Source organism: Podarcis gaigeae (genome assembly GCF_964106915.1).
Source record: "Podarcis gaigeae genome assembly, chromosome: 2".
NCBI classification, from domain to species: Eukaryota; Metazoa; Chordata; class Lepidosauria; order Squamata; family Lacertidae; genus Podarcis; species Podarcis gaigeae.
The window spans coordinates 47,474,114-47,546,202 of record NC_139679.1 but is presented as its reverse complement, the minus strand read 5'-3'; the positions used below and the strand labels follow the sequence as shown (position 1 = coordinate 47,546,202).

General features: G+C 41.1%; 1 long non-coding RNA gene across 1 annotated transcript; it reads left to right on the top strand.

Moving 5' to 3' along the window:
• Positions 1-20,647: 20,647 nt before the first annotated feature.
• Positions 20,648-48,652, top strand: LOC310835375. Its single transcript, XR_014559613.1, has 3 exons — positions 20,648-20,869; positions 29,475-29,625; positions 48,297-48,652. It is a non-coding gene; the product is annotated as an uncharacterized lncRNA (long non-coding RNA).
• Positions 48,653-72,089: the final 23,437 nt, after the last annotated feature.

The following is a 72,089-nucleotide window of genomic DNA, read 5'->3' as shown; positions in this document are numbered from 1 at the left end:
GAGAGGGAGCCTCAAGGCACCCATTCCATTGTAAAAGTTATGCACATTTTGGAAACTGCTATTTCATTCCTAACAGCAGACTCTCATCAGCACTGCTGTCTAGCCACTGAAGTTCACCATTTTTGTTCCTGTACATTGCGTGCACACTGCAAAAGGAACCCTTGCTGATTCTACAATATATTTTTACTTCTTCTTTTTAAGTACAAGGTGGAATGTGAAGCCTAACGTTTTGCATTGAGCCCAGCATGCGAGCTGCTCAATTTAGTGATGAATGATTACCTTAAGATGGCAGATTCATGTCAGGAAAAAATTAGAACCAGTAGCTTCTGCAAATGTTGACGTTCAGATGGCAAAGTAGCCAAGTAAAATCAAGACGCTATGGGTATTGTACACAGACTGCAAACCAATGGCGAGACATCATTACGCACAGTCAGAAAACATTTAGAGTCACACAGAGAAATACACCTAAGGAAGTTTCCAAATAAAGCATAGGAGATAAAGGAGAATCAGGGATACACAGGTTGCACAGCCAGCCAAAGTAGTACATAAAAAAACGCTGCAGGGACCAGCAATTGATGTTGACACAACAGAGAAGTGAGGTCTGCAAAGGCAAGACACAGCAAAGCCACCTTCAAAGCAGTATGTTAACAGGAAGTATGCAGGGGCACCCAGTTGGGTACAAAAGCCTTCCTTGTGTGCTTGTGCCCAGTGACCAAGCCTTGCACACTTCGTGTCTGACTGCTGTTCATAAGACTCAGAGGATCATCAGCTCTAGCCACAAACTGTAAAAACTAGTTCAGATCACAATGCCTAGTGTCGTATACTATTAGAAGAATGAAGTGAACACAAGGCTTTGCACAAGCCAAGTGGGAAAGGCATAGAGATAGCTGCAGCCAGGAAGTGTATGCATGTGAGAGAGGTAAAGGAATGAATTAATAAAACCAGGGAACTGCTTCATGCTGTAATCCTACACCTAAACTGGGTGTGAGCCCCATTTTATTCAAAGGGCTTTTCTTCAAATTTACATATCTAGAATTGCTGTCAATTCCATATCAAAGCTTTATGTTTTAAGGAAACTGCTTCCAAAGTTTTCAGCATATTCAAGTTCAATCAATGCATACCTTCAGTGCTCACCCCAATAATGATATGCACACTTCCTAGTTTTGACTCTCTTGACGTTAATGCAATAACACTCATCTAAGCTTTTATTAGTTTGCATCACTGGAGATTAGGGCAGCAAATTACTGGAACCCCAAGAGACATTCTTTGACAACAAAAGGATTTCAGGACATCACCTTTGCATAGCCTGTAATTTTTCTGATAGCCAGATTATTTTTCCTGATCCCAGAAAAGGATGTGGAAAGTAAGACATGCAGTATAGGTGGAGAACATGCACATAATGGAAGCTGTATGCCCCAGTCTGAGTACGGTAGTTCCTCAATATATAATTTGATTGGTGGCAATGAAGAGGAAGGCTTTCTCAATGGGAGCCCCCTGATTATGAAAGACTCTCCAACTAGCCCCAATGTCAATGCATTTTTGTCATCAGGCACAGCATTTTCTGTTCTTCAAGGCCTCTTAGCATTTTAATGCTTTAACATTTAATTGCAATAATATCTCAAAGTCTCTTCTTTTATTATGTGTGATTTTTTTAAAGTCTCTAGGATTAGTTTACAGATGATTTAACTAGTATTTATGGGGGCCTCTATACATCCTTTTTATGGGGCATTCATGACTATTTCTGTTATAAATACTGCTTCCACCTGCAAAAGCTTTGGGGTGAAATTCCTACAGAAATCCAGTTATACTATAAATGTTCCTGGGCTTTTTGGGTCTCAACTTTGTTGCACTATAGTGCCCACAGAAATGTGATAACGTGGTTCAGCAATGCTTCCCCAATGAATAAAGCAGAATGACATGTGGTCAGTACAGTATAAACCCACCACCGATGGACCATTATTGCATCAATGGCATGTTGCAGAATACATCAACACACACAAACAAACCCACCAATCTGGAGAGATCCTATGTTTTTCCTGCTCTGCTTCTGTGCTGCTGTTTGTTTAATTGTTTTTGTGGAATTTATGATTCAGTGACTTTAAATTTTTCAACAGCATGCTTCTCAGATGTTATGGGGTATTAGGGGGTTGCTCGAGAGCAATCAGGCAAATGCCTCCCTGATCTGTTGTAAAGCTTTGTTATTGGTGCTAAAAAAACTTCACCATGCAGAGCGCCTCTATTCCGTATCTTGCTCATTCACTAGCAGAATCTGAGAGTGAGCGGTCCTTGAATCTTCCGCAGCAGAGTAATCTCTTGACCCCCAGTCTACGCCTCCCTTCTCAGCGCATAAGTCTACTGCGCAAGGAAGGCATGGGCAATGGGGGACCTCCCTCCTCCCCGCTTTGCTTCGGCAAGGTGTCCTGGCACCGCCTTGCAGCCTCCGAGCCCTGCATCTCCTCCTCACTAGAGGCGTGGCTTTTTTCCTCCACTGAGGAGGTGCTGCTTCCCACGATACCTGGGGGCTCTCTGTAATCCATCCGCCCGTTGGCAGTTCCCTGACATCAGAGAATTTAGGTTATTGGGTCCCTAACAAATATAGTTTTTTTTGGGGGGGGGGGTTAAATGAACTGATACATGAACTGATGTAAGGTTAGAGAAGTAGGTCTCTAACATTCCATAGTTGGTAAAGGTAGGTAATTGTATTGTGTCACTTATCTGAGCTTCATCAGCTTAGTCTAGTCAGGAAAATTAATATACTATGGAAGAAGCTTTCATATATCACAGCTGCTGAACAAGGGAAACTTCTGTATGAGTCTACTGAGAAAAGACTCATTTGTTACCCTCACAAAAACGCACAGATGTCCTCAAAGTCTGTCTCCCTTCTGGGTTTTTATTCGTGTGGATCTCATTTACCAAAAACAGCTGAGAAATTCCTTGCTAAGATGTTTACAGTCAAAAGCACTGGGTGTTAAATCCAGTAGCCCAAGCTTGCTTCCTCTCTTCTTTTCAGGAAGCACATTTGGCAAGACTCTTAAGTGGCACTGGATAATTGCTTTATAAATCTGAATCCCTAAGCTTCCCCTGTATGGTGACTCAACCCATTTAAAAGCAGATTCAGGGCTCAAAGGTGATTGCTAAGCAGCTACACCTTGTTTTTTTTAACCCTTCAATAGGGAAGGGGTCACTTTGCTCTCTATTGCTGACCACTAGTGGAGAAGAATGGATTTCAGATTTACAGAGAGTTTTGCTGGAATTGTTTTTGAGAGATTTTAAGCAGAAGGAAACTGCTGCTTGAAGAGCAATGTAGATTAGGTAGCACTTATTCTGCACCCTTGCCTTAGTTTCCCTTTCCTCTTAGTAGAAAACAAGATGTGATTTTTCTGTGCACATTTTTTAATGCAAACAGCAGACACCGGGGAGGAGTGTTGATAATTGTTGAGACTTGGCAACAGGGGAGAAGGTAGGGATTAACCTGCTGCCATCCTGATTAAAACATCACACACACACACACACACACACACACACACACACACTCCACTGCTTGATGCTTCTATTTGCACTAGGAAGAAATGGAAGACCTGTGGCACTCCAAATGTTGCTAAACCTCAGGGCAGCAAAAGCTGTTGTTTCAGCAGGAGCCCAGCCCTCACTTAGAATGCTTTATGTCCAAGGAAGTCAGTGTTCAATCAGGAGAGCAATCTCTGGGGTTAGCCAAATAAGGGGAAACATAGTCCTCTTCTGCTGAATAACTGCCACGTCTCAATAGCTTTGTCTGGAGCATCTGGCACAAGAAACCAAGGACTCTCACTGCCTTGATCTGTGCTCTTCACAAAATTGCTCAGTAACCTTAGTTTATTAGAGTTGTTTTGACTGACTAAGACAAAAGCTGTAAAAAAAAAAAAAAAATTACACGCAGTAAGGAGAAGCAGTAATACATTGCTACTGCAACCTTTCATCTCTGGGACCAACAAGGCAATAAGTAGGCCAAGCCATTGTTCTGCAGGGCATTAATTGGAACCCAAAATTAATTGGGACATGCTTTTGTGTAAGCATTTGTGAACGGTCTCATGTCAAGAGCACTTTTGCTTGCTCTACCTGCATTCAAGTTTGCCCTTTTCCTTCCCTATTATTTGCAATTGATAGGCTTTGCAGCATTTGCTTCAGGGCAGAAAATCTACCCATCATAGGAAGAGATCAGGAGAAAAGCAAGGGGCTATAAATTTAACTATAAAGCACAGGGAAGTGTGTTGCTGTTTCAGTCTCTTGGCTGCACACAAACTCACTCTCTTAAGTTGATCCGTAAGGTGGCTATCATTCACAATCACGGCATAATCATGTAACCTGCCAGAGGAGGAAATCCACAACCATCCCACGTTGTGTCAAAATATTTTAGGTCAGGTGGGCACAAGGAACAGTATGAGAGTTACTCAGTATTCTCATTCTTAATACATGAGCACAAAACTTCATATGAATGCCATTATAGCCAAACTGAAATTGGTTCCCTCTCTGATCCAATTGCAAACTATATGGTCACTCTTATTGATACCGCCAGTTCCTATTCTATTCAGGTGAAAAAAATGACTCCTGAAAGAACATCATGTTCTTTTTCGTGTGTGTGTGTGTGTGTGTGTGTGTGTGTGTGTGTGTGTATCTACATCCAATTGGATATGGAGAAACGTAATGAATATACAGGTGTAGGGATGTGAACAGGATTTGCTGGGCCTGGGATATTGTATGTGAATTGGGCCCCCTTCGTCGTCCCCCCCAAACAATGACCTTTTTGGTAACAAATTACAGTTGCGCTCAAACACACTAGTGCATTGATCAAATCATGGAACAAAAAATAAATAAATGGAAACTTGATGTGATCACAGATTGCCATTGAAATTATTTTTTGGTTCTGCATTTGATCAATGCACTAGTGTGAATGTTTACATTAGTTAAGCCACAGTGCAAAAGGAATCCTGATGTGAACATTAACATTCCTTTTTCTTCCTGTGATGAAATCAATATGCATATATGCTGGACCACACCAGTAACCTGTACAAAGAAGAGAAAAGGCATGAACTGAAAGCTGTGGCAAACATGTGCCACTTCTGAAAGTGACTTTAGAAATTTTGAAAAACTAAACTAGAATAAATGTAGAGTAGAAACACAGGGCAGATCAAATGCCGTATAACAAGAATTGAATAAAATGGGAGAAATCCATTCATCCCAATATGCTACTAGACTTTTTCCATATTCCACTACCATCCCTTGCTAAAATAATTTCAGGCTAACTCTTAAAGAAGATGGCTTTTATATATCACATCTAATATTTTGAAACCTCACACATATGAAATATGTAGGAACAAATACCAATTGTGTTTTCTGCGGATTTACGTTTGTTTCGATTCAGCAGTAAACAGAGGGTTTTCCTGGGGAAAGTGGTGGACAAAAGAACCTCTCAGACACATGACTATTAATCATGGGACAAAGGGAAGTGTGGATGGACCCTGAGTAATATTAAAATGATCTAAGGATCCTCCAGGTGTGCCAGTTTAGTAGCAAATAATAAAAATTATATAGGGAAGCCTAGCACTGAACTTTGATTGTGGAACGAAGGCTGAGGCATCTACTGGACTTTGTGCTAAGGCAGCAGCATCTGTCATAGTAAGGTCTTTGAGTAATCTTTGTCAGTAGAACTGCCTTCATGTGTAATGTGTGCACATGGGATCTGTATGGTAACTGGGCAATGGGGCTGCAGTGCTGGCCCCAATCCAGGTATCACTTGGTGAAGCTAATTGTTATGGCGATGTAGTGTGTGTGTGTGACCATCTGTAAACATTCTCAGTGGACCATCTGCATGAATAGGGCACTGCCCCACCAGACTCAGTCTACTGTCAGTCAGCTTTCATTTACCTTCCTTCTTATAACATAGCCCAGGGGGTAGCATTGCCTGTCAGTTTAGTCTCATTGCTGTCCCTTGAAGAATTCAGCAGGGAGGAGGCCTGCCTGTTAATTGCTTTGGCTCCACCTACAGTTGATCTCTCTTCCTTCTGCCCCACCATTCTCAATAGGCACCAGCCACAACTGATGAAAGCAGACTGAAAATGCAGTGTACATGGGCCAGGGAGACATTCATACAGTATTTCAACAATGTTCCTAAGTTCCTGATATATGTGATAATCCATGGAATTGAGGCTGACCTGACAACCTTCAGAAAAGGACTATCTAGCTAAGAAAAATCAAACCCATCTCACTTTGGTGTCAGGAAGTGTATGGCTCCATAAAACATGTCCCGTATAGCTTTGTCCAAGTTGTATCTTTCCTAAGAAACCTTTTATCTTATTCCTCTGGGCCATTATAAATTAACTGTGAAGAATATCTCTTTCCTACTGCTTTCTTCCCTTTCACTTCTTATGATCATCAGGACTGTGAGTGATTTCCTAGTTGCTCCAAAATTGGTAGTAGGAGTTCAGCTTACAAAAGTAAGGTTATCCAGCATCCACCAGTATATATTCATTTTTTAAAAATATGTTATCTAGTCTGCAATTTACTGAACATTGCAGATAAATTAGCATTTCATGGGGAAGGCTTAGCGAATTGGAGGGGGGAGGAGAAACAGAGGTTTAAAATTACTTTTTTGCTGGAGTGGTGGGGGACAAACCATTCCCCCTCTTCTTTATGACCAAAAACATATCTACAGATTAACACAATAAAAATAAAGCTGAAGTACCTTGTGTTTCCCTCAATTTTCAACTTATAATTGCTTTGGGCTGTTTCTGGAAGCATTTGGAGAATACAGAATTCAAAGTGAGCCAAGGCCCATGTTTCTATTGGGTTGTAAAAACCCCAATAGATGACAGCTAACCCTGGTGACCAGTTTGCTTGCTAAAGGTCACAGTATACTTATAATTCATGGCCAGCTGTGTTTGAATGCATTTCAGACATTGTTTATGCCTTTAGGCAGTTTTACAACTTTTCATATTAAAGTCCAGAGTGCAGCTATAAATATTTAGGACCTAAATGAAAACAGGTTTGCACAAAGTGGCTCAGTTCTCAATCTTCCTCTAATGATTCATCCCTGGTCAGGAGTCGGTGATCTTTTGTGGGCACTGCTCAAAATGTGGGTATGCAAAGGAAAACAAAGTCTCAGACCATAAAGCCACCCGATGCACAGGAAACAGAGTCTGAAAACCAGTTGGTAGCAAGTCTAGCCAATAAAAGATTCCGTGACTGTGAACTGGAAGCTCTACAGATATGATAGCCATTTGTGCCTACCAGGGATATGCTTCCAGTCCAGACAAATCCCAATGCCTGAACTGGGCCAAACTGGGAATTGTCTGGAGCAGGTCAAGAAAGCCCTGAATCACCCCGGCTTGGGTCCATCTGAAGCAATCTGGGACTATCAAAAGCAGGGACGGTCGGTGGCCAGGAGAACTGGGGAGAGGAAGATTATGCCAATGAGAGTCTGCATGCCTCCTTCTTCCTGCTCCCCACCCCACTGCTGATCTCAATGCCCCCTGATTTGGTTTGAAGCCCTGATCAGTCTGAGTTAGATCAGAGCCCAAGCCGGATTGTGGAACTGAATGACCAAAGTGCTGCCTGTGGATCAGTCATCTATTGTGTGTGTGCGCGCGGTAGGGGGGAATGGAATTACTGGAAGTACACCTTTATGGGAATTAATATTTGAATAGTGCAGCTGATTGGAGCTGGAAAATAGAGGCAGAAAGATGGATGAGAAAGAAAAGCAGCTTGGTTTAAGATGGTAATTCCCTTATGTGGCAGAATTCAATAGTAAATCATAAAAGGCAAGTGGCTGGGCAGGCAGTCTGTGCAAACAGTATGATACAGTGACAGCATGAGGCTTCCAGGTCAAGGAAGGGGTCAAGAACAATGGCAAACTTTTATTGATGTAGAATGTTTCAGAGCACATTGATTTCTGCGAGACACTGACCAGATATATAGAAATCTTTTGCTTGCAAAGTCCCCTGACCTATTTTTCCTGCTTTGGGGCAGTATTAAATTTATTTGTTTTTCTCTTCACAACATAATCCGAACACTGAAAAGAAGTGTAAAATCACAAAGGATTTTGGATTAAAGAAGCATTTGGAGGAAATCTCTTACCAGTATCTATTTCATACTAATACCTTAAAATACTACACAAACATCCCTGTAGAGAGCAGCTCAATTAGTCAACATACAAGAGGAGTTGATACGGGATATGCTGCTGCAAGGCTGTTATTATGTTTCTGTGAAAGCAGTTTGAGATGTCACATATAGCTGACTCCATTGCTGTTTAGCTCTTCTGGTGTAATCCAGGTGAAACTACAATGGAACTGCAGCCACAGACTGTGATTCAGAGCCTATCCTGCTATGCTTGGGAGAAGCACTCTCATTGCCTGGGTCCAAATGATAAGCTACTTGGCTTTCTGAATGAGATTTATCTCCTGTTCCTTCGCTGCAAGACTATTACACTTGTAGTGATGGGTGTCACCAGCTCCACCACCACTCCAATATTTCTCCCATAATCAGTAAATGGGATCAGTAAATTCTGATCTGATTAGCTGTGTTTTGAGATTTTTACTGTATGTTTTTGATAGGTTTGAAATAAGTCGCTTTGGGTCAGTCTGTGAGAAAAGCAACTACCAAATTGTAAATAAATAAATAAAATGTAGTGAAGTGTAGAGTCCATTTCCTTTCCCCCTCCCCAGTGAAAGTGATCCTACCAGGCAACTAGTAGATCCAGCAGGTCCCATTGTGTACACATAGTGGAAAGAATTGCCCGTGCCCATGACACATTGCTGAGTGTACACAGTCCCCCCCCCCCCAAACAAAGAGTAGGAAGACTGTATGAGCTGGCCTTTAACCTGTGTGGTCAGTTTTAGCAGGCAGCCACTAATCCATCTGTGGTAGTGGCAGCCATATAAGTTATGAGCATGAGATGTGATGAGAAGAAGCCAACTCATTATAATGGCAAACAGCACTAGGCTGTGGAAAATGAATGTTTGTGGAAGCCAGCACCTGCCTGCTGAAAAGTCTACAGATGGAGCTAGCTGTATTGGGAGTAAAGTGATTAGCAAAGATGGACAGCAGCTCAGAACTTGCCACTGCAGAGAATTCAAACAAATGTCTGTCCTGGTTCAGTAGAAATATAATAAATTGCATCTTAAACTGTTGCTGTATCAGCCAAGGGGCACAGATAAGCTCTTCAGTCTCTATGGTTGTAGGATGCCAGCAACCATGACACCAGAGCTCACACCAGTCACAGCCCTAATGATCGCCAAGCAGCAAAGTCAATAGGAGAAGAATGCCATGGGAAACAGAAGCTAATGTGGCAACACAAGCAGTCATTCTAACATTCCTGCCACCACCCATTAATCACAATTATGTGCATTAACAGCAACCCCACAATACAGATAGGTGCACAAAAAGAGCCAACCAGCATGATGCAATGACCACGAAGCTATGACATCACAAAAGCCAGTCCACAGCACCTCCAACACACAATGCACAGCACTATTAGAGGGGCAGATATCATGACATTCCTGTTGAACAAAGATTATACCCATTCAACTCTAATGAGATTGAGTCCATTGGGCATGTTCTTCTATACTGTGCATTGTATCGTGATACCTGAAGAGAGTTAATTCAACTGTTGTTAAGGAAATTACCTGGCCGTTCAGAGAAAACTTATGTTAAATACCTTCTGCCAATAAGGATCTGGATATCATCAGGCCTGTCATGAAATTCTGTTTTATGGCAACAAGGACAAGACAGGCCACGGTGACGGTGATGGCCGGCGAATGAGTACTGATTCTAATCTCGGGAATACAGATGTTAGCTGACAGAATACTATTTTTAATGTAAATAAGTTTATACAGAATTTTTTAATCATGTCTGCTTCTTGATGCGGACGTGGCATATGTTGCTGTTGTTAACTTTGCTGTCTGGTCTTTGACCACAATAAAGTTTGACTGAGTGATTGAACTGGGAGGTTCAAAGCATTGTAAACAAAGGACAAAGCAAACAGAACCATGTTGAGGGATGAGGGACTTGTTGGCAGAGAAGCTAGAATGCAGGACAATTGACTGCCAGCAAGATGAAGACTGGCTATTGCTCAGACAAATGCCCAGATGTTGACCTGGAAGTTATTAACAGGTCTGTGACTATATAATAAATGAATGATTGATTGACCGACCTGAAAGCCTTTATAGCCTTCATAGTTACGGGAAAATCAATGGCTTTTCCAGGACACGGGGCTGAGGAGCCATACTGGAACCTGAAGGAATAGCCATACCCTTTGCTAAGTGGATATGTCAGATCATGTGGTGTGCTACCACACTGGTAACATTCACTATATACGTGGCATTTGTAACTAATATCATTATATGTAATGTCATGCTCTACATGGGTAGAAGACCATGAGGGTACAGTCACCAGATGGTATCCATTGCCACAGTACTTTCACATACTCATCTAAAGTCAACAAATGCCATTAATGAACTGGTTTGTTGTCTGTCTGTTTGGTTTTCTTGTCTATATCCTGCCACTTAGATGGGCCATTACTTGCGCAGGAAATTGAGATAACACTGCCTAAAACACAATGAGCTCAATCCAGGTAGGAAAGCACCAAACTTTAATACTATTTATTTCATTTTCATTGGTAATGTCAGCAAGAATGAAGAGCACCTTAGCATTCCCGGCAGCCTCACATTGGTCATATCATGGTATAAATAACCATCATATGATGCTGCCATAGAAACCTTAATTGAATTCCCCAAATTTCATTCAAACCTCAAAATATGCTAATAAGGTTTTTGAACTAGGATGAATATTTATTCTCCAGTGGATTTCCATTAATGCTGTTGCAATCTATCTGTAGCAAGTGATGTTAACCTTCATAAAAGCGAAATGCTAAAGCTCTTTATAGATCTCACATGGCCAAGGTCCAATGGAGAGTCTTAAAACAACTCTTGGGTAGTGTTATTGTTGATGGCTCTCAAATCATGCTGCTTCTGCCACGGGGAATTGCTTCATGAGTTGTAAGTAAAATAAACACCCAAGCAAAGATTACATTCTCCTAAGCTCAACTAAGACAGATGCCAACCGATCATGGCACATGGACAATAGATTCTAAGTTAATCTGTAAATAAAACATGTACATATTTGATATTTAAATGTGCTAATGCTCAAAATTAATTCTGAGTCTGCCAGGTCTAGCAGAAAGGCTCAATTAATGTTTCTGGGAGTTGTTTTATCAGATGAAATGATTTATTCTCAAATGATTGTCAAGGTAAAGACACGAAGTCTGAATGAGTTTGGATTTGCATTTATCAGCAGCCTCAAAGAGCATCCCTCATGTATATTTCTTTTAATAAATAACTACAGATCTTTCAGAAACAAAGACACATTTAGGATGAAAACATGACTGCTAATTGTGGTAACGCCTCATGTCTTTGAGACAGGATTTTGTCTGTTTACTGAGATTGTTTAGGATGGCAGAATGTGTTGCTTTAGTGTGGCTGGCTGCATTCTTTTTAAATTTTTGTTACCCTTGAAATGTGCAATTAGGTTGAAATAGGATCTGGTGGGGAAAAAACAAGTTTTGTCCTTCTAGCAAGCTCCCCACACGTAAGTCAGGCCTGTTCCCCTCTGATCCGCAGGGAATTACTTATGGGAGTAAATCTGCCCAATGGCTCATAAGAAATCATGGTAAACCTAAAATAATGGTACAAATAACACCACTCAGCCTGTGGCAAATTACGACTTTTACAGGTATAGTGGGAAACCAACTTTTATGACAACACTAAAATGAGTGGTGGAAAACACCATAAAGTTTGTTGCTATTTCATAAAATAGTGTGCCACATATAAGGGAAAGGATATGAACTTTCTGTGAGTGTGGATGTAACTGAGATGATATAAATTTCCCTCCATTATAACTGCTCGGGACTTTTCTTTGTATTTTAACCTTTTGTGAGATATGGAAAAACCAATATAACATACTTAAAACAAGTGCTGGTGTGTATAGGCAAGTACTGCTACATACCCAGGGTCTTTAATATTCAGAAGCAAATCATATTGATCAGAGTCTAAAAAGAATATCCAACACAGATGATTTCTTACTAAAAAGAAGGGCAAAAATGAGCAAGTTTTCCCTTTTTAACTTCGACTTATTGCAGATAGCTAAACACATGTTTAACAACGCTTTCCCTGAAATCAATAGAACTTCAATTTCATTAAAACTGATCGTACTTTTCATTTCGATCATGTACCAATATCTCATTACCATGCAGTTGTCAATAGTCTCTCAAGTCTGTTAAAACAGTCCAGGGGAAAATGATATTTCCATTCTTTTCCAATCAACTTGTAAAATAAGTTATGTATGATTAAAAGAATAATTTTGAGAAAAGGTAAATATCATGGCTGTCTCACACAATTAAAACCACATGTAGAGTGCTTTTATATATTTGGCAACAAATTTGAAAATGGAATGGTTCAGCAATGTTTGGTCTTCCAATATGTGAAGAAAAGGACTCATGAAACTGAAATTATGAGCATTTGCCTAGAATTCCTAATGGTTTAAGCCAGGAGTCATACAGTTGTGATATTGAGTATTGTTGTAAATTCCCTTCATTTTTTCCTCCTAGCTTTCATCTTGACCAGGCATGGACAAACTCTGGCCCTCCAGATGTTTGAGACTATAATTCCCATCACCCCTAGCTAACAGGACCAGTGGGAAGGGGTGATGGGAATTGTAGTCCCAAACATCCGGAGGGCCAGAGTTTGCCTATGCCTGATCTTGACTATCAGTGTCTGCTAAGCTGGAAAGCGCCAAGGACAATGATTCTGAATTGACTGAATTTCCTCCACCTTGCACTGAAATGGAAAAGTGTGTGCCCTAGCCCCCATTAGGTGCCACTGTGGGCTCCTTCAGGAGGAAAGGTTGTACAGTGGTACCTTGGTTCTCAAACGGCTTATTTGATGAACAAATTGACTTCTAAACACCAAAAACCTGAAAGTAAGTGTTCTGGTTTTTGAATGTTTTTTGGAAGCCGAATGTCCAACGCGGCTTCTGCTTGAGTGCAGGAAGCTCTTGCAGCCAATCGGAAGCCATGCCTTGGTTTTCAAACAGTTTTGGGAGTCAAATGGACCTCCAGAATGGATTAAGTTTGAGAACCAAGGTACCACTGTATATGAATTGGATGGATGGATGGATGATGCATGCCCTGGGTTATGGCTTGGTTATGCAAAATCCACTGTCCTCCACATCATAATGCAATACCCTAGTACTGTTCATGCTTTGCTCTTCAAAAAGGAAACCTCTTCATCTGTAGGAAGCATGTGGCTGAGAACACTAGCCTTGTAAAAGCCCACTTCATACATTTCCCCCTCAACCCAGGGCATGTTGGAGCCTGAGTGGGCAGAGAGATCCACACCAGGACCTTATGGGTAAGTCATACCCATACTGAGTCATACTCCTGTGCCCATCCACATTTCCAGATAATGCCTGAGCATATCACCTAGCATTCATCACGTTGGCAACACCAAGAGCCTTCATTAGTTTTAGAAAGTGTCCTTGATATTAGCAACCCTTTTACGTCCTTGGAAACTCCCTTTCAACAAACATCCTGTTCTTCATTTTCCCTAATGGTATAATTGCTTTCCGACCCCTGGACAAAGTGTGTGCTTTTTGGAGAATGGTCCTCAGGCCTAATCCTACCATCAGGCAAAGTGAGGCATATCATGAAAGGGCAGTAAAATATTGGTTATATAATTTATTTCTATTGCCTTTATGGAATTTCTGCCTCAGTTGCCAAAATAGCTTAGCTGGCCTTTGCTCCTATGTGCAGTTTGCAGCTCCAGCCCAGGCAGCAAAATGGGCCAGACCTGATGCTTTTGCTGGTGTCAATGCTGCTGCCATCCACAGCTTTTTCTCTCTCAAAGCTCCTAGCTTGGTGCCGGTTTTTGTACTGCTGCATGAGGGCTACTGCATGCATGCTTTTCCTGTGGGCTTCCTCCCAGGTCCCTGGAAGCAGAGAACAGCCATCATGGCCACTTGCTGCTGATAACTTTATCCTCCATGAATTTGTTGAATGTTCTTTTAAAGCCATCCAACTTGGTGACCATCACAGCCTCCTATGGGAGTGTGTTCCAGAGTTTAATTATGTGTTGCATGAAGAAGTTCTTTCGCTTATCCATCCTGAATCTTCCAATGTTCAGCTTCATTAGATGTTTGTAAGTTCCGGTGTCATGAGAGAGGGAGAAAAAGAAGCTTTCTCTATCCACTTTTCCCATGTTATGCATAACTTTATAATCTTCTATCATGACAACCTCTTACTCGCCTCTTCTACAAACGAAAAATTCCCAAATGCTTCAACTTTTCCTCCTCCCTCCTCCTGATCATTCTGGTTGCCCTTTCTGAACCTTTTCAAACCCTACAATATCCTTTCTGATGTGAGCTGACTGGAACTGTACATAATATTCCCAAAAGTGGTTACACCATAGGTAAAAAGGTAAAGTCCAGTCAAAGGCGACTGTAGGGTTGCAGGGCTCATCTTGCTTTCAGACTGAGGGAGCCAGTGTTTGCCCACAGACAGCTTTCTGGGTCATGTGACCAGCATGACTAAACCACTTCTGGCGGAACAAAACACCGTGATGGAAACCAGAGCGCATGGAAATGCTGTTTACCTTCCCGTTGCAGCGGTACCTATTTATCTACTTGCATTGGTGTGCTTTCGAATTGTTAGGATGGCAGGAGCTGGGACAGAGCAATGGGAGCTCACTTCGTCATGGAGATTCAAACTGCCAACCTTTTGAGGCTCAGTGGTTTAGACCACAGCACCACTCGCGTCCCAATGGTTGCACCATAGATTTATATAATGGCAGTAAGATACTGGTGGTTTCATTTCCAATTCCTTTCCCAATGATCCCTAGCATGGAATATTTCTTTTTCGTAGCTGCAGCACTCTGACCTGACACCCTTGTTGAACTATTCACTACAACTCCAAGGTCTCTTCCCTGGTCAAATCGCCACCATTTCAGACTTCATGAATGTATACCTGAAATTAAGCACATGCATCTCTTTACCCTTGTTTACATTGAATTGCATTTGCCATTTACTACCCATTCACTCAGCTTGCAGAAGTCCTTTTGCAGCTCTTCTCAATCTCTTTCTGTACTTTTAAACATGAACTGAATATGGCCATGATTTTAATGCCCTAACTGCAAATCTCATGCCTAGTAATGACGTGGGGAATGGGAATTTGAAACAGGCAAGTCCTACTAGAATGCACTTCAGGTTAGGCGATCTCTGTTCCCACAGTGAAGTCTTTGGTGAGGGATCAGTACAAAAATGAATCGCAGGATATAACAAGGTTGAAGTACATAAGCTGAGGGAGAACATGGAAGGAATAAATGGGTGTAGGAATAGGATGAGACACGCCTGCTTTGTAAATTACAATTCCTACAGAGAGATCAATTTCCACAAAGGAGAAACTATGTACACTGCAATATTTGAAGTGCAGTGCAAGTGTCATGTCTACAAAGATAACTGCTGCACATATTGGCACTGAGGAGGTATATTCATGGAAGGAAGGAGAAAAAAATCCCTCTGAATCAGCGATGCTGCAAAGCACACACTTTTTCATTGATGGAGATGGACTTCTGTATAAGAAATTGTAATCTATTAATTGACCCACAGAGGGGGAAAAGAAGGGCATCAATGTCAATGCAGCAATTTCAAACAAGAGTGCATTCTGCCCATCAAATGGGCAGACACATGCTGAATTCACAAAATGAAAAAGCAGAGGTGTCATGAATGCCAGACTACGTCTGCTACCTAGATATTTACAAAAAAAATGTTTGCCATGGTGCTCTGTAATGATCTGAAAAGAGCAGAAAGCCCTTTGGATGACAGTCCAGCTAGTGTCTCAACACCATCACATTTTGTCTGCCATGTAGTTGCACAAAAACAGAAGAATGAAATGTCATCTAGAAGAGCAACCAAAGCTTAAGCAGGAAAATATGGATGGGCATTTTGTTTGAAAGCCAAAGCAAATCATTTGGCCACTAAAAGCAAAAAATTACGAAATGCAAAGCTGTGCTGCTGTTTCAGCCTCCTGATTAACAATAAAGGTGCAACAGTTTGATCGGCAGGAAGCTAGAAGCAAGCACTGGCAGAGCCATCTTCTGTTTGCCTTTCAAACATGGCACTCCACAGATGCTGCTAATGAATATTGGCTGCCTGGCACAGGGTTTATGCAGGAGTGTTTCTGTCACAAGCACCATTTTAGCCACTTTATCTAATAGACTAATATAAATTTTTAAGCCTTAATTTCTCCTGGGCAGGTTTTTAAAGTTCAGAATGAATCCTAACTCCATGCCTCCCCCTTTCTCATCCCCGTCCACCAACTTCATTGGGTGGCTAGCGTCTGTTTCTTCATGACCATGCGGTTTCAAGCTGAATGAATAGGTATAATAATATGTTATATGCTGGTGTTCTGACTGGGTTGCCCCAGCCACTCTAGTGTAGTTATAAAACTACATTAAGACATCACACATTAAAAACTTCTCTATACAAGGCTGCCTTCAAGACATTTTGCTACCTGAGGCAGAACAACAAATTGTGTTTCGCCTCTTAAGGCAACCTGCATAATACTCAGGGGTGACCATGTTATTCTGGAACCTAAGGCTGGCTAAATAAATAAATAAAATACCATAAGTGCCTCTCTCTGACAGTAAAAGCACAACAATAATAATAAATGACACAATAAACAACCAGTTGTCCTTTCATGATATGCAAAATAAGCTGCCTAAGGCAGCCATCTCTCACTGCACTATTGTGCAGCTAGTCCTGTACACTATTTATGCTTATTCAGATTTTTTATTATTAAAGTAGCAGTGCTTGAGCTGCATTGGTTATGAATTCATTTAACACTCTTTGCATCTTTCTGTGTATTGGGATCAACTTGAATGCTTAGTAAATGTTGAGAAGCAGTGGTGGAGCTTCATGCTCCGGCACCGGGGGGCAGAGAGCAGGCGGGGCCGGGGCTGGCACACATCCTGGGGGCGGGGGGCAACCGCGATGGCACCCTGCCGGGATCGCACTGCTGGGGATGGTGCGCTCCCCCCGCACTCCTCTTCCTCCACCAGTGTTAAGAAGGTCTCATAATGAAAGGAACATGAGACATTTATTTGTTTTATTATTTCATCTATCCCCCATTTTCCTGTGTGTTGTATTAAAATTATATAAAACATAAAACATTATGGCCAGGATTCAACTACTGAGTCCCTTCAACAAAAGAACCTCCACTTACACAAAGGGGCTTTCTCCCCTCTCCTTGCTCTGTGTACCACAAAATTGACTTGGGGTGTGTGTGTCAAGAAAACCCCCAGAACAGCACTAAGTATCATGGGGGAGCTGACAAGAAGTCCCTGACACAAAGGGGGAGTAGAGCCAAAATGCTTGCCCTCACAGAACGATCACCTTCGTGTGGCATTGAATTCCTCCCTACATGTAATTATTTGAAAGTTCCAATTGTGCTCACATTTCAGACACTTCATGGAATAATCCTTGTACAGTGGTACCTAGGGTTACAGACACTTCAGGTTACAGACTCCGCTAACCCAGAAATAGTACCTCAGGTTAAGAACTTTGCTTCAGGATGAGAACAGAAATCACGCAGCAGCAGCACGGCGGCAGCGGGAGGCCCCATTAGCTAAAGTGGTACCTCAGGTTAAGAACGGACCTCCAGAACAAATTAAGTTCTTAACCCGAGGTACCACTATAAATCACAAACAGGTGTTACCTCTGTTCAAACCTAGTAGAACATATGTAGGATCAGCATATAGGGCAGAGATGTAGGCATGGGACTAGAAATCTAATTCAATAAAAACTACTTATCATGATGAGAATTCCCACCAGACATGCCCAAGGCTTGCCCAAGCGATGAAGACTTGTCTGTTGGGCTCCTGGCTGGGTCATAATAGTGCCTGCTACCAACTTTGTGTCATATCACAATCAACTGTCACTCTGAAGCAAGCTGTTATTTTTAACAGAGAACTGAATCAACAACATTAATTGCTACCAATATTTAGCCCCATAATGTGCAATGGCAGAGTGGCTGCTTGCACCACCACAGAACTCAGTTAGGTTTTTTATATAGAAATCTAAATTTGGGGAGCTTCCTATAGAGTAGTAAATTTGGATAAAGCTGAAAGCTTCGACTGGGTGATGTATTCACTCAGTCATGCAAATGCTTCACCACAATGTGAAGCATTTGCTGATCTCCACATGTCTTCTCTCAGCTACACCAAATAAGACATGTGAATGGTCCTTGCACTTCATTAGCAACGAGGATCCCATATACAGAAACTATTATCACCACACTGTGGTTATGTCACTGACTGACTACTATGTCAGTGACTGACTGCATGAATTCTCTGGACTGCATGAGGAGTTTCCATGTGAACAATGGCCACATCCAGGAATGGCCAACTATGGTATAGAAACTCCAGTGGGCTGATCCATATGGTTAAAGTTGCAGACTAAGGTGCAATCTACACATGTTAAAAACATTGTGAAACTGCTAAAAAATCATTTTGAAAAATTTCATTGAATTTTCTATAGCTTAAAGCAGGCATAGGCAACCTTTGACCCTCCAGATGTTTTGGCCTACAACTCCCATGATCCCTAGCTAACAGGACCAGTGGTCAGGGATAATGGGAATTGTAGTCCAAAACATCTGGAGGGCCAAAGGTTGCCTATGCCTGGCTTAGAGTCACCATCTAGTGTCACAAATATATATTGCACTTTACAACACATTCAAAACATTGTATTTGCGGCTATGTAGCTGAGTCCTAAGACTAGAGAGATCCATTTTCAAAACACTACTCAGCTGTGATGCTGGATGTTCTTAGCCTGAACTACCTTTTAGGCTTGCATACCATGCTTTGCTCCTTGGAAGAAGGATGGTAGTCAAGTTGGCATCTAATGAAGCAGATTTGTTAGTGCAGGGACTTCTGGCTGGGCAATGGAATTTCCCTTCACCCTGCATTTCCTCCCCAAAACTGCTCCAGAGGGTTGGGGGAAACCGAGAACAAATTTGTGGGGGTTTTTTTTGGGGGGGTGGAGAGAAGAGAGAAGGGAAATTCTGTGGGGCAGCCAGAGATTCTTGTACTAAATCAGGCATAGGTAAACTCTGGCCCTCCACATGTTTGTGACTACAATTCCCATCATCCCTAGCTAACAGGAGCAGTGGTCAGGGATGATGGGAATTATAGTCCCAAACATCTGGAGGGCTGGAGTTTGCGTCTGCCTGTACTAAATGAACTACTTTGTTGGATATTGTCCTGAATGAATGAATAAATGAAGTATTTCCAGCCTCAAATTTAAACATTCTTTGCACTAGTCCTGAAAACACAGATCACTCTACCAGAATTATCCTCAGGCAGCAAATCCGAAGTCTCATTAAAGAGTGATGGATATAGTCAGCTATTTCATTTATCATAATTTTTAACTTGTGGAAATTGCAGTTTGGATTTCTGCCCCATGTGCCCAAATTCATCAGATCAGTCCTGGCAAAATACTTTGGCCAATTTTAGCATTTACAACTAGCAAAGCTTAGCAACACAACTATGTGGTGAATTTCATGTGTAAAGTTAATTAGGTAGCAACTTTTTACATGCTGGTTGCATATTCACCTTCTGAGTTTTGATACCAGCCCTAAATACTACTACTGGGGAGTTGCTCAGGTTGCCTGGGCCAATTATATGCAAGAAATTCCTATTTGTTTATCAAAGGACAGCAATCTCTTTTTTCCTACCCTCCCTTCTACACAGCAAGAGGGCTGCTAATTAGAGACCCTAGACCTCAGGCTTTAGCCTTGGGGTTATCTATAACTATGTTTGCTAGCTTTCATTTCTAGCCAACAGGATGGCTGCTTACAATTGTTGCCTGTGGAAGATTATTACCTATACCCAAAGCAAGACAGAAACAAAGATGAAATAAATCACCAGGAACACATTGCACCAACTTTTTCTTTCTCTGTATATTTTATGTGAGGAAATATGCCAATTTTCTTTGTTGTAGATGTGAAACATCCTCTTCATGTTCATTAACAGAAAAATGCATTTACCATAGGAAGGCATTCAGAGAATACAGGTGAATTTTGCACTAACTGAGGTAGTGAATCCACAGACTGATAGTTAGCAGAGATCCCTAGCAGAAGGATGTGTAGCTGAAGCCAGGGGAAGCACGTCCTGTTTCACTGCTTGCGGTGAAACAAGAAGTGCTGCATGAGGAGGCAAAGTATGTATCTCACCCTGAATACGGACAGGATGAAACAAACTGATAGTTTAAATGTAACATCAGTATTGGATTCTAAACCACCAAATATTTTCATGAGATGCCCAGGTAGGACCACTGGTGGCTGTGAAGAGGTGGGCGGAGTATTCATTTATTTTATGTACAAGGGTAAGTGTTTAGCATTATGAATGTTTTGTACTATGGTTAAATACCATAGCTTGAAATAAATCACGAAGAAAATTATCTGATTAGGCCTCTGAACTCTATGAACATGACTGCTTACAGGAACCTTGGTGACTGTTGCTAAGGAACACAGCATCTTTGGCGGTTAACACTACTGAAGGGGAATGTCCTAGGTATACTGATCAGGGGTATCAGAAGAAAATGATCTGATTGGGGTTCTGAGGGTCACTCTTAAAACTCCTATGTAGCACGAGGCCCTGCAAGATGACCACATGTCGTTGGCCAGAGGCCATAAGAGAATAAAAGGCCACGTGAAGCCCTGTCAGGGGTCAGTTGGCACTGGAATCAACCAGAGAGAGGCAGACAGAAGGCTAAGAAAGATGAGATAAAACTGGTGAGATTAAGGGCCTTTCCACACCTAACATTTGCAGTGGAATAGTTGCTGTTTGATCCGATTTTGTAGCATATTGTCTGCACCTTTGCTCACACGTTGCTGCTATTAGAAAGTGAGTGTGGGGTTTTCCTTTCCACACTAATGGTGGATTGTACCTGAATTGAGAATAGTTCCATGGCTGTAGCTACACACTTAACAAACCCTTGTGTTCCTCCAGCCAGTAAATATTGCAGTTATGAGCATGCACACCGGTGTAATAATAATAAATTTTATTTATACCCCACCCTTCCCAGTCTAAAAACCGGGCTCAGGGCGGCTAACAGCAAATATAAAAGTGCTTTCAGGGCTTTTAAAAAGTGTTATTGAATGCCTAGTATTCCTCGGTACTGATTTTGTGGAGGCAACGGAGATTAGAAGAGGAACTATGTGTCTGCCTGAGCTTATGGCGAACTGGTTAATGTGATGCAATTTTATCTTCCATTAATGAGTGCTATTATGGGCAATACTTCAGTTAGGTACCACTATCTCTATCTGCCATGTTCCTCATTTGAACTGAGCTCACAAACCGACAGCTCACACTGTTCAGAGGCAAGTGGCAGGAAACAAACACCTCCCAAGCCACACCTACCAACCCCAAGCCCCTCCCCACAGAAACTGGGACCATGCTTGTATACATGCCACACAAATGAAATATTGAGAATCCATCACAATAGTTGAATTCACAAAAGTTGAATTCAACACCCACCCCCAGTGAAAAAGGAAACATTCTTCCAGAATACTAGCTGAATGATGCCAATTTCATGTGACAACATACAAAAATAGGGTCGCCATATTTCAAAAAGTGAAAATCCATACACAAAAGTTGTTGAACTTTTTTTTTTTTTTTTTGCAAAGTTGTGGACAGATTTACACCTTGCCACTGCTTCCAGCTGCAGTATTCCAGCTATCTACGTGAAATTCCAGGTGTATGGTAACCCTAGCAAAAAGAAAATGGGGGGGGGGGCAAATATTCCACTGTAAGTGGTAACTGCAGAAAGGCCCCAAGGCTGAGGAGACGTTCAGCAGGCCGCCAAAGCTAGTAGGCTTAGCAAGTCTTCAGCAAGGAAGTAACTGAAATCCCAGTGGGGGAGCTTCATGCTCCAGCACCGGGGGGCGGAGAGCAAGTGGGGGGTTGGGTGGCGCATGTCATGTGGGCGCGGTGCACCACCCAGTGCAGGAGGGGGAGCAGCCGCAATAGCACCCCACCAGGATCGGCTGCTGGGGGCGGTGTGCTCCCCCCGCACTCCTTGTGGAAACCTCAAGTAATCCTGGCTCATGTGAAAAATTACCTTCAGGGGAAAAGCCCTCATTCTGACTGAATGTCCATTAGACCAGCCTTTCTGGGTGGTCCCCAGATGTTGTTGGACTACAACTCCCATCATCTCTAGCTAGCAGGACTGGATCAGGGATGATTGGAGCTGTGATCCAACAACATCTGGGGACCCAAGGTGTGAGAAAGTCTGCATTAGGCCAATGAGATGGGGAGTGAGGGCTGGACCTGAGAAAAGACTTACCGTAAGTTCAGAACTGAAACTAATGCTGTTCTGTGAGTGCTGGCTTGGGACGAGGAGAGATGGAAGATTTGCTTTTTTTTTTTTTAAGGTACATGGTGGCAGCAGGAGTTCATTAACAGGATTAAGTTAGAATTTTTCTCCATAGTGGCTTTTGGAGCCCCTATTGTAAATTGGCTTTGGCACTTCATTGTGGCATAGGAAAGACTCCCCATAACTGTGTTGTACTTCACAATTCTCTAGGATTTCACTGAACAAAACTATGCAGTTATTAGTGTGTTTTATTTTGGCAATAATACATTCGCAGATCTCTAGATAGATATTTTTCTATTAATAGAGAGATAAAGAATTAATTTTACACTTAAGTTCTCAAATTTACATGGCTAACTAAGATCTGATGGCTTTGTGGTATAATAGGCAAAGCACAGATATTAATTTGTCTAAAAGAAATTATTCATTTTGATGTTTGCTCATTTCTGGATCTCTAATTTGAACTAACCTCTGCTGACAAAGCAGCTAACGTCCTCATTCTGAGAGGGCTGAGCCAATAGCAGACTCTTATGCTTCCTCACAACTTGTTCATTCCAGTGTGGTATTTGGAGGATGGCGCACTAAGCTCAATAATTTGTAACTCATTAACGAAAAATTAGATGAAATACAGTGGAATCCTTGTAACAGCTCTATAATTTACTCAATCTGCAAAGAATTAAAATTTCATTAGGAATCAATAAACTATCAGCTACGTGATGTGAAGTGTATCCATTATTGATATTCAGAATTATTTTCATTTTTAGAGCGGGGGAAAACAAGTTGAGTTGGCTTTTGAGAATTATGCAAAGGATCAATAGAAAATACAGCAAACAAAAGACCGTGCAGTTCTGTATTTCTTGAAAGTGCCATGGCTGTTTCTTTCAAGTCTGACATTACTAAGCGCTGCTGTGTTGGAGACACGGTCTATTGTTTATCATATAATTTCAGACAAATCAAAAGCTTCCCAAATGCTATGTAAATCAGTCCCTTTCCTTTGCCTTATAATATAGTCATTCAGCTTATGCACATCTTTCTTTAATGATTGAAGAGGGGGGAAATCAAAAGGTGTTTCTTTCTCGGATAGAAATGAATAATATGTATTGAAAACATTTAAATGTTGATTTCATGCTCTGCTGTTCAGTGCTCTTTGCTTTTTAGAAGCCCCTGGGAAAAGGGCAGCGCTGTTCATTTTGTCCACAACTGACAGAGAGTGCCATCTCAAGAATGGCAAATTACTGATAAAGAACTCAGTGGGGGTTATGTTTCTATGCAACATTTGGAAGCTTGCTAGAATCATAGTATTCTATTGGCCCAAACCTTACTAAACTTATAAGAAATGAAGACCTCTGTAGAGTAGAGCTTCAGCCTACACATAGAGCTAAGTACTATGACATGTAACTTCTGATTACATGTGCTGGACTGGTGTACATTGCCTGCATGGTGATATTGCCTGCACATCAAAAATGAGGACTCAAGAGACCTCAAATGTTCCATGTGTTCAAAGATAATGCGGGGATCTGTGGCAAATAGTACCAAACCATTTAGTGTGGGCATGTGAAACCTTTGTAACTGGAGAAGCGGAAACCTCATGCCCACCTTTCTGGGGAAAAGCACTTCAGTGGAGAGACATCACCATATGTCTGTAATGAGATGCAATGTTTTCTACTGCCCTGTACAGGGGTCCATGTATAGGGGCCCCAAGAAAAGCAAACCAAAAAGCTTCCCAAATGGCTGTGAATGGAATGTGCTTAGGGAACTGCCCTTCATCCAGGAATGCCTCAGGGTGCAGGCCATTGGTATTCATTTCAATCCATTTACTTGCTCATGCCAAAAACCAATTGGAATAAAATGAAACAGCCAAACAATGAGGCCCAAACCCACTTTAAACCAATCACAGAAGGGGCAGTATTGAGTAGGTTTATTAGCCTTTGGGTAATTTAAAAATTGATGGCCTCTTAAACTCTCTCTCTTACTCTGTCTCTCTCTGTGTGTGTTATTATGGTATGTAGTTTTGTCTTTTTGTATTGTAAACTGCCCCGTGACCTTTGGATAAAGGACGGTATAGAAAATTAATTAATAATAACAATGTGAACCAGAAGACCAATTGAGGAAAGCCCCACCCCACCCAAAATACCTACCCAATTCCCTGAAGTGCAATTTGCACAGTCCACACTGCCTAATATGCTTATGCTTATCCTTAAGCAAATATGCATAGGATTGCAGCTTTAATTGTTCAAAATGAAAAGATTGCAACATTTCCAAACTGACTTACAAGTGGATGAATGTTATTTGCATTACAATGCTGGGAAAATGTGGAATGTTGGTGATAGGCTACTTGCAAGAATACAAACACACTGCAATATCTTAATCAGTGTACTGGATCCCACCCCATATCAATGATAGGGACCCTTTCTTGGGAGTAAAGAAATCCAGCTTTATTCTAGTACGTAGACAGTACAAGCTCAGCAACAAGAGAAAAGCAGGAACTAGTCCAGATGCCCTCAGGTGCCAGTGATGCAGAAAAAAACAAACCCGGTTAGGAGAGGAATTTCAAGGCTGAGGAACAAGGCCAGAGTTTATGCCTGCAAGATCAGGAGCATGAAATTGTTTCAACCATTGGTCCCACCTACAGATCACACTTTTATACAGAGACAGAGGAAGTCCAGTAATTCGCACAAATGCCTGTCCCGCTGAGAGCTCCTAGAACCTTGGGGTGAGGGGATGGTAATAAATTGTAATAATTAATTACATCATCCTCATAATTGACAGCATCTTCCCCCTCCTTAGAAAAACACAGGGAATTACTGTAGGTCCATCATGTTCTGCCTATCTACAGAAGGACCAACAGCAGCATTACAGAATTACAATCTGGGATGCGGGTGGCGTTGTGGGTTAAACCACAGAGCCTAGGACTTGTTGATCAGAAGGTCGTCAGTTCGAATCCCCACTATGGGGTGAGCTCCCGTTGCTTAGTCCCTGCTCCTGTCAACCTAGCAGTTCGAAAGCACGTCAAAGTGCAAGTAGAGAAATAGGTACCGCTCCGGCGGGAAGGTAAACAGCGTTTCCGTACGCTGCTCTGGTTCGCCAGAAGCTGCTTAGTCATGCTGGCCACATGACCCGGAAGCTGTACGCCGGCTCCCTTGGCCAATAAAGCAAGATGAGCACCGCAACCCCAGAGTTGGTCAGTCGGTCACGACTGGACCTAATGGACAGGGGTCCCTTTACCTTTACCTTTACACTGACAAAAACCAAACCATAGCAATAGCTGTAGAAATAAAAGTTAATATAAAAGGATCAATCAACATGTAGCATTGAGAAAATGCCACGATGATGACACTTTACTTTCTCCACATCGACACTCATATACAATGTACCCAAACTGTTAGGGGAAGTCTGTTGTGCTTTTAGGTCAGAAACCATCCATGGCCACATCTCCAGGGCTTTCTCAGATCAGTCCCTGGTAACCCATAGAAAACCAGCTGCACCCTTTTCTCAGGGCTGTGATGGAAAGAACTGTTGCTTCAATCATGACCAACAACCAAGTTTATAACCTAAAGGCTGGGATGAGTTATCTTTCTTGCTCTTAAGACATGGGCCAAAGTGATTGGCCTTTTGCTAAGTTTCTCAATAGTCAGTGCTTTTTTCTGGGGGAACGCAGGTGTATACACACCCCTAAACATTTTGTGAATCTTTGTACTTTTGTCCATTTACTGTATTTACTTTTCCCAATTTGGTGATTTTCTTGAGTCAAAATGAGAGTACTCCTAAACATTATTAATTTTTTAGAAAATAAACACTGTCAATCGTTATATAAAACTGTGATCTCTGAAGGGTCTGGTGTCATTCTGTGATTGGTCTCTGAGTTAGTGAGCATCATCCCACCCTCCATTGTTACATTAGGTGTGGTGATAAAAGGTGCGGGAAGGTTGCCTCTGACAGAACATTAGTCATAACTTCCCACTATTACAATAGTGGTGGGTACATCTTCAGTACATTTGAAGGCAGCCCTGGTTTGGGACGTTTTTTAATGTTTGATGCTTTATTATGTTTTTATATGTGTTGGAAGCCACTGCGAGTGGCTGGGGCTACCTAGCCAGATAGACGGGGTATTATTATTGTTGTTGTTGTTATTATTGCATGGTTTTTCTTTGCTCTACCTCCCATCCTGTCAATATAGCATTGTGTCCTACAAGGGGGTTTGATCCTATTCCTGTGGCCGCAAATCAGGAATGGGAAGGCACTATTATCCTCTCAGGTATTTAATTGAATTTCTTGCAATTTTGCATGCATTATAATAGACTTTTTAGTCCATGAGAAAACAAGGTTTTAAACATGTGCTGTACGTTAAATATTCAGCAAGGCAAAGAAAACAGTTCTTGAGGAGTATAGTAATTTTACAGTCTCTGGTTTCTAATAAATTTTTACAGCAATCCTAAACTGCATTAGCAAGTTCCAGTTTATTGTCAAGCTTCTGCACAACATCGCTCAATGACATGTCAAATCTTTACCACGGCAGTTGAACTCCTAAAGCTGTCCTCATTGGCAGGAAACTTGTCAGATTAAATTGCCACCTCTTGTCAAGTGAAGATATACAACCTGATATCTCTCTGCTGCTGATGACACAAACAGTTGCTTCAATTTGGACAGATTATGAATTTTCTAGCCTGTCCCACTCTTTAAGGAAGCAGAGATATAAAGCTCAGGGTAAGGGAGGAAGTGTAATTTATTGACCACTCGAGGTACCTGGTTCATTATAGATTTCTAATACTCTTGCCTCCCCTTGCCTATTTCATATTCTGTTGCATTTAGGAACCATGAAACAGTTTGGGCATATTGGTTTAGCTTCCTAGGGGATTAGATAGCAAAATGTCATCAATGTTCTCTGCCTCTTTCTGGTGCACCACTTTGTAATCGGTTGCCCGTATGCATATTTAGTATTTTGAACATTTCCCCCCATGAAATTGCTCTTCCTCCTCTTGCAATGAGATTCTAATGGTAGAATCTTGTGCTGCTAAGAAAATATTATTCAGAACATGTGTATCATTACAGAGCACAGGAGATGATGGGCTAGATTAGCCAATAGAATAGAAATTTGTTTTGTATAATGCTCTTTTACAGGCAAGACATTGGAAAGTGCTTTACATAGCAATGAGTTAAACACTTCTATTAAGCAATAACAGCAGAATGCTACAAAGGCAATCTATTACATCTGTGCTTTCAGCAGCATCTCCTCTGCACCCCAGAATATTGAATCGGTTTGAGTCTGGTGCCCACTGCCCACTCAATGAGGAGAGCTTATTCTTTGTGGATCTTTCACATAGAGAAACTTGATCTGGAAACCATAACCTGGATGCTTGACCCCCTAATGCCAGCAGTTATTTTATAAACACTCCATAAAGCATTAACCCCATGCATTTTAAATTATGCAACCATGTCCTAAAATGGGCAACAAAGGTTATATGTCATCAGTGCTGTCATTGCATACAACTAGTGGAGAAATGGAATGCTGGGATCCTGCTGCATGCAACTCCAGCCAATAAGCCTCCAGTTGTTTTATTATTAACCTTTTTTTAAAAAAAACTCCCCTTAACAATAACCAGGACACTGAATGTGTACAGAAGTATGGTATGCTACAACACACCAGTATTTGCATTCTGATACGCTCAGGTGTAAAGTCAACAAGATATATGGAGTACAGTTCCTTCCCTTAAATTTGTCAGTATAAATGTTGAAGGCTTAAAAGCAATCCACACTTACTTAGGAGTAAATCACATTGATCTTAATGGGTATTAGTCCTGTATAGAAATATAAGGGATTGCACTGTCCAGGGAGCAAGATATTGTGGAGAAATCACACCTCTTCCAGTTGTAAGTTACCCATCCCTTCTGCTCCCAATGGTTGGCAAAGAATAATTCTCCATGAGTCAGCAGAGATGACTCATTTGCCACAGTGCAACTGCAGGCATCTTGTGACTGTCAGATCACAGTTGCCAGGCAGAACTGGAATGAAAATCTGGGTAGATAAGGGGCTCAGGTTACAGCATTCAGGGTGGTCCAACAGTAGGAGAAATTGTCTAAAACAATGTGGATCAGTTTGAAGAAGAAGAACTAGAATTGTGGTCAAGGCTGAAGACTTTGTGAAGAGTTGCAGGACTTTGCAAGAAACTGAACTTAGGACTTGATGGCGGACTTGTCTCAGAGAGCAAAGACTACTTGTAACATCTGTATAGTGGTGTAAATTGGTGTTGGCCTAGTAAAGACAACCCTGCTAAACAGCTGTTTTCTGTGATGCGCTTAGCCACTTGACTGAGCTTCCAAGGTGCATACCCTTAACATCCAGCAATTGTTAGTAGTAAATAAATGGTTCAGGAATCAATTCCTCCAATTCAAAATTTCTGAGTCTGTTATGAGCTGAGTCCAACCTACTCTGAAGCTCAGTTCCAGCTCATGATGGGCTCATCAGCCACCTCTCCCTAGAACAGGAGTTGCAGTCAGCAACTTTCCATTCTTCCCCAGAAGCAGCACATTTCCCAGGGCACCAGGCACCTGGAACACTGTTTTGACAGCATTCCCAAGCATAATGAAGGTCCTGGTGCCAGCAATCCTCATAATGAGTTTTGCCCCTCCTGCTGCCACTTCCACTGCCAGGTACATTTGGGGGGAAGGAAGGAAGGAAGGAAGGAAGGAAGGAAGGAAGGAAGGAACTCATAAGGAGGGAAGGGATGCTAGGGTCCAATTGTGCTGCTGGTGATCTATTCAGGAGCATGATGAGACCCAAACTTCAGAATGAATGTGGAAATAATACTTATTTTTCTCATGCAGAATGATTATTTTATCTGAGCCATTTGGAACCAAGATGGGAGGAGCAGATGCTGATATTAATTAGAAGAGTATATGAAGCTGATACTGCTTCAACATCAACTGTATTGTGTAGTGCAGTATGGAGTTGTCAACTGTGATAATTCTGGACAAATACAACAGATAAGAGTGCTGGGAAAAGTTGACAAATCTGACTTTATCCAACAGAGAAGCCAAGTGGTTCATGTGAGCAAGACAATAATCCCGCAACTCTTTAGAAGCTGGATAAAACCTGGCAGTTTAAAATAGATATGGCAATTTACTGAGTACCAAAATGACATCTGTCATAAAGACAAGAAGTGGAAAACATTTAACACAGGTAAGGATCTTGTCACTACAGTAGATGATCATAAATTTTGTGTGGAAACAATGGCTAACAGATGCAGAAGTGGCCTTTTCTTTCATTATTTTGCCAGAATGAAAGTTAGGCTCTGTCGCTTTTAAAAGAGGCTGTGATATTTTTTAAAAGCACAAACTAATGTTACCTTATTAAAATCTGATCTACATTGAATTACCATAGATATGAGCAGATAAGCCATATGCTACTGCATCTGCTCTTATGTATGAATAAAGAGACTGTCCCCTGTAGGGCTTGCAAATTAATACGCACTAAGATGTCTGCAATGTACATGATATTTCCGGACATTACTATTTGTAGGTAGACAGTGATCAAATTATTGCTTTTATACCACATGTCACTTCTTTCTGTACTGCAACTGAGTCATGATTACAACCAATGGTACCAATATTAGCAACTGTAAGTCAAGGACTTTGAGACTTCTTTATGTAGGGAAGGAACAACATGCACATGAACTTTGCACATCAAAATAGCGGTAGAAAAAGTGTTTAGTACCTTAAGAGTTATGAATAAAACTGCCCTTGTTTCATTTTCAAGTAGAGCTGAAAGAGGTTTTTGTCCAAAATCTGTTTTAGTGTTGCCTAGAATTTTCCAAAATTATGTAATTTTTTCTGTGTTCTGCCTAATTTTGATATACAGAACTTTGTGCTCACATTAACTGATTTAGTCTATCAGGTTTATTTATTTTAAAGTTAGCCTCATAAACAGACATATTTAATAATACCCAGGATATTGTGGATGTATCTGGAGTCCTCTTTGAGAAACTTTCATGCAATCTTTGAACCTTCTATTTTAGTTTATTTAAATAAAGAACACCAGCACTTCAAGATGAACTGTATCAAATAGAGGTGAAATCTCCCAAAATCTCAATGGGGTGTGACTGCACTAATCAAATTGTACCCTCAGTGGCATGCCCATGGTAAAAGCAGATGAAGTTGGAGACGATTCATTGAAGAACACCCCACCCCCATGAAAAAAAGGAACTCTGCACCTAAGTCAGGAGACAAATGACAGAGCATTAAGATGTTGCAAAGAAAGGAATCAAATGACTAGAATATATCAATGTAGTCATACCTACACCTGTTGTCACCAGGCCAGAATTTCTGTATTGGTGGGAGAAAGCACAGCTGACTCATGCTGATCCAAAAGTGTAGCAAGGCCCCATGACCACCCTGTTGCCTAGGGAGTAAATAACTAGACAACACACAGCATATTGGTTTGGGATCATATAAGGCCACAAGTTTATTGGTTCCAGAAGTGAAGGTTTGGCCATAGGCATTGTGGTAAGCAATGCCGTACGTCACTCCTGCCCGTCCTCTGGGAGTGTTTCTAAGGAGGAAGCCAGTGGTGGTGGTGGGGATGCCCTATGACCTACGTCAAATCGGGGCATTCCCCAAGCGGTCCTGCTGGAGGAGTGGTATGGCCCTAGCCCCCATCTGGGCATCGAACAGGAGCCACTCCTCCCGGATCTTTTTAACAGGATACTCTTAACTGTGGAGGGGCAGGCAGAGGCTACAACCTCCCCTCCAACCAAGACTAGGCTTACCCAATGCTTATACGCCTTAAAAAGTTGTGACGATTGCTTTGAAGTGGGCAGAAACCCAAATGGCGGCACCAATTTGCCAGATGGGGAAAATTCCTGCCCAGACTCAAAAATTGGCAACATTGTCCATAGCAAGGTCGTACCATGAGCTAAATTCTAATCTGAGGGAGGGTGGGTGGGAGAACTGGTGTGACAAGCCCCCCCCCCACCCCCGCCTGAGATTTAGCCTTCCACTGGGTACAGGACAATGCACCACAATTGTTCAGTTGGTTCTGCGCCCAGGTGAATGCCCTCTAATTCCTGCCACTGTTGGCAGGAAGACAATCTGGCCTGTAATAGGCCAGTTCACAGAGGAGGCCGCCCACCCGAGAAGGGGCGAACAGTCTTCCTAATGCTCCAAATAGGTAGCTACTCTTGTAGTGATCTAGAGAAATCAAAAGATGGAGGAATGGAAGGTGTGTGGAATCGTAAGTTCTGCTTGTGTAAGTGGGACCCCACAATTGTATATTATCCAAAAAATATGTGCATGTGAATGTGAAAAGAAAGTATATTTTCAGTGCATAAGTTAGATTGGCAATGATCAGGTTAACACCATAGATAAAACAGAGACACTGGCTGGCCAGGCAGGCAGGAAAAACAAGTGAGAAATGGCAAAAATTATTTAATGGAGTTCATGCCAAAAAGGGGGGGGGAAGTAGGAGAGGAGAAGTCAGTTAGATAAACCAAGTGGAAGCCAACTTAGCAAGAGGCCAGAATATATAAAGGTGAAAATATATGCACGTATAGAGCTATGCTAATTATAGCACAAGGTTTGCACAGATATATATATAACTGTGAATGGCTATATAAAAGTTAGTGACTTTATACCTGAAGAGTTCAAAACAATCTGCATTATTGAAACTGAAGTGAATTTAAATTGAAAACAGCAAAATATTAATGGAAAAATGGAAATCTGTCCATCCCTACCCTAAATATAATAATATATAAAAATAGGCATTGTTTACTTTATCAGATACCGGCATCATCTCTACTGGCCTTCTTACCATTAAGTAGTGATAAGTAACAGAATCCAGTTATAGGCCATTGACCCTTCTGAACTGCATCTGCATGTAATTAATGGAAGTATTATAAACCACATGCTTCATCCACTGTTCTGTTATATTTTTAAAAAAGCTAAAGGACTATGAAATAAATGCACACTGAGCATATGTATCATCATAACCAGAAGTAAAGAATCTTACTCATCAGATAACATCATTAACAAGAGACTGCTACAAAAGTCATACCACATTGCCCTGCTCACAAAGTGCAGACACTCCTTGTCTTCATTTACATTTGCATGTAATCTGACCAGATCCCTCGCAAAGTGGCGCAGGGCTAGCTCAGGGAGAGCAGTGTGAGCAGCACTCAGAGCAACCACCCTGGCAGCCCCCCAAGCTATGCCCCCACAGATGACACCACAGATAAAATGCTCATATCACCTCCAATGCAGCCAACTAAACTGTGAAAAGTAAGGGAGAATCAACTTGGTTGTTAAATTTCTTCAGGTGTGCTCTCTGCAAAGAGATATCCCAACTGGGGGAAACCTTTACAGCTTTGGGAAAATCTGCAGAACTCTTGCTTTATTGGGAGTCTTTTGCATTCCAGCATAAAGGCTTTTCAGCCACATAGGAGGCCTAACCTCTGTCATGTCTGATTCAGCCTTGAGAAGTCTTTGGAAATGGTAAAGAAGAGGTGACATGTTGCCCCTTGCAATTCAGGGAAGGAGGAAACCCTTATGTGTGAGGGATCTTCATGCTGGTGTCACATTGCTGCCTACAAGAGGGTATGGATGAATGTACCTGCCTCTTGAGAAAGGCCTTGAGATTGTAGGGATCATCAAGAACTGAGAAGCCAGCAATATGTGTACTAATACATGCAAGCATTCAACAGAGTTTTTTGGACCAATATGTTTCCCCAATATTTTATTTATCTTTCCAGAACAGATTTTACAACAGCTGAAGGCAAGCACTGTACCATTTTGAAAACAAACGAAATACAAAATCATAGAAATCTCTTACATGTCTGCAAAGCTTACATGTCTGCTATCAAAGTATGTTGGGGTGTGCCCTCGCATGTCAAACTGTTTAACAATGCACTTTACAAGGTCTCTAGATTTCTCCCTGAGCAGATGTGTTTTTCCCAACTCTAAGTATCACTGATAGATACAATATACTTGCCATTATGAATAAGATAAAAAGCAGCTGCTCTGCAAGTATTCATTTTCCAAATATATACAGTTCAGTCCACTGATGATAATTAACTGCTAAAAGGGAATGTGGTGAGCAGATCTCAAGATAAATTGCTTTGGCTGATCATTAATTTATAACAGCCCTTTTCAAACTCCAGAAGTAGCTACAAGAGTCATATAACAAGCAAGCGTAAATATTCTGATCTAAACAACAGCAGCAGGTTAAACATCTCCACGGGGCTAACTTAGCTGAATTGAAATGTCTGATCTCAATTGCCTGTTGCTGTATTATGCTTTTCACTGGCTGGCATAAGGAAACTTCGCTCCCTGACAAAAGACAAAACATTTCTGCCAGCTGAGGTGACATTGTGCTCATTCAATAATGATACAAGGCCCAGAGGTCCTCCAGCAAGATAGATAACAAAGAAAACCCTCATTAGCTAACTGCAGAAGAATGAAGGTCAACCCACAGAGAGAATTTCATGCTTACATGTCAGTTGGAACATTTGTTCTTCATTAATTCTTTAAACCTAAGCTGGGATATCATCTCATAGCATTTTAATACGCTGTCCTCTGTCAGAAATCTCTCTCAGGGTGTTGTTTTCTTTGTACTCTACTTAAGAGGCCATTTCTATAAGCACTTGACTCCACATCATTGGGCACTAATAATGTTTTAGGATTGTTACATGATTGGATTTAATGTGGGCAATAACAGTTTGGAATTTCAAGATAGGATATACTGCTGCAGTCCTCATTTCAAGGAGCTTGTTATGTGGCTACATAAAAAACCTCAGCTCCACACAGGGTTATGTTTGCATAATGGCAAAGTACTAGGCTGGGTAGAGATTTTTTTTAAGTGCATACCTAGGGGTGAATCTAAGATGTCAACCCCCACTCTCTCACACAAAACTATAGTGTATTATATAATTTAGTGCCAGTCAACCTGGACAAGCAAATAGGCATTCCTTCAAGTGGCTTTGGTCTGCAAGCTTTGTCTGCACCTGTGCTGATGTCTCCATGTCCTCTGAGACACAGGCAGTGTCAATGCTAGCTCAGCATCCATTTTACTCTCAGTCCAATTTACTCTCAGTCACTTTCCCAGAAGGAGGAGGCTCCTCACTGACAGGAGATAGCTTCACACCAGGAGTTACCTGACTAGAGTGTTCAGTGGGTGGAGCACTCCTCTGCCAGTCAATTTGGTCCACCCCCTGGATCTAGCTCTCCATTCCTTAGACTACTGGCCTTCTCCCTGGGACCAGATATTTGGCGTCCTGATATCCCCTCCCCTATCCTGCTAGGATGCTCTTTGTGGTAGTCCTGCTCCAACTCCCCCCATAACAATTCCATGGTACTCATGACATCCTGTAGAAAGCAGTGGAGACTGTACAAATGTAGTACAGTGGTACCTCGGGTTACATACGCTTCAGGGTACCTATGCTTCAGGTTACATACGCTTCAGGTTACAGACTCCAATAACCCAGAAATAGTGCTTCAGGTTAAGACCTTTGCCTCAGGATGAGAACAGAAATCGTGCTCCGGCAGCGCGGCAGCAGTAGGAGGCCCCATTAGCTAAAGTAGTGCTTCAGGTTAAGAACAGTTTCAGGTTAAGTACGGACCTCCAGTACGAATTAAGTACTTAACCCGAGGTACCACTGTACACTTGCAAAGTTCACAGGACAACCTTAGCGGATAACTTTCTCAGAAAAGTGGCTACTCAATATAGTAGCTAACATTCTGCTTTTATCTCAGAAAAATGCTCTCCAAGACCTCTTTAGTTCAGTATTGTGAGAAAATCCCCACTCTATGAATAAAGTCAAAATTCCCTGGCAATATAACACCCCTGTGAAATTTTTTTGGAAAATGAGAAAACAGACTCTCTCACACACATTCCTTCCAAGCGGCAAAATTGCTACACATACCTTCTGCTCAACCCCATGGTTTGCGTTTCCAGGTTTTGTTTCTTAAGTGCAGTGTAGAGTGTGTTAATGACTGGGGAAAACACCCAGTATATTTTCTAAGCTATATTTGAAAAGAGAAACTGTCCAACTTTACAGCTGCCTTGGCCTTGAGTTTATATAAAGGCTTATGCCCATTTTCCTATATACTGTACAAGAAACAAAATCCTTGCCAGCCACACTACCCATTTTCTAAGTGCTAACCACTTAGAAACTAGCATCTCCCCATGTCTCAGTAATTTCTTCTCTGACTTTTGCTCATTTATTTATTTGATAACAAGCAAAAAGCTCTGAGAGTGAATAAGCAATTACCCAAAAACATCCTTTGGGATCTTTCCGAAATTGGAGAACAAGATGCTTCTGAGCGCGAGTCCCATCCCTCCACATCTACCGTAATTCCCTGATAGGAAACTTAATAGTCTTAAAAGCCGATAACATACCATAGTGACTTAGGGTTATCTAGGCACATGAACCATTTCAATACTTCCTGGATCAAAATTACTGATATACCTTTATTGTTATTACAGGAAAAATGGCTCTTGATTAAAACTATGCAATACAATTATATATCACCGTAAAGTAGCATACTATTCATCATACTACAGGGCAGGAAATTCAGAAGTGGTTTGCAAGTTTTAAATGCAAAAGCTGGGTCAAATCACAACAAATGCAACTCCACTAAGACTTTTCACAAACCAAATTCACATATTCCATGTCAACTTGGATGAAATTGAAGACTCCCTTGGCTGTTCTAAGTAAAGTTCTAGGTAAAGTTAAGGGATGTGAAACAACACAGGCTAAATTTGCAATATACGGTATCTAAACCACCTACTGACAATTGCCCTACTGTTCCTTCTGAAGTTATAGCAGTTCACATGTGGAAATTAGTAACCTGCTCTATTAATTCAAAGTGTACAAGATGTCAAGGAAGAGATATAAAGATGCTGCAACACAATTGACACAGCACCTCCCAGGACATACTGCAGCATCTGGGGTTGTGGAATGTTCCAGGTATGTGGCAATATTCTCCACAGAACAAAATAAACCCATGAACCACCATGAGTATTTACTTCCCATTCCATCCCTCAAGTGCTGCCCGTCTACAAACTGCAGATGTATTCTGCTCATCCAAAGCAATGCATGAGTGAACATCCCTTTCTAGACTTAATTAAACTTAACCACTTAATGGGATGGAAAGTTGAATGGTGCAGTTGGGTGATTTTAGAGTCTACATTCAATGGTCTTTAGATGGCAGTGTGCAAGGTTGCCTTCACATTTTCATGGGCCCTTGGACAACACAGCTAGCCTTGCCTTTGGCACTGCCATGCACTATCTATCTATCTATCTATCTATCTATCTATCTATCTATCTATCTATCTCTGCCTAACCTACCTCACAGGGTAGTCTTAGAGATTCTGCTTTGAGTCTTCCAAGAAAAGAACTTGGAGGGGAGAAGGGCGATGTAGTGGGGAAATTCAGCAGTGTTGTTTCATGTTTGAACCATTATGAAGCTCTGCCTACACACATAGAATGCCTTTTTCCTATTATTGACCAGGTTGTCTTCAGTTTTGAAATAACTGGGTAAATGAAGAAAGGCTTAGTAAGTCTCTCTGGGCTGGGGTCTGCTTCCAGTGCCTGCAAGGTGAATTCCCCCTTGTAGACAGGATGGTAGGCAGCAGAGGGAATTAGTCTCAGCTACTGGTCTGTCTCTAAATGGCAATATAAATGATTCCCTATGACCAGCATAAGTTTCCCATATGAACTTTCACCCTAGGATGACAATGACAGTAGACAGTTTATGTTGATTTCTTCCCCTAATAAATGTGGGTGGGTGGGAGTGGAATTCAAGAAAGCATAATTTATTTATTGTTTTGCAAAGAATCTTCACTCTGGCTATCTAGCTTACCTGCTTGGTTCCCTCGCCCCATCCCATTCATCAATCTAAGTCTATTTACTGAGAAATCAACAAGGCACTAGAGCCGCTAACTAATTCCTTGTGCTTGGTTTTCAATCTACATTACATTCATGTATCCTAGATGCTGATGGTTTTAGTTGTTGTTGTTTCCAGCCTTAGGAAATGAATCTCAGTGTGAAAAATGAAGATTAATATGCTTTATAATCACTCTGTTCTGCTAAAGCCAATTTGAAAATAAGGGAATAGGGATTCATTATGAAAACAACTTTGGATAAAAATAGTCATTGTGCATAATTGTAAGTGCCTAAATAAAATTGTGGCTTTATTTGATATTGTGCACATAAAAAGCATCATAGCAACATGCTCAGTGGCTTTTCTTTTTCAAATTGGCAACTATAGTATTCATTCTGCTAGCAGTTTGCTGTGTTGCATTCAGAGTATGTTAAAAAATAAATGGCATTCTGAACTCTTGCTTTGCTTGGAGGGGGATACTTCTAAGGACAATTACATTAATAAATTAGAACTATTATTCAAAGATTCACTTCCACTTTATTGGTATAATACCAAGTGTTTTTTTCTGCAGAAACATAATGTCTGGGGGCAGAGGGACAATTATGCAGAGGCAATTGCATCAATGACCATTCAATGCTGGCAAATGAGATCTACCTACCTACCTACCTACCTACCTACCTACACCTACCTATCACATTTATATCCCACCTTTTTCTCCAAGGTGGAATCCATGGTTGCCATTTATTCCCCAACAACCCTGTGAGGTAGGTGAGGCCAAGAGGGAGGGACTGGCCCAAGTTCACCCACTGAGAGTTTCATGACTGAGTAGCGATTTGAATCCTGCTCTCTCAGGTCTAGTTGACACTCTGACTACCACACCACACGGGCTCTGTTATACTGAGTTACACCTAGTGGTTCATCTAGCTGACTGGCAGTGCTCCACGGGGTTTCAAACAGGGGGTCTCTCCCAGCCCTGCCTGAACATGCCATCGGGGATTGAACTATTGAAGATATTTTGGCATCTAAACAGAAAACCCCACAAGCACCTCTCCCTATCCCTGTTGGTAAAAAACACGTTAATAATAACAATATATTACCCTTGCATGGCACCCCAAACCTGAGCCACCTGTCTCATGCTGCCTAAAGGTTGTGTGTCGGGGTCCCCAAGACACCCCCAATAAAACACAATTGACACATAATTTTTGTTTAAGGTTTTTTGGCATAATTTTGGCCACAGCTTTATTAAAATTACAAGCAATGTGAGTGGTTGCTTAGGCATTGGTTGTGACTATCTGACCCTGCATGGGGACAGTCTGAAATTCGCACGCCTGCAAAGTAAAAAAAAAAACCTAAGACACCCGGGGACAGAGACAGGACTGGGAACCATGCCTCACCTCTCCCCAAATGCTCCCAGGGGCTCTTGCATGGCCCTAGCCCCTTGACACGGTTCAGACAAAAGCATGGCAAGCCCCCAGGTTCCTTTAATGGAAAACCCTTGCAGCAGCAGCACTTTGGAGGGGCAGGTACAGCAAAATCCATACCCCTCCACCAACCAATTCCAAAACCAATGCCTAACCACAACCTTACAAGTTGTGACGATTTGCTACACAGTAGGCAAAAATCAAATGGCACCAGCCAATCAGCCAAATGGACAAAATTCCTACTGGGCCCCTGCCCCAAGAGCAGACGACCCCATGACAGGCATAGCAAGGTCAAGTGAACAACCTGAAAACAGGGAGGGAGGGCGGGTGTTCCGATGCATGCAGCGAAAAGAGGAAGCTCAACGCTGCACGCAGGGTATTTAAGAGCTATGGCTGTCAATCACAAAATAGCAACATTTAAATCTCCCCAGCAACAGGCAGCTACAGTTAATGGTGGCCAAACTCTCTCCGCCCAGCAATAGTGGGTGTCTTGCCAGCCCCCACCCCAACACATGCTCTCCATGAAGGAGAACATGCTTTCCCTACTGGATATAAACTGTTTGGTGAGTAAGAAGAAGAAGAAGAAAAGTTTGGATTTGATATCCCGCCTTTCACTCCCTTTAAGGAGTCGCAAAGCAGCTAACATTCTCCTTTCCCTTCCTCCCCCACAACAAACACTCTGTGAGGTGAGTGGGGCTGAGAGACTTCAAAGAAGTGTGACTGGCCCAAGGTCACCCAGCAGCTGCATGTGGAGGAGCGGAGACGCGAACCCGGTTCCCCAGATTACGTGACTACCGCTCTTAACCACTACACCACAAGTTTTGTCAGCACTGGAGTTTACCGTACCGCTCACAAACATGTATTTTCCTTACACCAAAATATTGTCTTGAATGGCTATTAATTTTGTCATGAATTACAATTGAGTCAACTCTTTAAAACACACTTAGAAATAGCAACTATTATTTCCAGAGGTGTTTCCACCATGAATCTCTGTCCAGTTAGATTTGTTATTTTACTCAAGGGCATGTCCATCTATTTTTCTCATTTTATCAGGTCACAGATCGTAGAGTTCATACATACACATCCCATTTCCAGTAACTGTTCCACACCATTGCTTAGGACGCAACAAAGTGATGGCTCTGTGAAAAGCCCTCCATTACAGCTCTGTCAGAGTCGGAGTTTAGCATTGATCCAGTGGCATCTGCCTTCTCAGTGATACCAAGTCAATACATTTCCATCCTCCAGTTTTTTTCTGCTTTAATTTAAAGCTTGTAAGCATAGCTGTTGGCATACAGTTAAGGGATGCATGCCTCTATCTCCTGACAAGTCTTGGCGGATCCAGTTAACATAGGTATGTCTTTGTAAGGAGGTAGGAATACTGCAGACTAATCTCTCTTTATACTCCTGCTTTCAAGATGTTTCACCTAATTTTGCCTGCTTAAAAATAGCAACAGACGATTGCTACCCGCACACCATTTCCTATAATTTAGATAGCTTTGATTACAAGCCTGTGCAACACATGAATATTTTACTATTTGCAGCATCTGTCATTTGCAACACATTTCTTCCTAATTTATGTCACATGAACTGGTTTCATCTCTCACAATCTTTCATGATGTATGAGCTACCTTGTTCGCTAATGAAAATGGGTTTGTGCAGTTTCATAACAGAAAGCAAGATGTATCAAAGCTGCCTTGTGACTAAATGCTCGCACTTCTAGAGTTCTTAACAACCCTGCATTCCAGAATCTTCTCATAGAATTGTAGCATTGGAAAGGATCCTGATGGTTATCGAGTCCAACTCCCTGCAACTCAGGAATCTTTTTGCCCAGTGTGGAGCTCGGATCCATGACCCTGAGATTAAGAGTCTGGTACTCTATGGATGGAGCAATCCACTACTGGTAAATTACATTGGATCAGATTTCAGCAAATTACATTGAAACAGTTTCCAGAGGTTCAAAGAGCAGAGCTGCATGAAAGCCCCTTTTCAAACAGCCTTGTGGTACTCTTTGAAGCTCCAAAGACTGCAGATTTAAACAGTAGGGCAGGGCTGTCTGCAAAAGCACTTTCAAACAGGCCCACACTGTGCTTTGTCTGCCTGCACCTGTCCCTGGCAAGGAACTGGCACACTAAATCAGTGCAAAATAAAATGCCGCCCCATCAGCTGGCATCAGAGTGATATCAGCTGATTGGCAAGTATATATAACTCAGTGGGCCAAATTTGACCTCTTGGGAGTGCCAGTATTAGTCCTTAGACTGGACATTCCCCACCCCTGACAAAGTATTTGTAGAACTTTGCTATTAGTCCTTAGACTGGACATTCCCCACCCCTGACAAAGTATTTGTAGAACTTTGCTATAAGCAAAAAGGCACACCGCTAGTTTAAGCTTTGGGCTGTAAAACAGACTTCCAATAGCGCAAACAACTATCATCTGTTAACTTTACCATTTTTATTCACCATTATCCAGTGTACTCCATGCCCAAACAAAACAAATGCCACAAGAGACAAATTTCTGCATTAAGGAAAGTAGAATTCTGGGACTTGTATAAATTATGCAAATAAATCACATTTGCATATTTTTATTTTACATAATGTATTCTGCTTCTAATAGTCATGGGGATAGCAAAGCTCTTCACAGGACACTGAATCTTGTCCCTTGAACATTTGAAGCCTTATTTATTCATTTAATCTAAGCTTGTCCACACACTCTTTAAACTTCTCCACGGAATAATAAGGGTTAGCAAAAATTCCATATGAAAAGAGAAAGTTCTAGGAAACATGTTTTGTTTTTCTACCTTGCATAGAATGAGGAAATACACACAGTTCTGCCAGTATCTCACAATAAAGCTATTAAGTTAATTATCACAATATATATACAGTATACACAGATTCTTTCTGTCTCTCTTAACAACATGCACACATGGTTACAAGTTAGCAGGCCCTTGAAATTTCCAGTTGCACAAAACTTTGTACAAAATCAGTGTCTGAAGGAAAGGAATATAGACACTGAAGCATTAGAAAAGAATTCAGATCATGAGGGTCCTTAGACAAGGCGTGTGTAAACCTGGAATGTTGTTCTGAAGCTAACTCAAAAGAATGCCATAGAAGCTTTTATTACACATCTTCATGTATGCTGAATAATTTCATTTGTCACTGCATAGAAAGATTTGTATTTACTGAGGAGTCATTGTTGTGTAGCTTTACAAAATCTACTGATTTCATAAAATTCTTACGATTTACTAAATTTCAAACATATGAACTATATTCCAGATTATCCAATACAATATCACATTCATAACAGGAGCAACCTCTATAAAAATACTTGAGGTATTTCCAACATGTCAGGAGCCCAGACCTCCAGGTGATTTACTGGCAAATCCTTATCCCTATTGTATGTGCATAGGGACATGGGCTAAGAGGTGATATCTATGTCTCTATTCCCATACTGTTTTAGGGTACACAAAAGGCAGGGCTCTAAAATTTAACCTGTAGCATGTGGAGCAGGCCTTGGAGAGCATGGCTGATACAAACCTTTCCTGGCTTGTTGTCCTTAAAGTATTCCCCACCCCATTAGGCTAACCCAAAAGTGTCCCTTCTTGCACCATTATCACAAGCAATTGAAGGATGAAGTTAAACTTCCTTTGTTTCTGAATTTGGGTGCAAAGCTTGATTAAAAAACTAAATGGGCTTGGGCAGCATGCTCACAGTCCTGAAAATATTTTGAGGACCACTCTACACATTACCTGAAAGTAAGAGTATACAGCACGTATATCTTCTACACACAAGGGCAGAAGCTTGGGAATTCATTGACAAATGAGGAGAAAATGTGAGTGTCACACAAGGAAATGAAAACAACATCATCACTGAATGATTAAAAAAATACACCACAAAAACAAATGGATAACGAGAAATACAAAAGAGATGACGGAGGTGGCCATGAGGATAGAAAGAAATGGAAAGAAACCTAAGTAACTCATTATGTGGGGATAAAAAAGGTTCTGCATTTCTCAAGAGGGTCAGCCCAAGAGGAGGAGAGAAATGAGATGGGAAAGACTACAGAAGCATTAAGCTGAGTTGAAAATAGTGAAGAAGAAAAGGGTGGTGTTCCCAGAGCACAGAGATGAATAAATATAGCTCCAAAGACGAGAAAAAATGTGCTGTTTTATGGATGTCTGCTCAAAACTGGGAGAAGCACTGAACTATTTATAGTATTAAAATGGATCTATTATAAATAGTTCAAAGTCTTTTCTGGTAAATCTCTTGAATATCATTTGGGGCACTCAGCACCTTTGTTGTAGATATGGCTGTCCATAAAATTCAAGAGTATTATGTGCTTGATGTATATGATTTAGTGCCTTTCAAAGAAATCTTTATCTTCAGATAGCATACATAAAGACTCAAATATTACAATACTATATTTTTAAAGCATCTTGTCAGGGCCAGCCCTGCTATTAGACACAATGATTCAGCTGCCTCAGGTAGCAGATGGTGGGGGCTGAAAGTGGTGGAGAAGTGTTGAATGACAGAGCTGTGTGTGCCACACCTAATCTGCCCCTTTGCCCCCTAAGCTAACCTGGCACCCTCAGTGCTGGATGCTCTACGATTCAATTAGCTGCCCAACTGGCTCCTGTACAGGAAATTGGAGAAATGACATCTTGCCCTTCACTTCAGGCAGCAATATTTCTTGGCTTGGCCTGATCCACCCTACATCTCAATCATGGAAACATTCAGTTGGAGGTGGGCTCAGTGGCACTTACTTCCAGGAAACTGCTTAGAACCATTGCTTTAGTGTTCTAGTTGCAGTAGAGGTGACCAGGAAAAGGTCCTCCTCTATAGTCATCCCAGTTCCCTAGAACTCCCTACAATATGACATTTTGGCTGAGGGCAAAGGTCACCTTTTGGCCTGTAACAACATTTTCAATAGCTAGCTGAGATGGTTTTATGCTTCTGTGCTGAAGTACAGTTCACAATTATTGCTTTGTTTTCTGATGCTACTTTTACTTTTACGTTTCCAAGCACAATTCAAAGTCTTGGTGCTGAACTTTAAAGCCCTAAACGGCATCGGCCCAGTATACCTGAAGGAGCGTCTCCACCCCCATCGTTCTGCCCGGATGCTGAGGTCCAGCGCCGAGGGCCTTCTGGCGATTCCCTCATTACGAGAAGCAAAGCTACAGGGAACCAGGCAGAGGGCCTTCTCGGTAGTGGCGCCCACCCTGTGGAACGCCCTCCCATCAGAAGTCAAAGCGATAAATAACTACCTGACATTCAGAAGACATCTTAAGGCAGCCCTGTTCAGGGAAGTTTTTAATGTGTGATATTTTAGTGTATTTTTGGTTTCTATGGAAGCCACCCAGAGTGGCTGGGGAAACCCAGCCAGATGGGCAGGGTAAAAATAATAATAATAATATATTATTATTATTATTATTATTATTATTATTATTATTATTACTACTACTACTACTACTACTACAGATCTATACTGTGATAGATTACATTTTATCCTTCTGTTTTATGCTGCTTCTACTTGGTAACTGGAATTTTTAATGTTTCTTGCTTGGATAGCATGGTTGTGTGATGCCCTGAACTATTCTTTAGGAAAAGTAGGGTGTAAATCCTAAAGCGAGTCAATAATTATCATACAAACATAGGAGCCGCCCAGAGCGACTGGGGCAACCCAGTCAGATGGGTGGAATATCATCATCCTCATCATCGTCAGTCAGGCCAATGCCCTACCTAGCTCAGTACTGCCTCTAGTAGTGACTCTCTAAGGTAGTGAGTCTTTTCTAGTCCTATCTGGATATGCCAGCCTTCTGCATTCAAATCAGACGAACTGCCATTGAGCCTTCTGATCATAGTTTGAATAGTAGTCTCGCAGTTATCAATGGTAATAAATACCTGCTCAACTGAGCCTTCAAAAAGGAAACACCTAGAAATTTCTTAATAGTGCTTTGCCACTTCAGAGTAGGGTTGTGATATTTCAAAAAGTGAAAATCCGGACAGTTGTTTTGAGCTATTTTTAGGGAAATTTGTCAAAAGATTCCTGTCTGAAAACCTGGAGAGATGCTTCCAGATGGCATGGACAACATGTATTTAGTTGGACCAATGGCCCGGCTCAGTATACCTGGAAGTCAACAATGGGAAAACAATGCCATCTGGAATTTCTGTGAAATGAGAAAGAGTAAGTGGAAATTCCAGAGAAAAAGTGCTGGTGTAGAATCACACTATGTTTGGTTTCATACAATAACAGAAGTGGTTTTCATGAGTTATTTTTAGTAGTAGTACCAGAGATCTGGAAAGGGCTTCATCCAATTCCTGCCACATCTATGTGCCTTGATTAGGCCATAAAGTATTTTTACATCAGTGTGTGTTCACAGATTGTTTTTTTTTTTTTTTTGTAGCTCTGCTCATGAACTAGTCTGAATTTCATATTATATGTAACACACACATTTGCTGATTTGTATAGTGGCATCTCTAAACATTTTAGCTGTCACATTTTACATAATATACACATTGTATATCCTATCATTAGCCTGATCGATGGAGAAGCAGCATATGTTGCCAAAAAGTTAGGGGAATAATACAGCATAGTGTTTCCTTCTATATAAACTGGGAAGCACAAAGTGCTGCCAATACATAAATAAATAAATAAAATAAATAAAGGCTAATGACTGCACTATAAATCCATAGTGCTGTTTTCAGGTTCCTGTCCACTTCATGAATAGTGGTTTATATTAATACTAGCGACTCACTTCAACAGGTGACATTTTTATCCCCTCAGGCTGTCCATTATCCAAATGATGGGCCATCTGGAAAGGGATTCTGTTCACTGAAAAACGTGACAGGGCTGATGGTTTTTTAACTGCTAGTCATCTATGATTGCTAGTAAGCGCTGGAAATTAGCATTGATCCCCAAAATGGAAGAGGCTGGAGAATACTTAAGACAAGGCTTGTGGAAACACCTTCATGGCAGATGTGCCAGCTAATTAATAGTTGTCGTTGGTAACTTTCCTTCATGATTTGTAAATTAATACCATTTCTGTTTTCTAAAACAAACAAACAAACATGAATACAGCAGGGAAAGCAGTTTGTAAAGGCGACCACAGAAAGTGCAAATTGGAAAGTTAGGTGAAAATCACTCACTCCTGTTTGCTTGCAAACTAGCATTACTATATAACATCAGCAAATCAGCTAATTTGACACCAACAACAATGGCTGCAATCAGTTAATTTGTCAACACACAATACTGGGAGATAAGAAACAAATATTGACAGAAAGCAAAAATAAAAGAAAAGAAGTATTCCTAGCATTTATTTGGAAATGTGTGCAGATTGTTTTAAAAAATAAGACATAATATAGTGGTACCTCGGGTTAAGTACTTAATTCGTTCCGGAGGTCTGTTCTTAACCTGAAACTGTTCTTAACCTGAAGCACCACTTTAGCTAATGGGGCCTCCTGCTGCTGCCGCGCCGCCGGAGCCCGATTTCTGTTCTTATCCTGAAGCAAAGTTCTTAACCTGAAGCACTATTTCTGGGTTAGTGGAGTGTGTAACCTGAAGCGTATGTAACCTGAAGTGTATGTAAACCAAGGTACCACTGTAGTATACTATTTGCTTCTTCGAACATACCTTTGTTCTTGGCTGCCACCAGAAATAATTTAATATCCTGTTCCCTAACTCAAGGACTACTGAAGTGTGAGACTGAGGAGAACTTACTGCACTGACTAAGAGCCACTTTTCTACTACCATCTTCCACCTATGCTCAATCTATGCGACTGGCAGGGAACCTGTGGCTTTCACTCCCATCAGCCCCGGCCAGGATGGGGAATGTCGAGGTATGATGGGAATTGTAGTCCAACAAGGTCTGCAAGGCCTCAGGTTCCCCATCCTACGTCTTTGGTACAAGGCATGGAAATTGAGTTGGTTTGTGTGACTTTTTGCCCCCGCCTTAGTTTTTTAGATTAATTCTGGTGTCCTTTAAAAGATTTGCAAAATAACATTGTGAACCCTTATCAAGCCAAGATTGTGTGTACAAAAGTTTCTTGGCTCCTCTTACCTTGCCATCAGAAGACACACATAAAAGTAACTTGCAAGTTTCACAGTCTACCTTGTTGCTTTCTGTTTTCTTTTCCATAAGGCTTCCTTCATGCCAGAACACACAGCATGGAACAAACATGTTTTTCACTCATCCCTAGGATCATACTGTGTTCCTTTTTAAAAATGCACATGCTGAGTCTCTTCACAAAACTTCAGCCTACCTGAATTACCTAAATAATTTAACCCCCCTTCCTTCTTTGGTGAGCTCACCTGCACATTAATATAATTATTGCCCCATCCATGGAACTAATGGGGCTTTTGTTCTGGTTACTGGCCCAGCGTAGTGAATGTTGCCAACCCAAGGCAACTTCTTTTAGTTATAAATGAGCAGGTGCTTTGCTCTAGGGTTCTCAATATTGTAAAATGGTATGATTGTAAGGAATGTCACTGTATGTTACTAGGTCCAGAATACCTCAGGAGGTGGTGTGCTCTCCTTCATTTGGAGTTTTTAAGCAGAGGTTGGATGGCCATCTGTCATGGGTGCTTTATTTGAGATTCCTGCATTGGAAGGAGCTGGAGTAGATGACCCTTGGGATCCTTTCGAACTCTACACACCTCTATGATTCTTATTTACCTACCAGTGATCCTTTAAAGCAAGGGTAGGGATCAGGTTGAAGAAGAAGAAGAGGAGTTTGGATTTGATATCCCGCTTTATCACTACCCGAAGGAGTCTCAAAGCGGCTAACATTCTCCTTTCCCTTCCTCCCCCACAACAAACACTCTGTGAGGTGAGTGAGGCTGAGAGACTTCAGAGAAGTGTAACTAGCCCAAGGTCACCCAGCAGCTGCATATGGAGGAGCGGAGACACGAACCCAGTTCACCAGATTACGAGACTACTGCTCTTAACCACTACACCATGGCTGCATTCCAGATGGTGAACCTTCTGGAGACTTCTGGTGTCCATGGTGGGCAGGTGCCAGAGGTTGGAGTTATGATGTGACTCTAACCTTTACCCCACACATCTCTATCCAGACAAACAAGAAACGCTATCACTGTTCAAGAGACATTCTAATCAGAAAAACATTTGGAGAGAATGTGGGTCAGGAATGAGGAGGGAAAGAACCCAAAGGACCAACAGAGAGGTTAGAGAACCACATCCTACAATTCTCCAAACTGTATAAACAACCTGTTTATACTGGGAACCAGTATAAACAACCATTACACTATTAAGGGTCACTGAGCAGTTAAATGTCCTCAGCAGCCATTTAAAAGGAACAGTAGAACTGTTGAAGTAGCCAACATTACACTATTCCAATCTTTAGCTCTTAAAGATCTCTTCTAAAAGATCTCAGCATGAGGTGTGAAATCCCTTTAATTATTCTGTGGTTACTGGTTCTTCTAAATGTGCTTGCATGTGGCATAGTGGAAACACAGCCACTCAAGGCATATTCTGAATAGCAGGATTCTGCATGTTTGTTCTACTAGATGGCTTGAAGTCACCCATATTTTCCCCTTTCTTTCCAGACAGAAATGATACTATCAGTTGGCCTGCTTGAAAAACACTGAAAGGAGTTCACAGTAGGATAAAGGTGTGAATAATTCAATATAGGAAACACATTGAATCAATTGGTTGTGTGAAGATGGGGCGGGAGGAGGAAGAGAATATTGCGAAAGCCAGAGCTTTCAAAACTTGCCAACAAATAAAATGAAGGACTTTGTCACACCACAAGACACAAAGCAGTCTTAATTTTTAAAGCATAGCTCTGAAGCACAGAACAATCAAATTATTTGATTGCTTGTCTAACATGAAGGCAGCATTATCAACGGACATTCTGCAGCTGTGAGATAAGATTGCAGGAAAGCAATCCTGCAAAACTACTTTTCCGTGCAACTGACTATGATTTGGTGATTTGGACATTTCAGATTTAATAAAAAGGACTATTTAAATATATATTTTAAGAAATCTTCAGACCAAGGGGATGTATTTACATTGTAGCAGGTGTGCGTGTATTTCATTATTAAAAGTCCTCTTTTCAAAATGAAGCGACCGAATTAAGCATTTGAAATTACTTTTAAATTAAGGCATACACAGCTGGTGCAAATATAAGGGGACCTCCTAAAGTGCTCTCTTCTGATTGGGATAGTGAGTAGCCAGCAGAACATGTTACTTGTTTTTCCCCCACCATGGTTGATTTGAATGGCACTGTAACAAAAATATTTAAAATGATTTCTGGTCCTCCCTGATATCACAAATCATCACACACACAGAGCTACAGGAATAATCAAAGATCCATTTGAATGATGCCTCATTACAGACACAAAAACATTGCAGGTACCAGCCAAGCTTGTGTATGCAGGGCTGCAACATTCCCAGCCCCCCAGTAGTTTCTTTATCTGTGAACCATGATGATTCCATATTGAGGCCAAACATTGCCTTGGAGAATCACAGGATGCTCCCAGCAGCAAAACAAGAGGAGGTGTGATTGTTTTCTCTCTTCCCCCAATAGCCCTCTGTGCCCCTTAAGTATCTACTCTGTAACTTTCTGGAATGGGACCTCCTGGAAGCACCAATCCTGGTAGCACCCCTACAGTAAGCTTATTCTGTGGCAGGGAGCAGGCAACAGACATCCCAGTACTTTTCCATCTAGGTCAGGGGAGAAACGTTATATCAGCCTAGACAGATTCCTAAATGTTCTTTCTCCCTGGCAAGTTTGCTGGGGAGACACAGGTTGCTGATTTTGGAGATGGAGTACCCTTTGGACTCCTCTGGCAATGTAGCATGCATGGGGACAATGATTCATCAAAGGACATAAATATTCTTTCACAGGAGCATTGAAAGGAAAAGCACCAGGTTAGCTGGCTAATGTGATTACCATCTTATTTTCTCCAAGTGCCTCTAGCCCAGAAGCATTTTGTGGGGTGAGAAAGGAAAGATCTCAGCTGTTGCATCTGCCTGGCCTAGTACTTCTCCTTTAATTGCCAGATCGTTAATATATTGAATTAAAAAGTAATAACAATAATCCTGGTGTCAGCCCTGGTGGACCCCTATGGAACCCATGGACCCTAGCGTTATGCCCTGGCGTTCTGGGTGATGGAGCTGGGCCTGCTCCTCTTGAAAGGTTTTGCAGACAGGCATCCTTCTGTCTCTGTAGTTTGTATTCTGATAAAAGCCATTTCATCTTCAAATACCTCTAGTAGGGCTACAGATTCCCCACCTCTTGTCTAGCATGTGGGTTCCCTATAAGGCAGAGACCAAAAGTAAACAAAAATGTGCAAGTCATATCAACACAGCACGAGATAAATTTTAGATGGTGAACCCAGTAAAGAAACGATGAATGCCTTATTGAAGAGTCGAAACAAAGTAAAAAAATTCTTTCCAATATAACCTTAGAGACCAACTAAATTAGTTATTGGTATGAGCTTTTGTGTACATGCACACTTCTTCAGATACTTCAGATACTATTGAGGAGCACAGTGGTACCCCGGGTTAAGAACTCAATTCGTTCTGGAGGTCCGTTCTTAACCTGAAGTACCACTTTAGTTAATGGGACCTCCCGCTGCTGCCACACCACTAGAACACGATTTCTGTTCTCATCCTGAAGCAAAGTAACTCAAGGTACTATTTCTGGGTTAGTGGACTCTGTAACCTGAAGTGTCTGTAACCCAAGGTACCACAGTATTACTTATTGGCTCTAGAGTTCTCACACAGGCTAACTCCCACCCTTAAGTGGCAAAATGTTCAGATTTCCTTTTTCTCATGGGCCAACATGGCTCCCTGCATTTTTGTCTGTTTCAAAGAATATCATCTTTGATTATCTATTAAGGAGAAGAATCCTGTAACTGGAGAAAGAAGGCCTTCTACCACCTAAGAATGGGAGTTGGCCTATGGGAGACAAACTGGTGGTGGTTTGCATTCTGAAGCACTGTTTATTAGAGATCAAAAAAATCTCACACTTGGTCTTCTAATTAGAACAATGCCAAGTTAGCAGTAGCTGGGATTTTTGCAAGATCTTACAGGGAAATCTTCAAACAGAAAGTCGTACTCTGCAGTGGAAAACAGAGGCGCAGGTGCATCTCTTTTCATTTCAGAAGTAGAAGAGGCTTCAGGACTTTTTTTTTTTAAAGCAATAGACCAAGAAATAAAGGTTTGATGAATCAAGCGTGGAATCAGCAAAGTAGAATAAAAAAAAATACACAGACAAATTGGTTTCTGTGAAACCACACATTCTGTTTGAAACCCAAACTTGCAAAATTCATAGTAGTCCTAGAGGCTGACATTTTTTATTTTATTTTTTGTAACCTGCTAAGCTCCATGCTTTAGTGACGGGACATCTCTTTAGTTCTAAGACCCCAGGGATGCAAATAAATTGCTAGCAGTGTATTCGGGGCTATGAATGAAATTACTTCTGAAGGGAGTAACACATTTGCATGCATGAGATTTGGAAAGACAATAAAATAAAAGATGTGGCGAAGGCTTAAATAACAGCAGCTTTGGAGACAAACATTTTCAGCTCAAGCCTTAAGTGTGTATCTTGACCAAAATATAAGAAAGAAAGAAAGAAAGAAAGAAAGAAAGAAAGAAAGAAAGAAAGAAAGAAAGAAAATGGAATAGATAGTCTCAGTTATAGACTATTATGAAAAATCAAAACTTTGTTGCATATAGTTACTTTCACGGATAATATAATAGCACATAAACCTGTAGATTCATTGTAATTAGAATATGTAGCATGAAATAAGCAGTGCTGTAAGGGGCTGCAGGATAGATGGCCTCCTACTGCAAGCCCAGCAGGTCAATTAATTCCCCAGTCAGACATTCAAAACTCTGAAATTCAAAATCCATTTGCCACAAAGCTAACATTAATTGCTCCACAACATTTTAAGAAATTTAGTCACTCCTGCCTTTATGCTACTATCCCATTTTGTCCCACTGGGACGTACCCTGGTGAGTCTCTTCATGGACAAATCTCCAACTCTTTCCACAGAAGCAGCTGTGAGTTTTTAAGACCAATTTCCCCACGGCCCTTTCTCGTTGCTTCCCACATCAAACTTTATGAAGCTTGGATTCTGCTGATCTTTGTCAGTTCAATTCCAACCGGCAACAGACATGAGATAAAGCTGATTGTCATCAGTTGGAGGTATTGTCTGGTGAAAGGAAGCTGCGCCAATTAATTCTGTGTCATGGAAAAGTGCATGAGCAATCTGTGCAGGATCAGGAGTGAGAGAAATGGGAAGCAAGTTTAGTACGTGTGACCATATAGGACAAAGCTAAGGCAAAGCATCACATCAAAGGAAGAAATCAGGCATCCCAATGAAGAAATCAGTAACATGGGGGTGTATAAGCAAAATAAAGATAAGGAGCAGTTTCCAGGGCAGGAAGCTACTTAGTAGGAACATGCTAAAAGCCCAAGGAAAATTATATGTTGCAGAAGCAATGATATATTCCTGCCTTTTCCATAGCAAGGGGGGCAGGGAGACTTCCAACGTTCACAATCTATTTTGTTCCTTGTTTTTCCTGAATCCTGAGGCCCGCCAACCAGAACCAGGTTCAAAACACACATAATGGACAGAGAATGTACAAATTTCAGCCACTATATGCATATTCCTTAAACCCTGTTAGGAATTTTGCATAGTGACTGGAGACTATACAAAATTCAGATATGCACATTTACCCAAGGCCTGTTGAGGACTGTGTATATTGAATGGTAAATGTGCATAATTCCTTCTTCATGTAAGCCTTATGTGCACGTTCTCCATGATGCCTAGTGAATGTGCACAATGGTCAGTTATTATGCAGTTATTTGCATTCCCCTTACCATATATCACTCTCCTGCTGTTATTAATATCAGATTATTATCATACATGTAGGTATAAAGGCAGGCTGTCACCTATCTCTGCCTTGATTCTCCTAGTGGCTTAGTTCTACTGATATCATAACATTTGGAAGGGGAGACAGTCTATAGAGTTGACAAGCAGTACAGTGGCTGTGAAGGAAACAAATAATCAGATCTAGGCTGGATCTAGATGCATCAAAGAAGTGTTTCAGTTTAAAGCGTTGTACATTTAAACAGGGAAAACAGGTAGAGAAAAACCGGACTCTACATTGCCATCTGGTGGCACAATGTTATATCACACATACAACGCACATAAATTGCTTTTTCTTTACCAATCTAGCCGAGTCCTAAGAAACAAAGTAAGCTACAGGTGCAAATTGGGAGTTATTGATAGCCATATCTGAAATATTCAGAGCTTGTCATTATCTTTTTTCCCCTGTTGCTGTTTTTTGGGGGTTGTTTTTTTTTTTTTGCAAAGTGTGTGGTGACCTTAGAATAGATTATTCATCATTCATTGCTAATTGCGAAAACCCAGAGATTGATTTGATGATTGTATTGCTATGACAATACGTGGAGTTATAAAAGGAAGATCTAGAAACCGTCCTCTGAGTACTATCTCAAATTAGAAATGTGCATAGTGAAGTGCTTTATTCAGGCTAAGTTGCAATGCTTCAAGTGGACATTCATCTACACTTGGTAGTTTATTCCCATCTCTGAGAAATGCAGTTTTGGAACATATTTCACATTCAGTTCATGCTATCTTACCAAATAATTGTACTTAGTGGAAAAGTCCCTTTGAAGTTCCATTCTATTTGAACTGGAGAGATTTAAGCATATACTTATCTAATTCATTCAAATCAATGGGATTTGCAGCAGGATGGTAAGCATGTTAACTCAGAAGGAAGTCCCACTGAGTTCAAGGAGACTTCAGATGCAATCCTAACCCCATTTACTTAACAGCAAGATCCACTGAATTCAGTACTTCTAAGTAGGCATGGCTAGGAGTGTGCTGTTACTCTTCAGTAAGTGTGTTTAGCACTGCAGCCTTTACTAATTGATTTTAGCAGGATGGTGCTCATAATTAGGTGCTCTGCATTCTGAATCATATGTTTAAAACCTGTGGCATTTAGATGTTTATGTTCCGACTCTCTTAGAGAGTCTGTTCCTTTATTTATTTATTTTTTAAAAAAACTCATGCTCCCAATTTTCCCCACATTCTACCCTGCCAAACCAATCCTTGAACACAATGAAATTCAGAATTTTTGTTTTACCTACAATATGTTCCCAGCCAATGCCTCTTTAAAAAGGCCTTTTAAAAAGCTCATAACAGTTGGTGACACTGGAATAAAAAAGTACACTTCCTTCTGAGTCGCAACAGCTAGATTTTCAGGCATAGACAGAAAACCATGTGTGGTGATATTCATGCTAGACCTGCTAATCTAATATTGGTTTTCATATACAATGCACACAGACAATTAGTGTATCATTACGCCATAGTATATTTCTATGCATAATTACCGGGTTCCAATTATTCCCACTCCGTAAAATTAATGGTGTGACTAGTCTGTTCACATCAGCAAGATGGGGGTACTTATTAAGAAATATTAGCCTTGCGACTTCATGTTAAAATATCTCAAAATGTGTGAATGGTGCGAAAAGAATTTAGCTGTTTTCCAGCCAATCAAAGGTAAAGTTGGCACAACTTTATGTTGACCCAGAATCTTAATGTGGTTTCCAAAGCAGGTGAACACAAAAATAAAAGCTAAGGAAGCTTCAAGGTTCATACAGCCATAGCCAAAAGACATTCAGGATGCCATGCAAACACACAGGTTTTTCTGACACAGATAAACCTTTGAAGAAAAAAAAAGGAGTGTGTGAGACAGCCCTTTGGTTACTCTGAAATTTCTAGGAATCTTCAGCTGAACTCTCATTACAGATCTAGGAGGTAGGTAATAGCTTTCACAAGATGTTTGCTTCTGTTCTGCCTGCCATGAATAGAAATATCTCAGGTGGATATTTGTTAGAGTAGGCTCTTAAGACAATAACTAGTAGCTCTTGCTGTAGACTTCATTGGGATTGACCAACATCTCTACGTCACTCATTGAAATTCTTAGCGATGAATTCCATCCCATAAGCATTCCACCTATTAAATTATGCCCACAAGACCATGGGGGAAGACAGGTATCCTTTTAAGTCAATCTTTTGTAATATCACACATCAAAACATCTTTGTTAACATTAGCGGGGGAGTTTTTTCTCAACTTGCTGCTGATAGCTGAAAAGATGAATGAGTTGCTGCTAGCAAAGCGATCATAGTCCCCTTCACTGGAGTACCCAGTGGGCTGTGCTTGGATGTCATGTGGTCTGGAAATACATCATGTTAAGTGTTGTTCAGGATGGCCCACAGCTTGAAAACTCCAGAGCATTCCAACAGAGTGATGTATCAAAATGGCTAGGAGATTAGTCATGGGTGGGAATGTCAAAAGAAAAGAATGTAATAAATACAGAGGATTCCAAGCTGTCTCACAATGCACAAAAAGGGCTTACAAGAACTTAAAACAGTGACTGCCAAGTGCAGATGCAGGACATAATTCAAGCGGCTGATTTTATTACAGAAGCTGGAACCATTGGACTGACTGCATCTTGACAACCACTAACACAGACATAGTGAAAACATTAGGAACATTTTTCTTTTTGTGAAATATGCCTCCTCTCCCCCATTCCCCTTCCACCTTTAGAGGACTATATTTCACCAATTGAAACATTGAGTGTATCTAGGAGCAAGCCTTTGGGTCTTGCTGTTCACACTGTAAAATTGAAAATGCTTTGCTTTGTTCAGGGGATTATTGTGGTGGTGAGTATTGCTGTATGACAATTATTATTGTTGTTGTTGTTGTTGTATATCCACTTATATACACATTTCCTGAATTACATCCGATGAAAGGAATTCTCTAATAATTTAAGACTGGTAATGTGTGCCTTTTTTAATGAAACATGGGTGTTTATGTGCTATATACCATCTATTGCTATTTGTGTTTCTGTTTATACACCCAGAGTTTGTTATATCTACTTTAACTTATATATCCCTAAATTATGCATGGTATCTCTTTGCTCTCGCAGGTGTAGCACCTGTGCTCTATGGGCTCAGCAGGGACCACTGATTTCTTTTCCTTTTTGGTCCATGACAGGAGGCAACACAACAAAGGAAATCTGTGTGCACCTCCAGCTTCCCTATCCAATCTCTCATCCTCTCACACTACTTCTGGAGCTTGAATCACTTGAAAAGTGGACCACAGGACTGAATGGGGATTTGGGAGATGTGTACAGAGTTTTCCTGTTCTCTGGAATGTTCTGCACTACTTGTGCCTAAGCCCTGTTTGTCCTCAGGAGGGATGGGGGGAAACGGAACTTTCTACATGATGCGCCTGGAGGATCAGAACCAACACATCTATTTTAGAATCAGTTCTTTCTCCGATTCTAAACCACAACTGTATTTTGCTGCATATGCTGAGATGGAGCGAATTCAAATTCCTTAAAATAGGCTTAATATATTTTATATCCCACAGAATGATAAGTAGAAGCTGGCACCTGCTGACAAGCTGCCTGTAGAAACTCACTTGAAGAATGGATGCAGTTAAACAATGCAAGTGAAAGAGACTCTAGACTACCTTTGGAAAGATGCCCTATCACAGGTTGCACAGATAAAGCTACTTTGACAGCAAGCTATACATACAATGCTGAGATGACTCTAGTGTTTTTCACTTACACTTCATAAAAGCTGAGGACGGTACATTAGTCAAGGGACTGATACTGCATACAAAGCAAATATGATAAAAATTCCATACAAATTCTAGTGGAAACACAACTCTGAAATGGGAGAGATTTGTTGGAAAAAAGTTTCTCCTGGCTATTTTTTAGCAGAAGCCAGTGCTTTTTTTCTTTTTAAAAAAATGTTTAGGGGTACTCTCATTTTCACTCAAGAAAATCACCATTTTATAGTTCAAATCGGGGGAAATAAATTCTGTAAACAGACAAAAGTACAAAGATTCACAAAAGGTTTAGAAGAGTTTGGATTTGATATCCCGCTTTATCACTACCTGAAGGAGTCTCAAAGCGGGTAACATTCTCCTTTCCCTTCCTCCCCCACAACAAACACTCTGTGAGGTGAGTGAGGCTGAGAGACTTCAGAGAAGTGTGACTGGCCCAAGGTCACCCAGCAGCTGCATGTGGAGGAGCGGGGAAGCGAACCCGGTTCACCAGATTACGAGACTACCACTCTTAACCACTACACCACACTGCATCCCCCTGCATCCCCCCAGAAAAAAGCACTGATGGAAACGACATACAACAATATACTAGTAGATCCTTTATTCATATCTTTAATACTTTATTCACCTGAGGACCACTTCTGACATAATATTTAATTATTATAGTTTAGGTTTTAGCCTTTCCTACATCAAATGATCCTGGTTTACAATACTGTACAACTACAGTACAAACCATTCAGATAAATTAAGAAAATAAAAGCAGAAAAATATAAATAATTATCACTAACAAATTCAGTCCCCCATGACTCTTTGTGGCAGCTGTCATCTCACAAAACAAGTAGGTATTTAGCTGGTGTCCAAAATGCCCATAGCATCAGGGATGGCTTTCCATGCTTGGGGCCACCACAGAAAAGACCCTCTTCTCAATGCTGCATGATGTACTTCCCCTTAGATCTAAGAAACTGGGAAACTGATATAGGAAGACATATTCCTTCAGATACATGGGTCCCAAGTCCTTCAGAATACCAGCAGCTTAAATATCCTGGAAGTGTGTGCAGGCAGTCTGTGTAAAACATTCTTGAGACTTGTGTGTTAAGAACAGTACATAAGCTGAGTAAATTAATAAATACATTCTGCACCTATTTTTACAAAATTCTTCAGGCTATTTGCCCATGGGCACCCTTTACAAGGTATACTATTTTCAACCAAATTGCCCAAACAATAAGGCTGGGGAGCTAATCCCTCCTCAAAGGTAAAGACTCTCCCTTGAATTAAGTCCCCTGCACCAAACTCTCTGAAATGTGGTAGAATTCATTCAATTCAATTATTTCAATTCATTTCCTCAGAAGGGGCAACAGCACCTGCAAATTTCACCCACTGCTGCCAAGAAGCCCATGCATTTATCTGGCAGGCTTCTTCCATTTGGAAGAGGTTCCTGTGTCTGCAAAGTTTATCAGTTTCTGTCAAAAAAATAGTTGTAAGGAGTCTGTCACCCTCTCTGGCCTTATCACATCCAAGTATAAGCACAGTTCGGGCAGAGATTGACTGGTATGGAGACAGAAGGGGGATTGGTCAGTGGTCCAACCCTTATCCATAGATAAAGACTTCGAAGAAGAACAAGATGGGGAGCAGCAGCCATATAATTGGGAAGCTCCACAGCCTACAAAGGCTAGCAACTTGAAGCATTTAACATCTTGGGGAAGGAAAGCTAATGAAAGAGATAAGTATTCCAGACGCTGGAGGAAAGAAGTCAGGTGGAGACTGTGACAGAATACCACAGCTCTGTAAAGAGGGGGGAATATACAGAAAGTGCACTTGGGATTTGTATAAGAAAAAATTAAACAAGGTGGCCCAACGGTACAGTGGTACCTCAGGTTACATACGCTTCAGGTTATATACACTTCAGGTTACAGACTCTGCTAACCCAGAAATAGTACCTCAGGTTAAGAACTCTGCTTCAGGTTGAGGACAGAAATCATGCTCCGGCGGCGCGGCGGCAGCAGGAAGCCCTATTAGCAAAAGTGGTGCTTCAGGTTAAGAACAGTTTCAGGTTAAGTACAGACCTCCGGAACGAATTAAGTACTTAACCCGAGGTACCACTATATTTGGAACTCAAGTTCCTGATGATGAGAAGAGGCTGAGGCTTCCTGTGGATATAACAGCCTCAACAAGTTTCCTCTTGGACCCTAAAGTACACTTGGCATTCTGAAGGAATTTAGGCTCCTGAAAGTTGTGGGGCTTCTTATAAAGAGAAAGTAAACTGTGACAGTAGCCTTTTGTTCATTTTTCTTCATGGTAGTCAGTGGTGAGACTTGAAGTCTCACTCCACTTCAGGCCTGAATCAAAGTAGGCTATGCCTGAAGCCTGCATTTCACAAACTTGGGTCCTCAGCTGTTGTTGGACTACAACTCTCATCATCCCTAGCTAGCAGGACAAGTGGTCAGGGACTATCGGAGTTGTAGTCCCAAAACAGGTGGGGATTCATGTTTGAGAAACACTGCCTGAAGCAATCTGAAGGGAAGGGGCCACTCTCTGAAGCGCCAAAGTAGGATCCAAACAGAATCTTCTGTTCTGTGCACTCCTGTAAATTACAGTTGCTATTAATACTATTATTTTAGTAACATAAGTGACTATTTTCTTCTGGAAACTGATGTACACAGACAAGTTCAGCCCTTCTGAGGTATTAATCCTGACATACTGCAATGCAATGCAAAATTTCAGAATAGCTTCAAGGGCAGCCATATATAAGTTTTGGGGTGAGTAAAAAAAAGGAATCACTTAAACTTCTCTAGTGTTTTGAGAACAATTGGTCTGAAAACTGCAGACATAAGAGAGGTGCCCCTGGGTAAAAATTCCCCATTGCAGACAAGTATGTCCAGGTGTTTTTGTGCTAGGCATCTTTGAAATTGATTTTTTCAGGGGAGAGAACTAAAGGAGCTTCAGTTTTTGGGTAATCATTCCACTGATTACAAGTTTGATCTGTCAGTCACAATAGAGCTCTCCCTCTGTCCACTCTGCTGTTGTTGTTTTTATTTGCTTTCCCAATCAGCCCATTATAGCGCTATTCCTTATACGGGAAGCTGAAAGACATTTAGTTTCCCTTCTGGTAGATGCTTGTTTGCAACATTTTCCTGACATCAGAATTGCTGAGGTAGCACAAGACATTTCAGGAGTCCCCACTTCATTTTGTGCCACTTTGTACAGATCCTATTTCACTTTTGCCAGGCCCAAAATCCCCTCAAGGCACCTGGCTTTGGTTCAGGATTAATCTGTATGTGAGGCACACACCCTTGTTATTTCCTTTTTCTCTGAGGACCTTTGATGTTGTTGTAATATAGGAAGCTGCCTTATACCAAGTAAGTCCATTGGTCTATTTAGCTCACAGTTGTCTGCGCTGACTGGAAGCAGCACTCCAGGGTTTTTCAGATTGGAGACATTCCCAGTTCTACTTGGAAATGTCAGGTGTTGAACCTGGGACTTTCTGCATGCAAAGCAAATGCTCTGTCACTGAGCTACAGCCACTGTTATGCAAGACATGAGGTGGGGAAGTAGTCTGAAGGAGGAGGAGACAGCTACTTTTTGCTACAGAATGTACAGCACCGAATTTGCAGGTGAGGGCTCATCCACCTGCTTGTGCTGTGCCTAGAAAGCAGTTTTCCACTTGACCCACACTTTCTAGGCATGAGTCCAAATTGCTGTTTGCTCCGATTGAGCCCTAAAGAGTGGTTTACCCCAGCGAAAGCAGAGGGGCAAGAGGAAGTGTGGATAAGCCCTAAGTGGTTAGGATGAAATTTCTGTATTGCTCTTCCCTCATCACACTTGAGGTAGCTTGGTCTTCTTCTGTATGACCTTGCCAAGAGAGAAGTGTGGTTTTTTATCAATACTTCAGGTGCAGAAAGAGCATGTGTGGTAGAATAGTCAGTCTGGGCTCACAGACATCAGCAAAAGTTCTCTTTTGGCTGATTGACTTACAAGTTTTGAACATTTTTACCTGAACCACCTGTCTTCCTTGATGAAAGATGGGTTACTGTAACATTTTTGTGATGATATACAGATGTACACTCGATGCTGTTCCACAACTATGCACGTAATTTCTGGTGCTGAAGATTCCAGGTCTCAAAACCTTTGTTCATCAATTCAGAGGCATTCACACAGACGGAAATGACTGAAGAAATGATGCAGCAAGTGAATGGAAGTGTTGGGGCTGGTGGCTTATTCACTCTAAACAATAATAAGCAACTTTTAAAGATCAAAGAAGAGCAAGATTTTTCCTTTCCAGCAACCCATTATAAAATCATTAAGAAGTCTAAAGGCCTTGTCTCCTGTGTCACATGGATCCCTGGGTGATTTATAGCGCTAAGTTATTCATCATGATTACTGTGGTACTTCCAGAAAAGTCGTATTTATAAGAACAAATTGTATATCCTGCCTACCTCTCAAATGACCCACGTTAGGTGGGAACATCTTCATTTCAAACCTACATTTATCTCCATCAGAAGCTTAGCTTTACCATCTGGTAAGTGTCTTATTTATTTATTTGCCTACTCACAAATTATTTTTTAAAATTTTTTTACGGGATCAGCCTCTTATTTTTATGTGAAATTACTCTGAATAGAATAGAAACTGACTATGGTTCAGAAACTGCAGCTGGTGCAGAATTCAGCAGCCAGATTGTTGACTGACAGGATGGTTTGAATATATAACACCAATACTGGCATGACTGCTCTGGCTACCAATGTGTTTCCAGGCTCACTTTAAAGTTTTATTTTATAAAGCCTTATGTGCCTCAAGGACTGCCTCTCCCCATGTGAACCAATATGGACCCTGTGATAATCATCTGATGATCTTCTTCATGTGTCCGCTCTATGGGAGATTCAGAGTTTGGCAACCTGAGAATGGGCCTTTTCAGTGGTGGTTGCCCACTCGAAAATGCTGTCCACAGGAAGCTTATGTCATCTTTATCTAGTTTTAGGCAAATACATTTCTCTTTACCTGGAATTTTGAACTTTAATTTGAACAATAGTTTTGTGGTTTCATTTAGTGGTCTGGGACCCCTAATCCTGAATCTTTTAATCTTGAAGCAAATTATATGCACAGATCTAGATAAGACATTAGTCTACCTAAAGGATGATGAAACACACTTATTAGCTAAAATCAAAGTGTTTAGATGCATTTTTTAATTTTTTTATTAAGAACATATTAATTCAAAAGTTATACTTCAACTTTGTCCACTACCATAATACCACAGAACAATGACTGCAATCACCAATCCCTCCTCACTATTATGCTGACTTGCCAAATATCCGACATTTGAAATTGAGGATTTTGTAATATAACCAGGGGCTGCCTGCCATGTTAACTTTACTCACCAGGCCCATCTGACCCCACCAACCCTAGCCCTTTGCCATTTTCCTTATTTTATTTTATTTTATTCCACCCTATACCCATAGATCACAGGGCAGTTTTACACCTGATCAACCCCGTCTCCCTCTGCAGCTCACCAGTCTCCCTCTCCAATGTCTTTACACCTCACCAAATGCTCCTCCCTCTCTTTATATCAGGCTTCCTCAACCTCGGCCCTCCAGATGTTTTTGGCCTACAACTCCCATGGTCCCTAGCTAGTAGGACCAGTGGTCAGGGATGATGGGAATTGTAGTCTCAAAACATCTGGAAGGCCAGGTTTGAGGAAGGCTGCTTTATACCCTCCCAATCCTTTCCTTAGCCAGACCCACCATTATAGCTTGCCCAAACCATCCCCCTTACCTGACAGCTTGCCCCTCCCCAACGTAGCTACAGTCTTTTACATTTTTTTTTATGTATACAGGAGGAAAAGATATTATTGACTACTACTGTATAAACCAAAGTCTCCCAATTTGCTAGGGGTTCTCCTTCTGCAACTCAAGAGACAGGCGGAATGTGCCATGTCATGCAGCTGCAGGGTCACACGGCTTGTAGTTGGCTCTGTTTGACAGCAAATCAAGGGGCTTGCTGGCTCTCAGGGAAGTGGGGCCCATGAGTGGACCAGAAGGAGGACTGAGCCTCCTCTGGGCCACACACAAGCTATTTAGGGAAGCCTGCCCCATCCATGCCACGGTGGTCATGATGATAGAAGAAGAAGAGTTTGGATTTTATATCCCGCCTTTCACTCCCTTTAAGGAGTCTCAAAGCAGCTAACATTCTCCTTTCCCTTCCTCCCCCACAACAAACACTCTGTGAGGTGAGTGGGGCTGAGAGACTTCAGAGAAGTGTGACTGGCCCAAGGTCACCCAGCAGCTGCATGTGGAGGAGCGGAGGCATGAACCCGGTTCCCCAGATTACGAGACTACCGCTCTTAACCACTACACCACACTGGCAGTAATAGGGAAACTGCAAAACTCCCTTGATGGAACATAACTGATTCAATATTATTTTCCATTCCAGCAGCTAATTCCAGAGAAGTGTTGCATCTAGGGATCTCTATGGGGAAAGTTGCCTTTTTTCCACTCTTGTACACTTGAGCATTGGCCCATTTTTACTGGCTGAAGGAAGAAGGTGCAATCCTATACCAACTTGCCTGGGAGTAAGTCTCCTTGAATTCAAGTAGATTTACTCCTGAGCAAGCATACACAGGAATGTACTGGAACTACACGAGATAAAGCGGCCAGGTTCTCAAAGGCCCTTGCCTTGTTTCTGTCTGTGCCCCTGACAATTTGTGTCAGAAATAAAGAAAGAAAGACCATGAATTTATAGCTGCCTCTGCCCTTCCAAGATCAGCATTTTGTTCTGCTCACTGACAGTCTTCTGCTGAATCCAGCATTTCTAGTCCAAGCCCTTGTAATTGGTAAATTGTTGAATTATTATTAAAAGCCCTGACTGAGGCTTCTACTCTTGACTTTTCCGTTTGAGTAATAGAAAATAATCACTCTCTCTGGCTCTTGTGATTTAGTTAATTAACTGATAGAGAGGCAGCACAAATAATTTTTACAGTTGTGTACTTATTGTTTTAAGAATTATATGAAAATTAATCCCTTACCAGATGATTAGTGTTTTTTAAGATCAACTAATGAACAAAAACAGTCTTCTGTTTCCATTTTAATGTATTTTTAATCACCAGCTAAATAACAAAGAAGTGTCTTTTAAAATAATTAAGACTACACATCAAGTCTCCATAGGATATCAACAATAAAGGGGTTAATGATGCATGCAGTAATCATGAAAACAATTTTTAAAACTTGAAAGAACCAAAAGCAACATCCCTAATCCAAACTCATCTGTGCCAGACTAAATTTCCACAATGTACAATGATGGTATTCATCCTGCAGAATTTGCAGAAAAAGTAATAGATGGTACTTCAGAATGGCAATTTTCCATTTATACACAGCCAAATATTTAAATTAAATTAAGCCCCAACAAAAGAAGGGAAGATGGAAACCACAGAGAACATGATCCAACTTACTGTCTCATGAAAGAACACCACAGGGAACATCTTTGTAAAATTAGAGCAGAGCTTTGTAGGCATTTTTTTTAAAAAAACTCATTTAGGAGTCTGTTTACACAATCACTTGTTACCCCTTAACTCTTGTCTCTGATCTATTTATTTGATCCAGAGAGTTAATCAGAGATAATCCATTTTCAAAGTGTTAAAAAGAAGCCACTGGATAATCGGGGCTCTTGCCTCTCCTCTGCTAGGTCCCTAGATAAGTAGATACGGTCATTTTCTCAGAATGACATGCAGACTCTGGATGTTAAAATAAGCACCAAATGATGCATATAGCTTCTAATATAGTGTGCAAAATACAAACTCTTGAACTTTTAATGAGTTCTAGGAGATGAGTTTCCAGGAAACTCACCAGACTTGGGTCTGGATATGAGCTTTGGTATCACTCCAAAGAAATGAGAACTTCCAGTTTACCCCCTAGACCCAATCCTGACTATTCAGATGCTCCCATCCCTTGAATAAAATCCCTCCTTCCTCTTTCAAAACACTGGGGCAACTGCAATTATCCTTTGGATACAAGAGCTATCCCTCTTTTTGGTGCCAGGAAGGAGGGTTGGTCCAGTAGGAAGAAACACTCAAGAGGTCCTTGAGGGATATAATTGCCCTTTTAAAAAGTATTAGGCAAATTCATCATTGGCTATTAGTCACCATAGCTAGATGACGCCTCCTGGTTAGGAGGCAGTGTGCTTTTCAAAATCAGTTTCTGCTAATCTTTTCTGTAAACTTTAGGTAACTTGCAGGAGGGCTGCTAAACTTCAAGTCTGCTTATGGGTTTCCCAGAAACAGGATGATGGATTAGATTAGCCATGCCTTGATCCAGTATGCCTTCGTGCCTAGAATACTGTGATATACCGGTATCAATCATTAGATGGATTTACTCCTTTATGAAGGGGTTAACACTCCTTCTTCAGCAACCTGTGAAACCTGTAGTTCTTTTGGACTTCAAAGTTAAAGTGTGTGGCAGCAAGAGTTCCGCATCTGTGAACACAGATCTCTAATAAATAAAAAATAAATCTGATGCATAAATCATAAATTGCATAGACTTGGGAATATGAATGTATCTTTGTCTGCTTTGGATTTAATATCTTATGCAGGATACAAGCTAGTTGAAGGAATGGAAGAGAAGAAAAATATTTTTTCACACAGGCCTTTGGCCTAGACTTCTTTGCACAGTTTTACTTTTTTGTAACGATGAAGAATTGAGCAATATGACACATTCAAGTCTTGCAACTGCCATTGTATGGATGACGGTGATATGGAAACTTTTTTGGGGAGAAATATCCTGTTTCTTAAAAATCATTTTTGGAATTCTCCTAAAAAGATACACTTGATGTATATTTAAAATGTGCAAATGATTTAACTTCATTTCCATGAAAACATGAGCAGGACTGTAGTCCTAGTCTTTTTATGAAGCCCATGCACATTTAATTTCTTATTGTCTCTTATGGGTTTGTATAGAGCACTGGCCCGGGCATACAGGAGGACTGGAACATCCCTGCAGAATGAACAAACCCTCATATTTAGCATAGTTCAAAGGAAAAAGCCCTAGTGACAAGACCTTTCCTTTCTTTGGGAGCTTACCCTGCAATGTAATGCAGCTAGGATGCTTTACCTAATAGCTCACATTTATTATTCTTGGTTTTATCCCATTACCCCTAATTAACACTCTTTGTACCATGTTAAATAATCCTCCAGTCTGGGTGTTTACTTCAATTATTTTAAGGCAGTTAAATCAATCCCTCCAGCCACCTAATCAGTAGTATTGGTCTCCCTGAGCTCCCTTTAATTTATCTATGTCTTGCCAGTCCAAAAGTCTCCAGAACTAAATGCATTACTTCAGAATTGCTGAGAAAAGAGCACCCATCTCCCAGTGATGTGGTGTCTGCCAGTGCCTAGGCACACAGATAGCTTCAAGCTATTTTCTGTAACAAACTGAAATCTACTATAGCCTTCACTTTCTTACTCTCAGACTAAAAAGGTGGAGGCTGGTCCCCCGCCTTTTTGATGCACTAGCTTCCATCAAAACTGAACAGCCAAAGAGCATTTCAAATTCAATCCAAGAGCAATGAAAGTTGGATAATGTCTCATATAGGATTGTTTTTGTACATAGCGCCGTACATCTCCTGTACTAAAGTGGGCAGGGAAGACAACAAAGACAGGGCCCAGAGAGGTGTGTATAAAAAGGACAAAACACGATGAAAAAGCAGTTACATTTGGTTTCATTTAATTTGAGATTAAGTGCTGAGGTATAAAATTATGCGTGGTGTGGAGAAAATGGATTCGGGCTTCTCTCCCCTCCCCCCCCCCTTCTCATAATACCAGAACTCAGGGTATTAGCGGAAGATCTTCTTCACACAACGCTTAGTTAAACTATGGAAATCACAGCCAAAAGAGGTAGCAATGACCACCAACTTGAATGGCTTTAAAAGAGGATTAGACAAAATCATGATGAGGCTATCAATGGCTGCCAGCCCTAATTGCTTTGTCCCAACTTTACTTTCTAGGCAATATGACTGTCTACATTAGTTACTGGAAATCACAAGCTGTTGCACTCCGGTCCTGCTTGCTGGCTTCCCATAGGCCAATGTGAGAACAGGATGCTGGGATAGATGGGTCATTGGCCTGATCCTGCAGACTTTCTTCTGCTTTAGCAAAAAGGTTCACAAAGGTTGTATGTTTTCAGATGAGGTCTGGGGGAAGAAGCAGAGGTGCAGACCCTAGAAGTGTCCCTGTTTTCCAGGGGCAGTCCCAGATGATGAAAGCTTGGCAATATATTTAATTGCATTGCTACACCAAAATGTGTAGCATTCAACATAGATTATCAAGCAATAATGTCTGTGAAAGTAAATCTGAGGCAACAGCGTTTTACTGAAGTTGAAAACCCGTGTGAATGGTTGACTTCAGGCAGTTTATGTAACACAGAAGACACATTAGTTCATAACTTAATTGTATTTTCCCCAGGAAACAAAGAACATCCCCAAGGGGTGGGGACTGAAGATAGGTTTATTCTACCTCCTCTCCCACACTTGTTTCTTCATTATAAATGAAATTACATGATTCAGAAAGAAAAAGCCAGTTTGCTTGATATTACATACACAAACTCTTCAGCTATACTCTAGCTGTAGAAAGCATCCAGTCCAAACTTGGAAATGGTAGTTTAAGTGTTGTTTGCAAATTGGGAGATCAAACCACAACTTAATCCATTGCTCTGGCAAACTATCCACATAGACTGCCTAATTCTTGAAAATCTAAGTAAATGTTATCTCTGATGTGATTGGGGGTTAAAGGAATGTACTGCAAACTCCTACTATTTGTACACTTAGTTTTGCTGTCCAGACTACAAAAGCTCATTATTTGCCTCCTAGTGCACATTTGAAGGGACTTGTTGCTTATTTTAAAGTCAGGAAGGCTTGTTATGGTTAGGACCCCATCACATGGCCTTCGGGGACCTTGCAGATGCAGCACTTGCCTTTGATGAAAGGCTGTGTAAATTCAGAGTCACATTGTCCGCCATATGCACACTGGGCCTCTACTTTTCATTTTGCAGTAACAATATGGCTCATGTGTATTCAAGAGACTTCAAAAGTGCAACCCAAAAGACGGAGAGTCTGAGAGGTCCTTTAATGCCTTTGATGTACAAAGCAAATCAGCCAGAACTCATCAGAGACTAGTGATGACAGGGGGTGGGCAAATCTTAGCATGATCAAAGCATTTGGAGTTGGTGACATTTGCAAAGATATTAATGATTCTTCCACAAAGGTTTCAACCATCCTATAAACAGGATAAATAGAGGGGATTCTGAGATGGATGATGCCATTAACTACAGCAAATGTTACTGAAAATAATCAGAATGGTGGCTCATTTATTAAGGAAATGTTCAGCACATTCATTTACATCGCCCCAAACCGATTGGATAAACACATTCTTTGTCTTGATAATACTCTTGAAAAATGAGGACTAATCCAGTGAAAGCACTAGTCTGCATGTCTGTCATGTTGTGGAGTTACAAGGCATCATTATCCAATTCATATATATGCAGAATTATTACAGATTGATCAATTGTTTCTGCTGATGCAGAACATCTCATACTGGCATAATGTGCTTAACAAGTCCTGTGGTAATAATGCTAAATGCTTTCACTTGCTCTTAATGAGTCAAGTGACAGTTATTATTACTTATCTGGGCCAGGAGCAGGAGTGCTAAGTAACTGTTAGCACTAAGTAATTGTTATCTCTAATGTGACCAGGGGTTAAAGGAATGTGCAGTGAATTCCTACTATTTGCCATTTGCTTTGGGGAGGAGATTTCTCTTTGCAAATTATATACTTTTTGGCAATGTTTAAACTGCAGTAAGATATAAAATGCAGCTGGGCAACTTCATTTTATGATCCCCCCCCCCTCTTGGCCTCCTAAAGCTGATGCCCCCTTTTAATCTTACCAGAGTTCTTTCCCCCCTGTTTCTTGCCTAGCTTTTAAGAATCTTTCCTCTCCCCTTCCATATAGTATCTGAATTATTGGGAGTTGTGCCTCCCCACTCCCACCCCCACCCCGGTTGTAGGGCTTGGGGAAAATAAGTCTGAAAACAAATTTGAAGACTTCTGCTTTTGGTGTGAGAGAGCACTAAAGTCAGCAAGGTTTCACTTGCTTTCCACAACAGTAGCTGTGTTAGTCAGCTGGACGAAAAGATAAGTAAGTTATTGGTGTATTTATTTGAGAGTAACTCTAAACCCAGTAGTGCAATAGGACTGAGGAAGCCAGGAGACTTTTTCCTCTGGCTACACCAGGCATAGTCAAACTCCCAGGCTGGGGAGTAAAGTGCACACACTTTCCCTTCCCTGTATCAAAGCTAAGTCTGAAGGTAGGGAAGATACTATGAAACAGAGACATTGGTCCACCCCACCTTATCTAAGTTGCTGCTTGCCTTCTGTTGTTTTAACACTCTTATTTGACAGCAAATAGATATAAATGAAGACTGGGATTGTGTAGCCAACAAGCATGTAGAAGTGGACATGGTAGGTCTCACACCTATTTTATTAGCCCATGACATTTTTTTTAAAAAAACCTGCGTTTCATTGATGAGAAATATAAGGGGCAGGGTGTGTGTGTGTGTGTGTAGACGATGACCCATGTTTTGATTCCAGTGAAGAAGAAGAAGAAGAAGAAGAAGAAGAAGAAGAAGAAGAAGAAGAAGAAGAAGAAGAAGAAGAAGATACCCCGCTTTATCACTACCCTAAGGAGTCTCAAAGCGGCTAACAACCTCCTTTCCCTTCCTCTCCCACAGCAAACTGTGAGGTGAGTGAGGCTGAGAGACTTCAGAGAAGTGTGACTATCCCAAGGTCACCCAGCAGCTGCATGTGGAGGAGCGAGGACTCGAACCCAGTTCACCAGGTTACAAGTCTACCACTCTTAACCACTACACCAAGGCACAATCTTTAATTCAAATCAGCATTTTTTCTCCCCTTCCCATTCTGTCCGCTGACTTAGGAACACAGTATTATTGCATTTAAAGAAAAGCAGTCAAAATATTTGCCATTCATTTTGATAGAATTCCAGTGTGTACATATGTTTGGTCTGCGACTCCCAAACCAGCATGGCTGAAAAGAGAAGAGATCAGAAAACATGATGAAGGGCAAAAAGGACAACTTGGTGTTTTTCACAGCTTTTATGCCTTGCAGGGGGGAAAGGTTGATAGCCAATAGTAAGTGTCCTGCTTGCAAAATGGGCTTTCGCTAATGCAAAGGGGACTTTCCTTTCCCCTCCTCTCCATTTCCCAACACACATCCCAAATCTGCTCCAGAAGGCTGAAGGACCTTCCAGAGCAGATTGGGGAAGGTTGAAGGACCTTCCAGAGGGATTGAAGTGGGAAGAAGAGGAAAGGCAAATCCCGTTGTGTCACTCTAACTACTAATGAGTCAAAATGTATAATATTAATTTAAATAAAAATATATTTGTGTGTATTCATGGGCCATACTGTTATGATTAGATCAATCATAGTTTGCAGTGAGATTAAACTGTAGTACATTTGGATTGAATCTAACACTGATTTAGATTTTGCTACATTTTGCTACATTGGCTTAAATGGGCTGTAACTTTTGCACCACTTCCATATGATAACTCTGTTTAGCTACTTTGGGTGAAGTGGAACAGGTTTGCTTGCAGACAGTAGACAAAGAGTTGTGCCAAGACTTCCAAAGGATAAATACATTGGAGAGTTACAAAATATAGTTGGTGGAAAGCTGCAAAGGTAGAATTACAGGAACATAATGTTTGTCTTCCATTATTTACTCAGCTTTCACTATATGCAGTTTATTTTAAAGAAAACAAGAACAGTTCTAGAAATGGCATTAACAAAAGAAGCCAGTAACTGTTGGAAGGGAAACAATCCCATTTCCCTGGCTTCATAACAGAATAAAACCCTCTTTTGTTCTCATGTCAAATCTTTCACACAGACAGAAGGTAATCATTTCTCTGTGCAGTGTTGGCAAAACAACCATTCATATTTCTGGGCAATGTTTGATCATTATTTTAGAGGGGAAATTAGAAGAAGAAAAAACTGCTTTCATTGCTTAACAACATGTTTCAGTTTGCTGCTCCCCTCCCTTTCAAAATGTAACTCGAAGGCAATAACCAGTCCAGTTTTCTGATTTGGTGGCCCTTTGCCCTGAGTTATCTGAATTCTGGATTCAGATATGGAATAGTCCGTCCCCCCCCCCATGTGACAGTCCTAATAAGAAACTTTGAAAGCTACGCTTAGATATCTAATTTAACCACATGCTAATCTTCCATTAATACTGGGTTATTGGGATGTCTTGGGCATGTCAATAACCATAATGACCTACCTTAGAGGGTGGTTGTGCAGAAAGTCTTCTGCTTTAAATAATGCACAAAAAATGAAACAAATAATATAAGGAAATTCCATGACATATATTGCTTGGGAATAATTATCACCAACCTACTGCATCACGTATTAATGTGTTTTTTAAAAAATAAAAAAAAATCACCACTTGCAAATGATAATAAGGCACTTTATATGCCACCAAATGTTGCAAGGATGGTGTTAGTACAGATGGATTAGTCCCATGCCGGTTTAATCCTTTCCCCAGTGCCATATTCCCAATTAAATCACCTACTTCAAAAGCTGCTATTTGGCCCATAGGGAAAAATATAAATGTATCTGCGGGCTATCTGTTTGTTATTCCTGCAGGATACATAGCACTTCAGAGGGGTTGGTTGGGCATATAGATTGGGAAAACAGCACAGAAGGAAAGGATAAACACCCTTTCTCCCAGCACAGCTTCCTGAATCTTCAAACTAGTAATGTTTGCTAATCGGTAAGAAAAGTGGGAACTTCTAATGTAGCGTCTCCCTTGTTTTAGTTCTGTCACTGTGTTTCTACCTCCATAATCAAGAGCATACTCCAAGCTATTTCAGCTAGCATAGAACCAAATATGCGTAGCATGTTGCTTTATTCTAAGTAATAATTAAAAAGCTCAGTTATTTCCATCATATACGGTGCGCAGTTTCATTCATCCAAACCATCTAACAGTTATTCTTCTGCTTTTTGTCATTTAAATCTGTCTAATCACTTAGCTAAATTCATGTTTCCTTCTCTTGTATGAAATGTCACTGTTCGTTAGAAAGTCAATTCCATTGCTTATCAGCTGAGGGAAAGAGGGACTTTCAATCTGGTTCCTTCAGCCACAAGGGATGGCATGTCGTATGTTAGTGTCTTATTAAAAGATCTTTGAAGTTCTTGCTTGAGGAAGCTCTTCTTTGGGGATCTTTTTCCTTCTCCTTTGTGTAACAACCCATCATTGGTCATGCAGAGTCCCCCACCCCCTAATCCACAACTCAATTAAGCTGAAGTGTTTGGATGCAAGTTCGGTAGAGACAAAAGTATTATTATTATTATTATTATTATTATTATTATTATTATTATTATTTATTACTAGAATATATACACAAAGCTCTCAGTTTATGAGTGAAACAGTAAAATAACAATATAAAACAATGTATACAACAGCATGAAAAAACACGAAACATTGTTTTAAAAAAATCTTTCCCTAAAGTTCAATCAAGCAAATAGGCTTCTGATACTGGCAAGCTCCTAAATGGCCTCTGTAAAAATGCTTCCACCCTCCCGTCCTATTAGCACATGTCTCCAATCACATATTACACACACTCATGCATGCATGAATAAAGCATCAATGGAGGCACGTTTCCTAATATCAGGTCTAGAGTCAT